Here is a 70,991-nt window from a genome sequence, read left to right on the forward strand (position 1 = left end):
GGACATTACCACTGACCCCTCAGAAATTAAAGAGAATGCACAAACAACTTAATTCTTACAAATTAGATAACTTGGGAGAAATTTATCCAAATCCCTAAGAAATCACAAAATACAAAAACTGGTTCAAGAAAAAACAGAACATCTGAATAGACCTATAACAAGTGAATTAGCCATTCAAAATCTTTCTACACACACACAAAAATCCCAGATGACTTTCACTGATGACATTCATATCGATATTCCACAAATTCAGAAAACGAAGGATAAAGGAACACTTACTAATTCATTCTGATGAGGCTAGGATCATTCTGATACCAAAATCAGACAAAGACATCACAAGAAAACTCTAAGCCACCATCCTTCATGAATATAGATGTAAAAATTCTCAAGAAAATATTAGCAAACTGAATCTAACAATGTATATGAAATTATATACATAACCAAGTGGGATTTATCCCACGAATGCAGGGTCAGTTTAACATCCAAACATCAATATTAATAACACCATAGTATATGTTTTATATTACTATATAACATAGTATACTATATTTATATTACTATATAACATAGTGTATGTTATAATTAACACCATAGTAATAAAACAAAGGACGAAAAACACAGCATCTCAATGGATACAGAAAAAAATACTTGACAAAATCAAACACCTATTCTTGATAAGAACTCTTAACAAACTAAGAAGGGAAGGGAGCTTCCTCAACCTGATAAAAAGCAGCCACACAAAACCTACAATGATTTTACTCAGATTACCTAAAAATGGACCATTGACTTAAATGTAAGAGCCAAAACAGTAAAACTTGTTGAAGAAAACCTAGGAGTAAATTTTCAAGGTTAGTAAAAAAATGGTTTAGGAAAAGATTTCATGGATATGACACCGAAATCACAGTCACGTAAGAAAAAAAATGATAAATTATCCCTCACCGAAATTCAAAGCACTTTAAAGGATACCATTAAGAAAGTGAAAGAGCAAGCAACAAACAGGGAGAAAAGATTTGCAAAACATGTACCCAATAATAGACTTGTATCCAGAATATACAAAGAACTCTTACAACTCAAGAAGACCCACGACCCAGTCAAAAAAATGGGCAAAAGATATGAACAGATACTTCACCGAAGTAGATATACAAGTGACGAACGACCTCAGGAAAAGACGTTTAACATCAGTTGTTAGAGGAATACAAACTAAACTCACATGTGAGTTATGAAATGCTAGAAATGGCTAGAACGAAACAAATAACAAATGCTGTCAAGGATGTGGCAAAATGGGAATTCCCAGACATTAATGGTACAAATGTTAGTTGGTGCAGCCACTTTGGGAAGGAATTGGGCAGTTTCTAAACATTAAGCATAAAACTACCATAAGATCTAGCAATTCTCCTCCTAAGGATTTATTCAAGAGAAAGGAAAACATACAACCACACAAAGACTTACATGTGCAGTTTTATTAATAATAGCCCCAAACTGGAAACAACCCAAATGTCCATCAACTAGTGAATGGGCAAACTTGGTATATCCACACAATGGAATATTAATTCAGCAATAAAAATAAGTGAAACTGACAGATCCTACATCATGGATAAACCTGACGCTTAGTGAAAGAAGTCAGATATAAGAGATCACATACTATATTCTACTTACAGGAAGTGTTCATAAGAAGCAAATTTTACAAAGAGAGAAAGTAGATTAGTGGTTGCTTGGGCATGAGGGATCTTAATGGGAGGAGGAAAATATTGTTAAACTGATTTGTGGTCATGTTTTCACCACTCCGTAAAGTTTCTAAAAATCACTGAACTGTATAGTTGAAATAGGTGAATTATATATATGTAAAATATACCTCAATGAAGCAGTTTTTAAAAAATCAGTATTTGCTTGAGTGCCTGAGTGGCTCAGTTGGTTGAGTATCCAACTTTTGATTTTGGCTCAGGTCATGATCCCAGGATCATGGGATCGAGCACCACCTCAGGCTCTGCACTGATCATCAAGTCTGCTTAATATTCTCTCTTCCCCCCTGCCCTCTCTCCCTCTCTCCCCCTCTGCCCTTCTCCCCTGCTTGCTCTCTAAAATAAAAAATAAAATAAAAATAAAAAATAAATAAATCAGTATTTGTTGAATCACTGTATTGTACACCTAGAAATAATATAACACTGTATGTGAAATATACTGGAATTTTAAATAAAATAAAAAGTAAAAGTAAAAAAAAGTTGATATTACTTTTTTTTTTTTTTAAGCAGAAGACTATTCTAAAAGAGAAATAACCACTAAATCCATGGAAAAACCTAATTAGGTCCTGGACTGGGAAAAAAAAAACCAAAACAAAACACAAAAACAAAAACAAAACACTTCTGGGGAAATTAGAAGATATTTTTCAATGGACATCTAATTTTACAATTGGATGACACTATCAAACTGTTGGTACATTTTCTTGGGTGTGAGAACGGTTTGTGTTTATGTAGAATGATCTCAAATTCTCAGGGGACACAGTTGAAGAAGTTAGGGGTGAAACATGATGTCTACAACTTACTTTCAAATGATTTAAGAAGACATACATACACACATATGAAGATAGACAATACGAATGTGAAAAAAATGTTAACAATTGTTGAATCTATGTGGAGAGTATATAGGTATTCATTGTACCATTCTTTCAACTTCTCTAGAGCTTTAACAATTTTCAAAATGAGATGTGTGGATGAAAATAGTCCAAGGACCACACTTATTTGCTTTAGGATAGACCTTTAAAAAATCTCTACTTAATAAGCAAACTGTACTAGGGATGCCTGGGTGGCTCGGTTGGTTGAGCATCTGATTTTGATTCCAGCTCAGATCATGATCTCATGGTCTTGAGATCAAGCCCTGCTTTGGGCTCCGCGCTGAGCATGGGAGCCTGCTTAGGATTCTCTCTCTCCCTCTTCTCTATGCCATTCCTCCACTTGCTCTCTCTCAAAATAAATTTTAAAAAACATTTTTTAAATAAGCAAATCGCACTAGTAAAATGACACTATACTTTTTATTTTCTCCATCCCTCACTTATTACCCAGTCACATTAGATTTCCTTCAGTATTTCAAATGAATTTGAATTTCCTGTGCCTTCCTATCTCAGGCCCTTCCCTTCCCTGGCTTCTACCTTTCCTTCAAATGCTTGCCAGGGGCACCTGGCTGGCTCAGTGGGTTAAGCGTCCAACTTCAGCTCAGGTCATGATCTCACCGTTCGTGAGTTCCAGCCCTGTGACGGGCTCTGTGCTGACAGCTCAGAGCCTGGAGCCTGCTTCCGATTCTGTGTCTCACTCTCTCTCTGCACCTCCCCCACTTGTGCTCCGTCTCTTTCTCTCTCTCAGGAATAAGCCTTAAAAATTTTTTTAAAGTGTTTTTTTTCAAATGCTTGCCAAAATTAATAATTTGTTCAATTATCTATCCCACTATCTGCCTCCCACAAAGGATTGTGACATTCAGGAGGGTGAGGGTTTGTTTACCATCGTGTCTCCAGTCCCAGTGCAGGGCTTAGTACATAGTAGGCGCCCGATAAAATTTTTAAGAGAATGAAAGAATGAATGTAATAAGTCAACCAATGTGTCAACCGCTGTCATGAATGTCACCAGTGTTAGGGAAGCACCACTGCATCTTAGAACAGGTCGGTCCCTAAGGAACAGTTATCATTTTAGATCCAGTTCTGTTGATACTCCCTGGAGGTCTCCGCCGACCTGTTTCTCACTATCTCCATAATGGACCTCCACTTGGGAGTAGATAGAAAATCAAACAGACCGAGCACGCAGTCATTTAGGGGGGAAAGATGTTGTAAAGAACACGGTACATCGGTCGAGGACAAGGCAGGAAGCATTGCTCAAAGGCTCCTCCAATAACATGCTAGAGCTTGCTGCCGCATCGGGCGTGTCGTGGATGTGGCGGGCTGATTAAGCAAGTGGCTTGTGATTTGTTTCCTTGGTTTTGCTGCTGTCAGTCGTCAAGGAGTGAACATGTTTTTTTCCTCTCCCAGGAGAGTAGCTAGATGTATTGGATACTAAAATCGGAATTTTTCTGTCCCTGTGGGGGCAGTTAATAAGCGCTTGTTTCTTATAAAAAAAAAAAAAAGACACAGCAATTTGGAGTCTAGTGCCATGACAATACCTTTGTTTAGAAGCAGACATTTGCTATTAAAAGTGTAAGTTTATTGAGACGCTAACTAGACTGGGGAGAGGATGAAAGGCAGGCTTTGTGTTTTTCTGGATGGGGCAGGGGGATCCAGAAGGAAGACAGCTGTTCCCCTAGGAATAGGAAGAGAAGTGGCAGGGATGGGGACATGAGTCATGCATATTCAGAGGGTCCGAGGTGGCAGAACTCCAGGTGACTTGTCCACTAGTATTTAGGAGGACTAAGTTTTCGTCCCTGCGGTGTGCCGATCTCTGATAGCAGCTAGGAAATCTGTGTTTAAGTAGTCCTCCAGACCCCCAAATCAAAGAATCCAATTAAAAAATGTTAAAAAAAAAAAAAAATGGGCAGAAGACCTGAACAGACATTTCTCCAAAGAAGACATCCAGATGGCCAGTGGACACCAGAAAAGATGCTCAACATCTCTCATTATCAGGGAAATGCAGATCAAGAGCACAAAGACATGTCACTTCACTCCTGGCAGAATGGCTAAAATCAGCAACACAGGAAACAACAGGTGTGGGGATGTGGGGACAAAGGAACCTTCATGCACTATCAGTGGGAACGCAAACTGGTGCAGCTATTGTGGAAAACAGTACGGAGATTCCTCGAAAAGTTAAAAATAGAACTACCCTATGATACGGCAATTGCACTACTAGGCCTTTACCCAAAGAAAACAAAGACACTAATTCAAAGGGATACATGCACCCCGATGTTTAGAGCATCATCAACGATAGCCAAGTCATGGGAGGAGCCCAAATGTCCATTGACTGGTGAATGGATATAGATGTAGTGCACAATGGAATATTACTCAGCCATAAAAAAAAAAAACACTGAAATGTTTCCACTTTCAATGACATGAATGGAGCCAGGGAATATAAGGCTAAATGAAATAAGTCAGTCAGAGAAAGGCAAATACCATATGAATTCACTCATATGTGGAATTTAAGAGAAAAAACAAATGAGGAAAAGGAAAAAAGAATGAGAGGGAAACTAAGAAACAGACTCTTAATGATAGGGAACAAACTGATGGCTACCAGAGGGGTGGTGGGTGGGAGGATGGGTGAAATAGGGATTGAGCACCAGGTGATTAAAATAAAAACTTAAAAAAAAAAAAGAAGTTCCTCCAGATAATTCTTAAGCACGCTCCAATTTGAGAAGCATTGATCTATAGTATGATCCCATTGGGGTTTTAAAAAATTGTATGTGTATATGTGTATATACACATTTGTGCATACATTTTAAAAAATCGTATATTGGCAAACAAATCCAACAATACATTAAAAGAATTATTCACCACGAGCAGAGGGAGCCAAGATGACAGAACAGCATGAAAGTCTTTTTTGCGTCTCGTGTCCATGACATGCAGCCAGATCAACACTAAACCATCCTGCACGCCTAGAAACTGATTTGAGGATGAACACAACGATCTGCACAACCTGAACCACAGAACTCAGCAGGTGCGTGGCGCGGAGAGGTGAACTGGGGGAGAGAAGGCGCAGAGGGCAGGGAGCCGTTTTTGCTTGTGAAGAGAGGATGGAGATGGGGGGGTGGAATATGGAAAAACCACTCCCCTCCCCCCAAAAGCAGCTGGAGAGAAAGTGGAAAAGTGGAAAGAGCCGCAGGGACAGAACTAAAAAGGGAGAAAGGAGAGGGTTTAAATTCCACTAAGACTCAATAAACAGGGGGAGCGCAGATGAAACTCCGCAGCTCGATACCTGGCGGTGCTCTGCTGGGAAGGGCGAGTCCCCGGGAGCAGAGCGGAGTCTGGGGTCTTCGGGCCATGCGGGAGAGGTGGTTCCCCTGGGAGAGGCGGTTCCCCTGCCGGAAGGACGCCGGTAGAGGCTGTGTGCCCTCCCCGCCACAGGCAAAGGTGTCAGCGGACCCCGGAGAACAACCACACCCGCTGGTGCTGGAACAAGGCCGCTGGGGGTGAAGCCTGGCGCCAGATGTGTGTTGTGATTTTCCGGAATCCCTGAGGCGCTGCTGCCGCACGATCGCGTCAACTTTTTCCGGGGCGGGCTGGCACCCGGCTGCAGTCTCTGCGCGGCGGTGGCAGCCCGGTCGCGCTGACGTTTCTGGGTGTGGCTGGTTCGGGGCCACCGATCCGTGAGACCCTCCCACAGAGGGGCGGAGCGGGTCAAAGCCGCAGTCCCTCAGAAGTAAGCGCTCGGGAAAAACGGCCGCATCTGACATAAAACTCAAGATGGAAACGCCCCCTGGCAACCCGAGGGCTTGCTCACTGACGGTGTAAAAGCGGGGAGAGGGCGGAAGCCGAAGACAAAGGACGGGTGCGCGATTGCTGATCGGGGAGAACAGAGTTCTGACACTAGAGACCAGGAAGCTGGATGATGCCATTTTTAACCCTTCCGCGCATGCGCATACACATCTACAAGCGCCCAACGATCCACCCTAGTAAGACGAGCAGCGCCATCTAGTGGAGAACGGAGCTGTTACACTAAACCCCGCCCAACTGGGCCAACCTCGCTCTTCAGGAACACAAATCTCTCCGCCTGCTTAGTTTATGGACTATAAAGCGCTTCCTAGTTTGAGTTCTAGGGGAAAATGAAGTAAATTCAATCGTATTTCAGTCCGTTCGCTGGTCCATCTATTTAATTTTCTTTTATTTTCCTTTTTTTCTCTTTTTCATTTCTTTTCTCTTTCTTGAATACAGAAAAAATTTATTTTTATTTTCAATTTTTATTACAAACATTTTTCTATAATTTTTTTCTACCATATTTTTTACTTTTGTGCCAATTTTTTTTCATTCTATTTTACTTCCATCATTTCATTGTATTCTACTTCAGTGTATCCATTCTTTCAAATTTTCAAACGATTTCTTTTTTTTCTTTCCCCTTTTTTCTCTAATCTATCAAACACCTTTCAACACCCAGACCAAAACACACCTAGGATCTAGCATCATTTATTTCATTTTGTCTTGTGTGTGTTTGTTTGTTTTTAATTTTTTAATTTTGATTTTTTAAGTTTTGATTTTTAATTTTTTAATTTTTTGACCTCAATAATTCCTATTCTCCCTTCAACATGACAAAACGAAGGAATTCACCCCAAAAGAAAGAGCAGGAAGAAATGACAGCCAGGGACTTAACCAACACAGATACAAGCAAGATGTCTGAACCACAATTTAGAATCATGATAATAAGAATACTAGCTAGAGTCGAAAATAGATTAGAATCCCTTTCTGTGGAGATAAAGGAAGTAAAAGCTAGTCAGGATGAAATAAAAATGCTATAACTGAGCTGCAATCTCAAATGGATGCTGCAGCAACAAGGATGGATGAGGCAGACCAGAGAATGAGCGATATAGAGGACAAACTTATGGAGAATAATGAAGCAGAAAAATAGAGGGAAACTAAGGCAAAAGAGCACAATTTAAGAATTAGAGAAATCGGTAACTCATTAAAAAGGAACATCAGAATGAAAGGGGTCCCAGAAGAGGAAGAGACAGAAAAAAGGGTGGAAGGGTTATATGAGCAAATCACAGTGGAAAACTTTCCTAACCTGGGGAAAGACACAGACATCAAAATCCAGGAAGCACGGAGAACTCCCATTAGATTCAACAAAAACCGACCATCAACAAGGCATATCATAGTCAAATTCACAAAATACTCAGGCAAGGAAAGAATCATGAAAGCAGCAAGGGGAAAAAAGTCCTTAACTTTTAAGGGAAGACAGATCAGGTTCACAGCAAACCTATCCACAGAAACTTGGCAGGCCAGAAAGGAATGGCAGGACATATTCAATGTGCTGAATTGCAAAAATAAGCAGCCAAAAATTCTTTATCCAGTAAGGCAGTCATTCAAAATAGAAGGAGAGATTAAAGGTTTCCCAGACAAATAAAAAGTAAAGGAGTTTGTGACCACTAAACCAGCCTTGCAAGAAATTTTAAGGGGGACTCTCTGAGGGGAGAAAAGATGAATAAATAAATAAATAAATAAATAAATAAATAAAAAAGCAGCAAAGACTAGAAAGGACCAGAGAACATCACCAGAAACTCCAACTCCACAAGCAACATAATGGCAATAAATTCATATTTTTAAGTACTCACTAAACGTCAATGGACTAAATGCTCCAATCAAAATGCATAGAGTAGGGATGCCTGGGTGGCTCAGTCGGTTGAGCGTCCGACTTCGGCTCAGGTCATGATCTCATGGTCTGTGAGTTCAAGCCCCGCTCGGGCTCCGTGCTGACAGCTCAGAGCCTGGAGCCTGCTTCGGATTCTGTGTCTCCCTCTCTCTCTGGCCCTCCCCCATTCATGCTCTGTCTCTCTCTGTCTCCAAAATAAATAAACGTTAAAAAAAATTAAAAAAAAAAACACAAAACGCATAGAGTAACAGAATGGGTAAGAAAACAAGATCCATCTATATGCTGTTTACAAGAGACCCACTTTAGATCTAAAGACACCTTCAGATTGAAAGTAAGGGGATAGAGAACCATCTATCATGCTAACGGTCAACAAAAGAAAGCCAGAGTAGCCATACTTACATCAGACAATCTAGACTTTAAAATAAAGACTCTAATAAGAAATGAAGAAGGGGTCATAATTAAGGGGTCTATCCACCAAGAAGACCTAACAATTGTAAACATTTATGTGCCAAATGTGAGAGCACCTAAATATATAAATCAATCACAAACATAAAGAAACTCATTGATAATAATACCATAGTAGTAGGGGACTTCAACACTCCACTTACAGCAATAGACAGATCATCTAATCAAAAAATCAACCAGGAAACAATGGCTTTGATTGACACACTGGACCAGATGGACTTAACAGATATATTCAGAACATTTCATCCTAAAGCATCAGAATACACTTTCTTCTCCAGTGCACATGGAACATTCTCCAGAATAGACCACATACTGGGACACAAATCAGCCCTAAGAAGTACAAAAAGATCGAGATCATACTTGCATATTTTCAGACCACAACACTATGAAACTCGAAATCAACCACAAGAAAAAATTTGGAAAGGTAACAAAACTTGGAGACTAAAGAACAGCCTACTAAAGAATGAATGGGCTAACCAAGAAGTTAAAGAGGAAATTAAAAAGTACATGGAAGCCAATGAAAATGGTAACTCCACAGCCCTTTTAGGCCTTCCTAAAGAAGGAAGAGAGATCTCAGATACACAACCTAACCTTACACCTTAAAGATCTGGGAAAAGAACAGTAAATAAAACCCAATACCAGCAGAAGACAGGAAATAATAAAGATTAGAGCAGAAATCAATGGTATTGAAACCAAAAAGCAGTAGAACAGACCAATAAAACCAGAAGCTGGTTTTTGAAAGAATTAACAAAATTGATAAACCACAGGCCAGTTTGATCTAAAAGAAAAAGGAAAAGACCCAAATAAATAAAATCAAGAATGAAAGAGGAGAGATCACAACCAACACAGCAGAAATACAAACAACAAGATGATATTATGAGCAATTATACACCAATAAAATGAGTAATCTGGAAGAAATGGAAAAATTCCTACAAACATATACATTACCAAAACTGAAATAGGAAGAAATAGAAAATTTGAACAGACCCATAACCAGTAAAGAAATCGAATTAGTAATCAAAAATCTGCCAAAAAACAAGAGTCCAGGGCCAGATGGCTTTCCAGGGGAATTCTACCAAACATTTAAGGAAGCGTCAACACCTATTCTCTTGAAGATGTTCCAAAAAATAGCAATGGAAGGAAAACTTCCAAACTCTTTCTATGAAGCCAGCATTACCTTGATTCCAAAACCATACAGAGACCCCACTAAAAAGGAGAACTATAGACCAATATCCCTGATGAACATGGATGCAAAAATCCTCAACAAGATATTAGCCAACCGGTTCCAAAAACACATGAAAAAATTATTCACCACAACCAAGTGGGATTTATATCTGGGATGAAGGGCTGATTCAATATCCACAAAACAATCAATGTGATTCATCATATCAATAAAATAAAGGAGGAAAACCATATGATCCTCTCAATAGATGCAGAGAAAGCATTTGACTAAATACAGCATCCTTTCTTGATAAAAACCCTCAAGAAAGTAGGGATAGAGGGATCATACCTTGAGATCATAAAAGCCATATATGAAAGACCCAATGCAAATATCATCCTCAATGGGGAAAAACTGAGAGCCCTCCCCCTAAGGTCAGGAATAAGACAGGGATATCCACTTTCACCACTGTTATTCAACATAGTATTGGAAGTCTTAGCCTCTGCAATCAAACACAAAGAAATAAAAGGCATCCAAATCAGCCAGGAGGACATCAAACTTTCACTCTTCTCAGATGATATGATATTCTATATAGAAAGCCCAAAAGATTCCACCAAAAAACTGCTAGAACTGATTCATGCATTCAGCAAAGTCACAGGATATAAAGTCAATGCACAGAAATCGGTTGCATTCCTATACACCAACAATGAAGCAACAGAAAGAAAAATCAAGGAATCAGTCCCATTTATAATTGCACCAAAAACCATACAATGCCTAGGAATAAATGTAACCAAAGAGGTGAAAAATCTATACACTGAAGACTATAGAAAACTTATGAAATAAAGTGAAGAAGACACAAGAAAATGGAAAAAGATTCCATGCTCCTGAATAGGAAGAACAAATGTTAAAATGTCAATATTACCCAAAGCAATCTACATATTCAATGCAATCCCTATCAAAAGAACACCAGCATTCTTCACAGAGCTAGAATAAACAATCCTAAAATTTGTATAGAACCAGAAAAGACCCCGAATAGCCAAAGCAATCTTGAAAAAGACAAAGCAGGAAGCATCACAATCCCTGACTTCAAGCTGTACTCATCAAGACAGAATGGTACTGGCACAAAAACAGACACTCAGATCAATGGAACAGAATAGAGAACCCGGAAATGGACCCACAAACGTATGGCCAACTAATCTTTGACAAAGCAAGAAAGAATATCCAATGGAATAAAGATAGTCTTTTCAGCAAGTGGTGCTGGGAAAACTGGACAGCAACATGCAGAGGAATGAACCTGGACCACTTTCTTACATGATACACAAAAAAAACCCTCAAAACGGATGAAAGACCTAAATGTAAGACAGGAAGCCATCGGGGTGCCTGGGTGGCTCAGTCGGTTAAGCGGCCAACTTCGGCTCAGGTCACGATCTCACGGTCCGTTAGTTCGAGCCCCGCGTCGGGCTCTGTGCTGACAGCTCAGAGCCTGGAGCCCGCTTCGGATTCTGTGTCTCCCTCTCTCTCTACCCCTCCCCTGTTCATGCTCTGTCTCTCTCTGTCTCAAAAATAAATAAACGTTAAAAAAAAAAATTAAAAAAAAAAAAAAAAGACAGGAAGCCATCAAAATCCTTGAGGAGAAAGCAGGCAAAAACCTCTTTGATCTTGGCCGCAGCAACTTCTTACTCAACATGTCTCCGGAGGCAAGGGAAACAAAAGCAAAAATGAACTACTGGGACCTCATCAAAATAAAAAGCTTCTGCACAGTGAAGGAAACAATCAGCAAAACTAAAACTCAACTGACAGAATGGGAGAGGATATTTGCAAATGACATATCAGATAAAAGGTTAGTATCCAAAATCTATAAAGAACTTATCAAACTCAACACCCAAAGAACAAATAATCCAGTGAAGAAATGGGCAAAAGACATGAATAGACACTTCTCCAAGGAAGACATCCAGATGGCCAACTGACACATGAAAAAATGCTCAACATCACTCATCATCAGGGAAATACAAATCAAAACCACCATGAGATACCACCTCACACCTGTCAGAATGGCTAACATTAACAACTCAGGCAACAACAGATGTTGGCAAGGATGCAGAGAAAGAGGATCTCTTTTGCATTGTTGGTAGCAATGCAAACTGGTGCAGCCACTCTGGAAAACAATATGGAGGTTCCTCAAAAAAACTAAAAATAGAACTACACTACGAACCAGCAATTGCACTGCTGGGTATTTATCCAAGGGATCCAGGTGTGCTGTTTTGAAGGGACACATGCACCCCCATGTTTATAGCAGCACTATCAATAATAGCCAAAGTATGGAAAGAGCCCAAATGTCCATCGATGGATGAATGGATAAAGAAGATGTATATATATAGATATACACACACACAATGGAGTATTACTCAGCAATCAAAAAGAATGAAATCTTGCCATTTGCAACTACGTGGATGGAACTGGAGGGTATTATGCTAAGCAAAGTTAGAGCAAGACAAAAATCATATGACTTCACTCATATGAGGACTTTAAGACACAGAACAGATGAACGTGAGGGAAGGGAAGCAAAAATAATATAAAAACAGGGAGGGGGACAAAACAGAGGAGACTCTTCAATATGGAGAACAAACAGAGGGTTACTGGAGGGGATGTGGGAGGGGGGAATGGGCTAAATGGGTAAGGGGCATTAAGGAATCTACTCCTGAAATCATTGTTGTACTATATGCTAACTATATGGATGTAAATTAAAAAATATAATAAATTAAAATTAAAAAATAAATTAACTAATTTTAAAATAAAGTGGACAATCTATTCAAATGATGGAGACACCTCAGTGTTTACCAAAAAAACTAGGCATCTCGTTTATGGGGAGATAAGAAGACCTGAGAAGTACAAGGAAATTGCCCTATTCCCAGAACAGAGCACCTGTAAAGAGAATCGCCCTTCTCAGAAAAAGGCACAGTGTGGCTTCATATTTCTGCTGCCTATACTGTTAAGATTCATTATTTACACTTTTACAGTCTAATAGACATCACTCCTGCCATAATTAACCAATATGCTAGTAGTCACTGAAGAATAAATTATAGCAAAACTTCTAAGACTGCCTGCAAAATGAGGGCAAGTAAAAAAAAAAAAAGTCTCTGCCACACCAGTAATTATTTGATACACTGAAATCTGCTATACTTGCGGCTGTTTTTCTTAGAAAGTTAACGTCAAGAGCTGAAAGTGTGCATCACAACATTTCATTTCTGTCCCCAACCACTGTGACCTTGACAAAGGTCGTTTACCATCTCTGGAGTTTCCTGGTATACAAACCAGAGACAGGAAGTCTCTCATGCAATGTACTGTGCTTAAATATCAAGTGGCAAACCAGAAAAGTATCTGTTTTTATCATTACTAACCTCCAAGGTATCCTTGTTGGAGGCAGCAAAAAGAAGGAGACTGAAACTTTGAGGCCAATTAAAATTTCCTGGAGCACCATACATTCATTGTAATTAGCAAGTGGATCAGCAGAAATAAAATTGTACCACCGATTACGGCTTCCTTTAAGGGTAAGACATGAGCCAATCTCGTAGTTGGGCTCCATGTAATAAAACTGGCAATGCTTTCTTTAAGCAATACATTCAAGCACCTAGCTTCTTTTTTTTTTTTTTTTTTAATTTTTTTAATGTTTATTTATTTTTGAGAGAGAGACAGAGACAGAGCTCCAGGGACAGAGCAGCAGAGAGAAAGAGACACAGAATCAAAGCAGCTCCAGGTTCTGAGCTGTCAGCACAGAGCCCGACGCGGGGCTCGAACTCACGAACCGTGAGATCATGACCTGAGCCGAAGTCGGACGCGTATCCGACTGAGCCACCCAGGCGCCCCATCAAGCACCTAGCTTCTAACATTATGATTTTTAGATTAAAGCAAGTTACGTAACTTCTGGACGGTCACGAAGACACTGGCACTGGTCTACTTACAGGGAGGTTGAGAGACCACCTTTTCTACGCTAACAATCATTAAGTCAAGATATTTTAGAAAATATCGAACTTGTTTTGAGAAAAGAAGGAGGTGGCAACAGTGAAGGGTGGTGGGCAACTGGCGAGCAACATTTGGGATTGGGTTCCTGGCGTTTGGGTCAAAACGAGAAAAGTAGTAGGAGAGGAATGAAGAAGGCAGGCGACAGACAGGAATGTCTTTTCTATTTTCTCAGCCTATGCCGCTGATGCTTGCTTTCGTTTCTCTATGATTTTGTATTTTGCACGTGTATCATTTTGTATACGATGCGTATATTATAAAAGAGTATATTGTTGGTTTCGATTTTTTAAATCATGCAAATCACATCACAGTGTATCTATTTTTATACGATTTTGGGGGTTTTGCTTTGCTCTGTTTTCAATGATCGTTACATTTAAGATCTAGAACAAAATCTCCCACTTTGCTCTTCCAAGTTGTGGTAGCTATCCTTTGTTCTTTGGTCTCCTAAATATAAATTTTAGCATCAGTTTGTCAGGCACCGTACACAATCTTCCTTTGCAATTCTGCTTGAAACTGCTTTTAACTTTATAAATTCATTTGGCAAAAGTTGAAATCTTGACGGTACTGATCCTCCCCAGCCACGACTATGGTGGCCCTTCAGTCATTTCGGCCGTCTTCTGTGCCTCTAGTGGGGGTATCTGATATTTGATGGCTGCCCCCAAATATTTTGAAAACCCTTTCCCCATTTTAGGACTTCTCCCCCTTGTAAACCTCACTTTCCCAGGTAGAATCCAAAAGGTATTTCCTGGAAGCCCTTGCTCCTCTGATGTACACATATAATCGACTTCAGTGGCAGGTACGTCCTTGAAGACAGAAGATGACGGTGCCCTGCAGTCTCCTACCAAAACGGCCGCGCGGGTACTTGCTTTTCCCCACCTCCTGGTGGTCCCGCTCTCCAGTGGGGTTAGGTGACATCCAGTTACAGACACCAGCAGCGGCTGGGTTCCCGCTGAACCCCTGGGTGCTGCCGTTGTCAGTTACTCTTCTCGGCTTCTGCCACTGTGGCATCCTCCCTTGGCTCCCTCTTGGAAATCCCGCACGTCAACCACTAATACGTTAACAAATCTCTTTTCGCTTAACACCAGTTAAGGGGGATCTGCAGTCAGCACCTGAACACAAGAGTTAGGAACCAGAAGCGGATTGCTGTGCGGGTGAACCTTAGAGGTGGACGTGCCTTAGCGGAAGCGATTGAGCATGGCAGTTTTCCCCGCTCACTTTTGGTATGTAGGTGCAGGCACGAGGAAGGCAAAAAAAGCTGCGTTTAGTCACAGGTGGGGCTTTACCAAATGCACACGGCTAAGCAAGAGGACAGGGAGTTCAGGGAGACTGTGAAGGAATGTCCTAACAGGTGAGCGTGGAATTCAAGCTGGGCGAAGGAGAAAGGACAGGCACGAAGGAAGTGAAGGACAGTCCGCATCAGGATTCTTAAGGGAATACACCGCAAGGAGGTGGCACCGGCAGGATATTTACAGTGCTGAGGGCACCGTAAGATGTGCGGTGTTCGGTAGCAACAAGGTCTAGGATCTGATCAGAGGAGTGGCTGAGGTAAAATGGAGGACCAGAAAGGAAAGGAGAGGGTGAGGTACTGGAAAGATCAGCTATTGCAATCACCAGGAATTAAGAATAATGTTGAACAGGGGAGCCTGGGTGGCTCAGTTGGTTAAGCGTCTGCCTCTTGATTTCGGCTCAGGCCGTGGTCTCACAGTTCATGGGATTGAGCCCCACACCCCACACCAGGCTCCAAGCTGAGAACGAAGAGCCTGCTTGGGATTCTCTACCTCTCCCTCCCTCTCTCAAAATAAACTTGAAGAAAAAAAAAGAAGAACATTGAAGAGAATGACAGCAGGCCAGCAGCTAAAAGCTTCCAGGAAGAATGGCATGGGACCCAGAAGCCCAGCAGTACAGCCTGATGACATGAGATTCAAAGGTGGTTTTTAGGAGAGCAGAGGGGCGAAGAATGGTCTGGAACGGGCAAAGAGAAACAAAGAGGATCCAGGGTATCGGGTATCAGCAGCGTCAAAGAAAAGGGGCCACCCTGTCGGGTTGGGGAAGCAGAATCCTCAAGAACAGGCAGGTTTGGATCAGAGCACAAAGATACAGACAATGTTCTGAGAGGCTGAGCGTACGGGACATTTTGCTACCAGTGGATGGGCCGTTTCAGGGAACAGAGCAAAGGAAGATTTTCAGGAGTTGAAGTAAGAGATGAAGACAACAGGGGGGATGCACAGAGGCCTAGAGGACTAAATTTGCAAGAAGCGGCGCTATCCTGGGAGTTCAGGGCTCCTAGCGGCGACTGGGGGAAGCCTGTGGTGCGTGCGGAGACGGCCCCCGGGGCTCAGGACTAGAAGGCTGGGGAAGCGGAGGTTGGGGTATGGGTCTGGAGTCCTTCCTCGTTCCTGCCAGGGGAGGCGTGGAGGCCTGAGGCTGGGTAAGCTTACTCCAAGTACCTGGTGCTCCCCCTTAACATGTGCTGATGAAGGCATGGAACCCTAGGCTTCAGTTCCGGGAAATCTTCCAGAAGCATTTCTTGCAGAATTTGTTTCTCTCTTCCTCTCTCTCTTAGCGCCTGCCAGGTCACCTACACTGCACCCCTCCTTGTGCTGCTTTCACCTCTTTTTTGCTACGCTTCCCTGGGTGATTTCCTTGACTGTATTTTCCAGTGCTTATTCTCAGTCTCATTTCTGGTATCAACGGTTAGTTTTCAAGAGGTCTTTTTCCGTTCTCTGAATTTCCCTTTTTTGGAGCAAAAAGGTTTGCATCTGTTTCATAGATGCAAACCTCTTCTCTAAGCTTAGAATAAATTTGCTTCTTCCCACACAGTCTGTTCCAAGTGGGCTTTCTTTTTCCTTGCCCCGGCCTCTTTCACATCCTTGGCTATTTGTTTATATCTAAGAACGGAGCAATAAAAAGTTGGCTGGGGGGGGGGGGGCTGGGCACGGGGAACCTGGCTAAGAAGCTCTATGTGCACAGCTGGAATGTCTAAAGAGCCGTTTCACTGAGGAATCGGATATGTCAGGATCATCGCTCTTTCCTCTCCCAAAGAAAGTTCTTCTGATTTCCAGCTGACAAGGTACACAAGTCCAGTGGGCAGCATTCTGGATGGAAGCGGGGGCAGAAGGCTAGAAGGGAGGGAGAAGCATTTGACATTCGGCATCGTACCCATGACCTCCAAAACTGTTTTACTGCTCCAGAGAATAATAGAGGGATGGGGTGACCTGAGAATCTTAGTGCTTTGCAAAGACTTAGCAAATTCTCCTGTTCTTGTAGCCCCACCAGCACCCTCCACCTCCACAGAAACGTGAATCTTCAGTTCCCAAGTCGCTGTGGGAAATCTGCCACATAGGACGGCTGCTCGGCATCCCCCAGTGCGGCTGTTCAAAGTCACAACTCTTCACCCGCCTTCCAGCCTCCAAACTGTTGGCATCATATTTTCAACGTCCTTGTAAGTTTGTGCCTTTTCATTGTTAACCATTTACCGTTTTACTGGGGTTTCAGGAGGCCATGGATGCTAACATGTCCAACTACCATTTTCACTAAAAACTCTGCTGTGGATTTGATTTTTGCCAACTTTGATTTGGGTTTTCTGGGTCTGTTTTTCTTGTCTTTAGTTTTTGCTTAATTTGTTTCCCACCACCAAACACCCTCCCCAGCTTTCTGAATTCAAGGCCTCAAACTCGTTTGCTAAAGAACGCATCCAAGCCTGCAAACACTGCTCTGAGCGCCACCTTTTGTCACATCCCAGACCCTGTTGTATACTGTTCTTACCATTGTTCAGTTCCTGATCGTTCCCAGCGGCCAGTTTGTGCTACCTTGAACCCAAGAGCTCCTCGGAGGGGAATTAACTTATAATACGAACATATTTCTTCATTACTTCAGCCAAGAAGCAAAAGCAAAAGGTAGCCAATGTCAACCCCTGCAAGCCTCTGGCAGGGGAGACTTCTAGAACGCCTCAGAGCCACCTCAGACATCTTTGCCTCTTTCTTTCTTTCTCTTTCTTTCTTTCTTTTCTTTTTTCTTTCTTTTCTTCCTCTCTTTCTCTATTTCTTTCTTTCTCTCTCTCTCTCTTTCTCTATTTCTCTTTCTTTCCCTCTTTCTTTCTCTCTTTCTTTCTCTCCCTACTGGCCATATTTCAGTTGCTTTTCTCTCTTCTTCTAAACCAACACCACCTGCCCTGCTTTTAGAGGTCTCTCTGTCTCTCTCTCGAAGATCCACTGTGAAATCAGGCAGTCTCCCCCAAACCCTGTATCAACATATCAACCTCCAAACAGCCCACAGCCATTTTCTGCTTAGAGCATCTCTCTCAATGTATGTCTAGGCATCAGCTCAGATATCCAAAATTAGAACTTCTGGGAGTTAGGCTAGAAAATTACTCTTTTTACACCAGGTCATTCAGACACACGGTGAAGTTCAAGAGCCACTAATTTAAAGGTTCTTCTGTTAACTGCTGTGGAGAAACATCTAGGTAGCAAGAGCAACAGAAAAGAATAAAATGTATGACTGCTTCCATCAATGTTTAAGGAGTTACTTTAAATTAATGCTGATAATGCAGGACTCAAATTCTTTCTCCAGAAATTGCTTCATACAGGCCTTTGCAGCGTTGTAAAAGATCCCCATCAAGGCCAAAACTAAGAGCAATCCAAAATCCTCCTTCACTGACCTATCACATAAGCCTAGCCACTGACCCATCACACAGCTCCCTCCACGTCTAACACATAACTTTAGAGGCTTATTCAGATTTCCCCCAAGTTGGCTTTACACCGATGCTACTGCTTTCATAATTCGTCAAATTCATATTTACAATTCATGCTATCTGGAGCACAGAGACCGCAGAAGCCAAAGCTTGCAAACAGAAAACCAGAATGCCCACCGGGAAAAATGGACACAACACATGGAACGAAGATGAATACCTTGGTGTATATTTACTTAGGAAAAGTTAAAAAGAAACATCTAGATCTCCAGAGCAAAACTACAGGGGAAAAAAAAACCGTTTTGTGTTTAAAGACATGATTGCTCTCAGTCACATAAATGATCACTATTACTGCACACACACCGTTGTTTTCCACTGGTTATTTCACATGACCTTTTGCACAGACACAGGAGACGCTCAATGACCCGCGCCGAGGGCAACATAATCTCAATTCTGTTAATGGACCACCTTAGCCCGCTGAGCAATCTGCATTAATTCCCGAGTCCGCTGCTGGAAGCAGATCCCAGCGCTCTTCCCAGCCTGCCCCAAGTTCCTGGCAGCCTCCTGGCTTCCCCGGAGCTGCCTGGCTCCAATCACAATGACCTAGCCAGGGGCGGGGTGGGGGGGGGGGAGGGGCTCTCTCCCAGACACTAATGCAACAAAGTGTCCTACCAGCACTTCCAACATCAGCACCCCCACAGTGCAGATCCAGGCATTACTGTGAAAGCCTGAAAGAGACCAGTGCAAAAGCCAAGTGGTTACACTTTCTACCCGAGGAAAGATCTACAAACATAGTCTTTCAATATATATAGATTACAATGGAGTTTATGCCCAAACAACCGTAATGCATGTAAACAGAGAAAAAAAATACAAACAAAACAAGCGAGGCTGAAGATGTGCTGGGCCTAAGAGCCTCAAGGGTGCCGAGATAAAGCTCACGAGGGGTGTGGGGAAGGGGTCAGAATAACTGGGGAAGGCTTCACGGGGGGAGGAAGGCCCTGGAAGACACGCACTATTTGGACAGGTGAGGAAGGCATTCCGGATGCGGGCAGTAGCATGAACAAAGGCCCAGAGGTAGGGACGAGCACAGCATGTGGAAAGGTCAGTGAAGGCACGGCCACGGCTGGAGCAGAACACGGGCCCTGGAGAGGAACAGCAGATAAGGCTGAAGAGGGGCACTGGGGACTCCTCAGGGATGGCCCAAGAACCTTGACGGCCTTCTTCTCCACAGGGTGCAATTTCTGGTGCTGAACAAAACTGCCATACCATTTGAACGCTTTCCCACACACCTTGCATTCATAGGGCTTCTCTCCGGTGTGGACCCTCTGATGCTGGATGGAAGCTATCTTCTGAGTGAAGGCCTTGCCACACTCCTTACACTGGTAGGGCTTCTCCCCTGTGTGAATCCTCTGGTGGACGATAAAGAGTGACCTACAGCCGAAAGCTTTCCAACACTCTTTGCATTTATAGAGTTTCTCCCCAGTGTGCAATCTCTGATGCTGGAGATACGCTGCGCTCCTGCGGAAGGCCTTTCCACACTCCTTGCACTCGTACGGCTTCTCTCCGGTGTGGATCCTCTGATGCTGTGTCAAGGCCGTGTTGGAACTCAAACCTTTGCCGCACTCCTTGCATTCGTAGGGCCCCTCTCCGATGTGGTTTTTCTCATGGACAATACAGTCATAGCTGGACTTGAAGGCTTTGCCGCATTCCTTACATTTGAAGGGCTTCTCCCCGGTGTGACTCATCTGGTGCCGAATCAGCTTTGAGTTGTACCTGAAGATTTTCCCACATTCTTTACACTCATAGAACTTCATTCCCCCCCGAAGTATCAGATTCGGATTCAGGCTGAAAGTCTGCCATGTCGCCTTGCTTTTAAAGTCAAAGTGCTGGGAAACGTTTCTGAGAAGCCCTCCTCCTGGCATTCTGTGCCACTCTGCCTCTTCAGAGGCTTCCCGCTTTCCAGCCGGCTCTTCGTTCTTGATCCGGGACTCGCCACCTGCCCAAAGAAACCACACGTGTTCCTGGTTACCACACCGGAAGGGGAACAGGATCCAGGGCTCCCCGTGTTCTCTTGTGGAACGTGATTTTTAAAAATATTCTCACGAAATGGCTACAAGCACCCACACGGGAGGACAAGAGCGAAAAAGGAAAACAACAATGTATGGCTGGAGAAGCGATGACCCTGGAAACGGACCAGGAAGTGCCTCCTGTGAGGAAGGCTGGGAAGTGGCCTGAGCCAGGTGAAAGGGGCACGATGAGGGCTTCCAGAATGGACAGGAAGAAGGCAGCAGGTGGGAAAAGAGAGGAAACAGAATGGGAGAGGTAAGAGAGACCAGCAAGAAATGGAAATGTTTCAAAAGAGAAAGGGAGAGAGGGAGAGATGCCAAAGAGAGAAGGAAGTCAGGGCTCCCAGGGAGAGACGACGGCAGCTCCCGCACGACCAGAGGGCCAGCAGGCTGCAAACCAAACTCAAAAACACTGGAGCTCAACGTCCCACCTGGAAGCCAGGAAGCCACCCTAAATTCCAAATACTGGCCCAGTGATTTTTAAATATTCCACATAATATTCTGGGACAAAAGACTCTTTCAGAAAGTGCACTGGGACACAAATTGAACTGGAGAGCTGTAGGCCACAGGGGCATTTCTGCTAGAAGAACCACTGTTTACAAAATCACAGCATAGGGGCGCCTGGGTGGCTCGGTCGGTTAAGCGTCCGACTTCGGCTCAGGTCACGATCTCGCGGTCCGTGAGTTCCAGCCCCGCGTCGGGTTCTGTGCTGACAGCTCAGAGCCTGGAGCCTGTTTCAGATTCTGTGTGTCCCTCTCTCTCTGCCCCTCCCCTGTTCATGCTCTGTCTCTCTGTCTCAAAAATAAATAAATGTTAAAAAAAAAAAATTAAAAAAAAAAAAACAACAAAATCACAGCATAGATGAGAGAAGTGAGGCGTGGAAACTTCCTTCCAAAACAAAGAAAATCCGAGTAATCGAGAACTCCCAGGACCAGCGAGCGGTCTCAGGTAAATTTTAGTCTGTATGTGTTGGGTGGGGATGTGTGGGTGTGGGTGTGCGTGTGTTGGGTGCAGTGGTTGGGAGCAGTCCTTGCCTTTCCCTCTACAGTTGTATGTGAGACAAATATAATGCAGACCTAACGATCATGACCTACACAAATTACAGGTGATTTAAATACTAAAAAGGAAAGTTAAGGCATTTTTTTTTTTTTCATTGCTGAAGGCCTAAAAACAGAAGTCACAGCTGTGGCACAAATAATTCAGTTTGACCCACAGAATCATACTTTCCTGAAAGTATGGCTGAAATCTACTTCTTGGCATAAAATTGGCATACAATTAAGTATTTCCATTGGTAAGGGAGAAAAGAAGTGGTTTAGGAGCTACTGGGTCACGGATTTTCTGTGGCAGGTCAGTGGCCATGCACTCCCAGGGACTGGTTTTCCCAGGTTGGGGCTGGAAACTGGGCAGAGGTCAGAGAGTGTGTGGAGCAGTGCCTTATAAAGAACAGGGAGCCATGTTCTCTGCTGCAGAAGAACCATTTCCAATAAACTGGGAAGGCAGGGGTGCCCGGTTGGCTCAGTCTGTGCAGCCTCTGACTCTTGATCCTAGGGTCATGAGTTTAAGTCCCACGTTGGGTGTGGAGCCTACTTAAAACAAATAACAAATGTAAAATAAACTGGGAAGGCAAAACCGAAACTGCTAGGTTCTCTTACTCACCTGGACAGATGCCTCTCAAAACCTCTGCTTCCCAGGGATCTGGGCCCCATGGCGCTTCCCCTCTCTCCAGGTGGGAGACCAGAACAGGTTTGGGGAATGGAAATGCTACTCCGGCAAGAAAAAGGACAAACAGGTTGAGAGTCGAAGGGAGACTTCCAGAGTTTTCCTGAGATCTCTCTTGGCCCACCCTACAACAGGTTGGGGGGGGTGGGGGCAGGGGGAGAAGAATGAAATGCCCAGTGAGCTCCCCGGGGGTCCTGCGGAAGGGCTCCACACCGTGCTCCAAGGTAAGGCCGAGGAGACAGCAATTCTCCTCAGGGAGAAACTGCAATCTCGCCCTGACCTAAACAAAGAGATGCCTTCAGGAAGAACACAGGCGCTGATATCCTGGGAGACTCCCCCACGGGCAGAAAACCGACATCCCCAGAACACTGGCAGCATGGAGGAACCAAGGGCTCACCTAGGACACAAGAGTCCCTTCGCTCAGGGCCCAGAACCACACCCTGCCCTGGGACATACAGGGAAGTCTGATTTCAACACGTGAGGGGACCAGGGATTCCTTCACCCGACATCTGCGGAAGCTCGTGACTGCAGAATTAACCTCAGGAGTTCAAAGCCCCAGAACATCGGAGGAAGATGCTGAAATATCACAAAGGACCACGGAGAGGGGCCTTACCCAGGGAAGCCATGTTCGTATAATTCTCCAGCATCACCTCGCGGTACAGGGCCCTCTGCATGGGGTCCAGGCTGGCCCACTGATTCTGGGTGAAGTACACGGCCACGTCCTCAAAGGTCACCGGCTCCTGAAACAACGTGTCCCCGGTCAAGCTCTAAGTGGGGGCAGAAGAGGGACCTGGGCTGCGGGGAGGCGGTGGACCTCCCAGGATCTGCAACTCTGAGCCGCATGGGAGGTCTGCTCTACCGAGAACAGCACCCGGCACCCCACAGGGGCAAGCCCTCAGCCACCGCTCCACTTCCAAAGGGAGCACCCCAACACTCTCCCCTCCGCACGGCTCTGGGGGCCCAAACTGTCCTCCCAATCTCGCAGCCTGGCAGTGGGGGCTCCCCGCCTGCTTAGGGCATCAACCCCCACGTTCCTGACTCCGTCCCTCTGTACCTCCCACCCTCTTGTACCCACAACCCTGCCACCCGCTTCTGTACACACCGGCCCCTGCCGGCCGCTGCCACTCACCCTGTCTCCCCCCACCCAAACAAGCGCAGCCCACTTTTGTTCCCTGCACCCAGCGTCTCCTCAGCCTTCCCTGCCTTCCCGACTAGTGCCGAGAGGAGGCACACCTTAAAGCTATTTCCAGCATGTTATATACCCCCTTGGCTGGTCAGAAAGCTCTCTCGAAGGCAACCTGCAGCCTGCCTGTTCCGGCCTCTTCTCTGAACGCCCCCGTCTCCAGAGAAGGTCAGCAGTGCCCCCTCTCTGAGAAAGATTCATCCCCCAGTCTCGAGCTCCATCCCCATCTGCCAAGACGGCCGCTCTCTGCCTCCCCCTGCAGCCCCCGCCATCTCCCCAAGGATGAGGGGCATCGATTCTTGTTGATGAAGACCCTAGGCACCAGGCTCTCAGGTGGGTATCTTCAAAACATGTATTTCACTTCATCTGAAAACATCTATGTGAGGCAGGATTTATTAAGCCCATTTTCACATGATGAGACGAAGGCTGAGAAAGATCAATGACTCTGCCCAACACCACACAGCCAGGAACTGGTTGAGCTGGGATTTCGGCCCAGATCGGACGGTCAAACAGCAAACCTGGGCTCTTCCCACACACCAAGCTGCCTCCCGTACTGGGCTCACGAGCCTCCCCTAAAACACGGCTCACCCCTGCTCCTCAGCATTACTGGTGCTGCCCCATCTTTGGAGAACAGCTTCTCAAACTCCTCACTCCCAACAGCGCCTGTCTATCTCTACCATGCTCCCACCAAGCCACGGGGACTCCCTCCCCCAGTGTGGACGGAGGGGTCGGCTATTTCCAAATCCCACACGCCACCCTGCGAGCCAGAGCCTCTGAATCTCCCACACAGCCCGAGGGCCGTCCCTGATGGTGGCCACTGGCTCCTTTCTCTGCTTCCACAGTTGGGGTGTAGGGACCACAGAAACCAGACTCCCACGTTGGAGGAGGTTTCGTGACTTCTGTGCCCTCTCGCCTCGAATCCACCTCCAGGGAGACATGCGGGACCCTATGCAGTCAGCTTTGCTCTTTCAGCCACCAAAAACAGGACCACCTCCCCCGGGCGGCTCAGCGAAGCCCCTCTCTGTGCACCACCGTCTCTCCGGGCAGCAGCCTTGCGCTGGCATCAGGGCCAGGGAGAAGGGAAGGAGCCCTAACTGCTCTTGGAGGAAGCGGGAGGAAACGGATCCCAAGGATAAATGCTGGCCCTCTCGCTTTGGTGGCCACTCTACGCTGGGTCCTTATGAGGGTGTCCTTTTAAAACAACCAGAAGGAGGGAACCTGGTTCAAAAGGAGACACTGGAAGAACAACAAATGTGGACATTCTTCAAAGCAAGAGCTGGCCTTTAAACTGGGCGAGGACGAGGTCCGAAGGGCCCCCCAAATCCAAGCCCCAAATCCCCCCACTAGGCAGAACCATGATGGCCTGAAGTAGTCACGCTCACCGAGGCGGGAAGGCTTCTGAGGACAGCAAGCACAGGCTCGCAGGTGAACCGAAGTTCACCTCCGCTTACGGCAAGTCAAACCTCACCTCCTAACGCCTCCAGGGCTGGTCCCACAACTTCCTCCTCCCAGCCTGGCACCACCAATCTCTTCCTCCCCCACTGTCCTCTCCAGCTCCTACCACATAATCCCAGGGTTCCAGAATATGGGGGGGGGGGGGGCGGGGGGGGGAACATGCCTAGAATTAGAGGAAAACATACTGCTTTAAGGTAGCTGGGTTACATATACGTTTTTTCTTCCTCCTGTGGATGGCCCCTATGTACCTCACCTTATTTTTCTCCACAGCCTTTCTCATCACCCAACAAACTATATTGTTCATGATCGATCCTCTCCAGCAGAACAGAGGTCCATGAGGCAAGGACTCTGTTTTGCTCATCACTGGCTCGCTAATACACAGCACAGTGCCTGGCAGATACTGGATGCTTAATATGAATTTGCTAAAAGAATTTCAAAAATGGTTTGACCATAAATAAAATTTTTTAAACTTATGAAGAGGGTCAGGAAACAGCAGCAAATACCACCATAAGTAAAATGCCAGAGCATATCCTGTAAAGTGGACGGATACCTTACCATGAGCTGCCCACAAACTGCGAGATCGTGACCTGAGCCAAAGTTGGAGGCTTAACCGACTGAGCCAACCAGGTGCCCCACAAATGGTAAATATTTAGAACTGACAAGATAACTCATTAAGTTATCTAGGGATAGGATAAGTAAACCAGAATCACTGGTCTTCCTAAATACCTTAGCAATTAGAAGATAAAACGGTGGGCAGCTGGCTGGCTCAATCAGCAGAGCATGCGACTCTTGATCTCAGGGCTGTGAGTTCAAGCCCCGTGATGGATATACAGATTATTTAAAAATAAAATCCTTAGAAAAAAAAAAAAAGAAGATAAAATGGAAGAACATAAGATGCCATTCATATACAAATGGCTAAGATTAGACCTAACAAAAATGTGCAAGACCAAGATAAAGAGAACTGAAAGTAAATAAAGCAGAAACAGTGTTTCCAAAGGGGAAGAATCAAATTTATGAACAAGTCAATTATGTCCAATAATTAATTAATTGGACAATTATGTCCAATTGTGCCTAGGAATTCAATAACATCCACTCTCCCACCAAAAAAAATCAATGACATCTGTGCAGAGAAAAGAGGTCATTTAAAGTCATCTGAGGGACACCTATCTGGCACAGTTCATAGAGCGTGTGACTCTTGACCTCAGGGCTGTGAGTTCAAGCCCTGGGCATAGAGCCTAATTTTAAAAATAATAAGAATAGGGGCACCTGGGTGGCTTGGTGAGTTGGGCATCCAACTTCGGCTCAGGTCATGATCTCCCAGTCCGTGGGTTCGGGCCCCGCATTGGGCCCTGTGCTGACAGCATGGAGCCTGGAGCCTGCTTTGGATTCTGTGTCTCCCTCTCTCTCTGCCCCTCCTCCTGTTCATTCTCTGTCTCTCTCTGTCTCTCAAAAATAACTAAATGTTAAAAAAAAAATTTTTTTTAAGAAGAAGAATAAAGTCATCTGGAAAAGTAAATGTAGAAGGCTACCCAAAACATTTTGAAGAAAAGAAGTTTCAAAGGAAAAGATGAGCAGGAATTAAACCTTACGTTAAAAAGCCAATACCTCAGATTTACGCTTCCTCTTTCGAAGCCAAACATTCATCAAAGAACAACTGAGTTCAACTATCACTGTTAAACAATTTTCAGCTTTTCTCAGTTGCACTGTAGGATATACATAAGCAGTAAGTGTATTTAGGTTAATACAGTCAAATTCTATTCAATGTTGCTTTTTTACCACATTACACTGAACACTGGATACACATTTAAAGATGTGGTTTTTTCGGTAAAACTCAATATGGGAGCTGTGTCTACAGTTAAAAGAGAAGCATTTGGCATGTTTGTTAATTCTAGTTTCATGTAATGACTTCTTAGGCATGTAAATTTAAGTTTTTAAATTAATGGGGAAAATCTGAGATGCAATACCGATACTTTTGGATTTCTGTCTTAGTGTTTATACGAAATTCTGAGACCTTGATTTAGATCTTTTATTGTACTGTGATTTCCTTTTCTTTTTTTTTCAAGTTTGTTTATTTATTTCGAGAGAGACAGCATGAGTGGGGCAGCGGGGGGGGGGGGGGGCGCGGAGAGAGGGAGAGAGAGAGAGAGAGAGAGAGAGAGAGAGAATATGAATCCCAAGCAGGCTCCACACTGTTAGTGCAGAGCCTGACACGGGGCTTGAACTCACAAAACTTTAAGATCATGACCTGAGCCCAAACCGAGAGTCGGGCGCTTAACCAACTGAGCCACCCAGGCACCCAAATCTTCCTTTTAAACACTGAAAGAAAGGGGCACCTGAGTGGCTCAGTCGGTTAAGCATCCGACTCTTGATTTCAGCTCAGGTCATGATCTCACGGTTCTTGGATCGAGCAGCGTGTCAGGCTCTGCCTTGACAACATGAGCCTACTTGGGATTCTCTCGCTCTCCCTCTGCCCCTCCCCAACTCACACACTCTCTCCTTCTCCCTCCCAAAATAGATAAACTTTAGAAAGATAAAAAAAAGTAAATGAAAGAAAAAATAGGGTAAAACTATAAGAAAGTGAGAAAATAGGCCGACAGGGAGAAAACAGTTGAAAAAGCCAAAGTATACAAACAACTCTTAAACCTCAAAGGTTAACAAACAACCCCATTACAAAATGTGCAAGAGACCAGAAGAGACACCTCGCAGAGATATACAGATAGCACAGAGGTATATGAAGAGATGCTCTACCTCATATGTCAACAGGAAAATGTGCATTAAAACACGGAGATACCATTAGACACCTAGAGCAACGGCCAAAATCTAGAACACTGAAAACACCAAATGCTGGAGAGGACGGGGAGCAAAAGGAACTCTCATTCACGGCTGGTGGGAGTGCAAAATGGTACAGACGCTTTGGAAGGCAGTTTGGCAGTTTCTTACAAAACTAAACATGCTCTTGCCATATGATCCAGCAATCACGCTCCTGGGGATCTTCCCAAATGAGTTGAAAACTTCTATCTGCACACAGACGTTTACAGCAGCTTTAGTCACAACTGTCAAAACTTGGAAGCAACCAAGATGTCCTTCAGTAGGCGAATGGATAAAACGTAGTACATCCAGGCTATGGGATGTTATTCAGCACTAAAAAGAATAGTGCTATCAAGCCATGAAAAGTCATAGAAGAAACTTAAACGCATATAACGAAGTGAAAGAAACCAATCTGTGAAAGCTACATACTGTAGGATTCCAACTACATAACATTCTGGCAAAGACAAAACTATGGAGACAGTAAAAAGATCAATGGTTGCCAGGGAGATAGGGATGAACAGGTACAGCACAGAGGATTCTTAGAACCTTGAAACTACCCTGTATGATACTATAATGATGGATACATGTCATACATTTTTAACCCATGGAATGTTCTGCACCAAGAGTGAACCCTAATGTAAACTGTGGACTTTGGGTGACTGTGATGTGTCAAGGTATGTTCATCATTGTAACAAAAGTACCACTCTGGTGGGGCAATGTTGATTATGAGGAGGCTATGAATAGCCAAAGCAATCCTGAGAAAGAAAAACAAAGCTGAAGGTATCACAATTCCAGATTTCAAGATACATTACAAAGTTGTAGTAATCAAAACAGTGTGGTACTGGTACAAAATAGACACATAGACCAATGGAGAATAGAGTCCAGAAATAAATCCACAGTTATATTAATTAATCTGTAACAAAGGAGGCAACAGTATACAATGGTGAAAAGATAGTATCTTCAATGAATTCAGGCTGGATTAGAGACCTAAATGAGAGACCTGAAACCATAAAAGCCCTTGAAGAGAACACAGGCAGTAATTTCTCTGACATCGGCCACAGCAACATTTTTCTAGATGTGTCTTCTAAGGGAAACAAAAACAAAAATATACTGGGACTACACCAAAATAAAAAGCTTTTGCACAGCAAAGAAAACCATCAACAAAACAAAAAGACAACCTATTGAACGGGAGAAGATATTTACAAATGATATATCCATTAAAAGGTTACTATCCAAAATATATAAAGAACTTTACAACTCAACACCAAAAAAGAACAAAAAAAAAAATCTGATTAAAAAATGGGCAGAGGACCTGAATAGACATTTCTCCAAAGACCACCTACAGAGAGCCAAGAGACACATGAAAAGATGCTCAACATTACTCATCAGGGGCGCCTGGGTGGCTCCCTTGGTTGAGCGTCCAACTTCAGCTCAGGTCATGATCTCATGGTTCATGGGTTCAAGCCCCGCGTTGGGCTCTGTGCTGACAGCTCAGAGCCTGGAGCCTGCTTCGGATTCTGTGTCTCCCTCTCTCTCTGCCCCTCCCCTGTTCGTGCTTTGTCTCTCTCTCAAAAATAAATAAAAATTAAAAATTAAAAAACAAAAAACAAAAACCAAAAACATTACTCATCATCAGGATCTGCAAATTGAAACCACAATGAGATATCACCTTACGTGTGTGAGAATGGCTAAAACCAAACGGATAAGAAATAACAAGTGTTGGCGAGGATATGGAGAAAAAGGAACTCTTGTGCACTGGGTGCAGCCACTGTGGAAAACAATACGGAAGTTCCTCAAAAAATAAACATAGAACACCATATGATCCAATGATTTCAGTACTGGGTATTTACCCAAAGGAAACAGTAACACTAATTCAAAAAAAAATTGGGGAACCCCTATGTTATGGCAGCATTATTTAAATAGCCACAATATGGAAGCAACCTAAGTGTCCATCAATAGACAAACAGATAAGGAAGATGTGAGATACACACACACACACACACACACACACACACACACACACACACGTACGCACACTGAAATATTATGCAGACATAAAAACAGATGAGATCGTGCCATCTGAAACAACATGAATGGAGACAGAGGGTATTATGCTAAGTGAAATAAATCAGACTGAGAAAGACAAATGCTATACGATTTCACTCATGTGGAATCTAAAAAAATGATAAACAAAAAGAATCAGATCTATAAATACAGAGAACTAATGGTTGCAGAGGTGGGGAGTTGGACAAAGTGGGTGAGGGGAGAGTGGGAGACACAGTCTTGCATTTATGGAATGAATAAGTCACAGGAATAAGAGATACAGCATAATGAATATAGTGAATGACATTGTAACAATGTTACATGGTGACAGATGGTAATTACGCTTGTGGTGGGCATAGCATAATGTATCAACTTGTCAAATCACTATGTTGTACACTTCAATTAAGGTGACACTGTGTGTCAATTTACACTCAAAAAAATTTCTTAAGGGAGCCTAGCTGGCTCAGTCGGTAGAGCATGCAACTCTTGATCTTGAGGTCATGAGTTTGAGCCCCACATTGGGGGCAGAGTTTACTTAAGCAATCAATCAATCTATCTATCTATCTATCTATCTATCGATCTATATACATATTTAAAGATAACGAGCTATCCTATGCATCTATGGAGGCAAGGGGTATATAGAAACTGTGCTTTCTAGTCCATTTTACTATAAACCCAAAACTTCTCTAAAAATAAAGTCTATTTAAAAAAAAAAAGACAATATTTATCTCTTATCTGGACAATATGTTTTTGTTTTTGTTTTTGTTTTTAATTTTGAAAGAGAGAGAGACAGAGCATGAGCAGGGGAGGGGCAGAGAGAGAAAGGGAGAGAGAGAATCCCAAGCAGGCTCTGCACTATCAGGGCAGAGCCCGATGCAGGCTTGATCTCACAAACCAGGGGATCATGAGCTAAGCAGAAACCAGGAGTCGGACGCTTAACTGACCGAGCCACCCAGGCGTCCCAGACTACAGTATGCTTCTAACTGATTCATACCCTTCTACAACCAACTCACCAATAGTACAGGGGAAAAAAAAAAATTTTTTTTTTTTTTTAAGTAATCAACATGGGGTTTTGAACTCACAACCCTGAAAATCAAGGGTTGCAAGCTCAACTGACTGAGCCAGCCAACTGCCCCTGGAAAATCTTTTTAATAAATAAATCCAACCATCTCACCTACCCTGCTTAAAAATCCTTTAGTGCCTTCCCACTGAACTCAGAATAAAAACCAAAGTCTTTACAGATGAGCCTACCTCTCCAGCCTCACAGTGAACTACTTTCTCTGATCTCTCCCTGTTTCTAGAGTACACCCAGCTTTCTCCCTGACTTCAGGGCCTTTGCCATCCTTTTCTCCAGAAAGCTCCTCTTTAGCTGTCTCCTCAGTAGTTTCCAAAACTGTTTCCATCTCATCCTTGAGATCTCAACCTCATGTTACCTCCTCCATGAGGGCTTCCCTGACTATTACCTTGAGAGGGAGCTTCTTTGGGGCTCCTCAAACTAGAAAAGGTAAGTGCATAGGAATCACCTGAAGAGCTTGTTACAACAGATTCCTGGCCCCACTCACCCTCCTCCCCAGTCTGATCCTGGGTCTAGGGCAGGGGCGTGAGAATTTGCGATTCTAATGACTTCCCAGGTGATGTAGACTACACTTTCGAAGCACCGTACTTTAGCAACATGTAATTACTGATTTAAAGACTGTCTATTTTGCCAGCAGTATCTTCTGAGAAAAGGAAACTTGTCTGTGTTACCCAATATTGTGTCCCTAACATTTATAAAGTGCCCGTGGAAGGAACAATGCTGGTTTCTCTGGGATACCTCTACGGTCTGTGGGACAATCTTTTCAATAGAGAATTTCTTGGATGTCAGCAGGCAAGTTATATGTGCACCACATGACCTGTTTTTTCCACCTTCAGAGAGAACTTCTTACCTTGGGTGCCTCTTTTCCCACTTAACCCTACACAATCCAAACTCATCACTCATACACAAAACTCTGATTTCCTCCACCACTATTTACAGCCAGAGCGGTGGAGATAAATTTGAGGAGGAAATCACAGCGTGGCCAAGTCGTACCTTCTCGGTCCCTTCCTGATTACCGGACAGCTAATGTGATTTTAAAAGACTGAAAGAAGCTCAGCTCACCTGAGGCCAAGTTGTTTGGTGCATGGCTGATGTCCCCTGGTTTCGAGCACTGTCTTCTTGATTTGGAAAAGCAAGAACCTTAGGAGCTAAGAGAAGAAGAGCCATGAGTGCAATGGACCCTGTCCTGCAACACCCACAGCGGCCTATAGCCTTCCCAGTCTCCTTTCCAGCACTGGTAGGAGACTCTATCAGACCCCCTTGTGGCCGATGGCCTCAACAACCTCATGGATTGCTCTGGTCCTCAGGACAATTCTCCATCTGCCTGCTCAGTCCATGAACGTTCCTGAGACCATTCACACGAAATGGACTGAGGGATCCAAGACGAATCCTATCCCTACGGTGTTCGGTCTGAACAAACCTAAAAGCGCGCTTACAGGAACCATGACGTTGCCCCTAAAGCGGAGCCGATGGAGAGGAGAAGGGACAGAGATGGCAAGATGCGGATTAACAGTAAAATAAATACTCGGTGTTCCAGTGGCTGATGCTGACCGGAGACCCGAGCGGGATCTCCGCCCAGGGAATCAGACACCCCCAAACAGAAACGTCAGTAGAGGGCGCGGGAGGCTGTTGGGCCAAATTCTTTGGGACAGAAAAGAGGATCACGCTTCGGTGAGCACGGGGCTGGACCAGGGCTCTAGAAGGCCGCGCAGCCACCTCGGGCGGCTTCTGCGAGGCCGGGACGCCGGAGCTCCGCGTCAGGGAGCGGGGTGAGCCGACACCGGGCCCGACTTTAGGGGAGGGGGGCGCTGACGAGCCGCCAGGAAAAGCGATTAAGCCGGGGCCGGGCGGACCTGGCACGTAGAACTCGCCGGAGCCCACGCTCTCCCCCTCGGAACACCGAAAAGCTGGCAGCTGCAAGCCGACGCGGAAGTGGGCGCGAGCGCCCAGGGCCGCTCTAGGCCTCGCGGAGGCAGCCCAACTCGGTGGTCTCCGCGGCCCGGCCCACGTGACTCGCCCCGCCCCGCCCCGCCCCCCGGAAGAGGCGGAGCTGCGGGCTGGCCCCGGCCGGAGAGTTCTTTGCCTGGGTCTTACTCCCGCCGCAACCGCGTTAACGTCCTCCTGGCTCGTGGGCCGCGCGGCTCCGGTGCCGCCTCTCGGCCCACGTGGGGTCCCAGTTAACGGAATGCCCGGCAGTTGTCGGCCGGCTTTACTCCGAGGCTCACCTGGGCTGTGATGGTATGGGGAGGCTGGCTCCGGGTGTCCCCTCTTAAAGGCCCAAGCTGGGCCGCCCTTAGGAAGACTGGTTTCCATCCGCCCGTTTAAAGCCCTCTCTCTTCCTGGGCCTGCACGTGTGGGGGTACCTTTTAGGACAGACTCATTTAACTACCAAAATAATGGTGACTAAGGTTGTCAGGCATCCTCTGTATACAGGGCATGTCCTATATTAAATGATGTTCTTCTGTGTTGGCTTAAATGCCTTCTGCTTAGCTTCTCCAAATTTACCAACAAATCTGGAGTTTAGAGCTATTTTTATCACCCAGTAACTGGCACTTACATAATTTCAATGTAAACATTGGCTGAAAAAAAAAATCATACCTTCCACAAATAGTCTCTCCTGCAGGTTTGGCTTAGTGAAGCTAAAAAAAAGCACTGAGAATTAACAGATTAAAATTACGTTTTTCATATTCAAGTAATTACCGTTAATCTGCATAACTTTGGTTCAGTGCACATGCTCTGCAAATCATCCAATGACCGCCTCACTTGGGTGGTTCCCCGTTGCTGCTGAAAGTTAGCAAATCAATGGCAGCCCAAGCTTCTAACCATGAGCCAATCGGTGGCAAACACCCGTGAACGTCGGCCAATCAGTGCCCTTAATACAATGACCAAGCTTTTGAAATCACTGGGTAGCCGTACTCCAGTGACCACTACGGTTCCCAAAGTCAACAGACCTTTACTTTGATGTTTCTGTTGAACACATTTTCTGACACGCGCCGCCTCCCACTGGCGGGAGTTGGCCTCCCACTGCTAGGAAATAGAAGGATCCTGGATGTCTGGCTCTATCACAGGACTTTCTACTCCTTTTGTTACCAAACCCAAGCTTTGGCTGCCTGTTGTCTGGAGGAAAGGAATGTGAGCTTTTTTTCAGAAGGCCCGCAATCTGGGAAGAAGGCAGGCTTTTGTCCCCAGACCCAGGTTTCTGCCTGGCCCAGGGGGTCTTTAAGAGGTTTGGGGTAGTTAATCAGTGAAGGGAGTGCAGTGGCCTCTAGCATTTCTTGATAACGTGCTGACTTGAAGATGCCAGCTACAAACATTTTCAGTGCTCAAGGGTTGTGCGTGGGGGTCTGGTTCTTGTTTCATGACGCGCTGGAGTGCTCTATTCTTTCCGCAAAGGAGGGCAAGGTCCACAGATACAAAGGGAGGTTGGTAAAATCATTTGTGTGACCTAAAAAAAAGATTGCTGGACTCCTCAGAAAGCCGAGGTGGCTTCAAACAGAGTTGCTGGCCTCTGGGGCCTGGGCAGGTTTGGTTCTTCACTCCTCAGGGCCAGTGGTCTGCAAATCTCGAAGTAAATTAGCTCTGTTACAGACCAAGGGCCTGAGGTCAGCAAGGAAGGAGTGTTACCTTGAAGCAAGTTAACCCTTAAGGCCGGCTGAGTGCTGTCACACTTCCACAGGAATTAGGCTGTTACTGACCAACTATAGCATCAGGAAGTGCCGGCCCGGAAAGTACAATAGGTATCTGCCCCCCAAAACTCTGTGGCTGAAGGCCATACACAGTATTTCTCCAAGTCTCTGTGCACCAGGAATTCAGGAGTGGTTTGGCTGAAAGGTAACAGCTTGGGATCTCTCATAAAGTTCCATTCGGGGGTCACTTGGGGCTGCACTCACCTGAAAGCTTGACTGAGCCGGAGGCTCTGCCTCCAAGATGACTCCCTTACATGACTGGCAGACTGATACCGGCTCTTGGTATGAACTTCAGTCCCTTCCCACATAGGCTTCTGCACTCAGCTGGGTGTCCTCACCACATGGCTGCAAGGTTCCACCTAAGGTACACAGTCCAAAAGGCCAAGGCCAGAGGCACCTGGCTGGCTCAGTCGGTGGATGGAGCACACAACTCTTGATCTCAGGGTCGTAAGTTTGAGCCCCAACACTAGGTGTAGTGTTTACTTAAAAAAAAAAAAAATATATATATATATAGATAAATATATAAATATAAATATAAATATATAATATATAAATATATAAATTATTATATATATTATATATATAAATTATATAGTATAAATTAATATATAAATTATAATATATAAATATTTATATTTATATATTTATCTATATATATAGATATATATTTTTTTTAAATAAAATTAAAAATAAACAAGGCCAAGGCCAGCTAGTGTTATGACCTCACTTTGGAAGTCATCACCTCAATATACTACCAATACAGGCCAGTCATAATACATTATTAGATGAGATGCACAAGGGCATGGATGCAAGGATTAGAATCACTGGGGACCACATGGAGGCTGCCTAACCCTGAGATTTGGCCCATCAAAGAAACCACGTATTTTACAAAACTTACGGTATTTTTATTGTAAAGCTTATGTACAACTGTTTTAAATTAATTAGGTTTCCGGGAACAATAGCACGAGGGCTTCTATTTTCATACTGTCCCTTCTCTAAACCTACCAAAATGAACATCGACCATGAATCTAGAGATGGGTACACATATATAGATGCATACACACACGCGCGCGCGCGCGCGCGCACACACACACACACACACACACACACACACACACACCCTACATCACAGACCCTTAAAAAGTATTAGCCAGTTACTACAATTGGATCTAGCTTGGGGCACCTGGGTGGCTCAGCCAGTTAGGCATCCAACTTCGGCTCAGGTCATGATCTCACGGTTCATGGGTTTGAGCCCTGCGTCGGGTTCTTTGCTGACAGCTCAGAGCCTGGATCCTGCTTTGGATTCTGTGTCTCCCTCTCTCAAAAATAAACATTAAAACATTTTTTTAAAAAATTAGATCTAGCTTGAACGGGGACAATATTGGACATGGAGTTCCTCTATCTGGTATTACAGTGTAGGGAGAATAATGAGGAAGCTTCGGTAGACCCAAATAAAAATCCCCAAGTTGTGAGAATAACTGGAATCCTGGGCAACCAGAGAAGAAAACTGGGAGCAAGCAACAAGAGTCCCATTCTTTCCCAGAACAGCCTTACCAGAGGGACGGAGTACAGGCCAGCAGCTAGGCAGCAAGGTGAACCAGGAGAGATGGGACACTTGCGCCCTTACAGCTATCAGGGAGTCTGCTCATGCCTCAGCAAAGCTAAAAGTCTGGAGCTGGATGTCCCTCACCTGGCCAATGCCACAGGGACTGGTTCTACCTAAACACACTATCCCCAGCCACTAGCCAGAGCAATAAGGCAAGAAAAAAAAAAGAAACCCAGAATTGGAAAAAAGCAAAATGGTTATTTATGAATATGATTTTCAATGTTAGAAAATCCTACAGAATTAAAAAAAAAAATGTTATCAGAATAAGTGAGTCGTGCAGGGTGGCATGATACAAGGTCAAAACACAAAAATCAGTTAGATCTCTCTATACCATCAATGAACATTTGGAAATTTACTATCGTAATAGCATCAAAAAATGATAAACAGATCTGAAAAAGGTGTGAAAAACCTATATAGTAAAAATTACAAAACACTGCTGAAATAAAGATCCAAATAAATGGAGAGATTTACCATGTTTTTGAGTCAAAAGACTATATAAAGATGAGAATTCTCCCCCACAATTGATTTATAGATTCCATACAATCTCAATCAAAATCCCAGGATATGTTTTGTAGAAACTGACAAACATTCTAAAATCCATGAAAAGCAAAGGACCTAGAATGGCCAAAACAACTTTGGCAAAATACAAATAGGAGGGCTGACACTGTATGACTTTGACACTTGGAACACCTACAGTAATAGGGGCACTTGGGTGGCTCAGTTAAGCATCCAACTCTTGATTTTGGCTTAGATTGTGATCCCAGGGTCATGGGATTGAGCCCTGCTTAAGGTTCTCTCCCTCTGCTCTCTCTCCCCTGCTCGTGCCACTGTCCTAGAAAAAAAAATTATTTTTAATAAAAAAATTTTTAAAGATAGAACTAAACATAAAACCTAAAATTATGATGTTTCTAGAAGGAAGGGCACCTGGGTGGCTCAGTTAAGCATCCAACTCTTGATTTCGGCTCATGTCAGGATTGCATAGTTTGCAGGATCAAGCCCTGCCCTGCACCATGCTCCATGATGACAGGAAGGAGCCTGCTTGGGATTATCTCTCTGTCTCTCTCTGCCCTTCACACACGCACACACACACACACACATACACACACACACACACACACACACTCTTTTAAATAAACTAAAAATAAATATATAAAACTTCTAGAAGGAAAATGGGGAATCTTTGTAAACTTGGGTAAGGCAAAGATTTCTTAAATATGACACTAAAAGCATAATCCATAAAAGAACAAACTAATATATTGGACCTCATCAATATTAAACTCTTCTGCTCTTCAAAAGATTTAAGAGAATCAAAAGATAAGCCACATGCTGGGAGAAAACATTTAGAAATCACGTATCTGAAAAAGGACTTATATCCACAATCTATAAAGACCTTTCCTCTCCAAAAAAAGATCTCCCAAAAATCAATAAAAACAACCCAGGGGTGCGTGGGTGGCTCAGTCAGTTAAGCCTCTGACTCTTGATTTCGACTCAGGTCATGATCTCACATTCGTGGGATTGAGCTCCAAGGCAGGCTCTGCACTGAGTGAAGAACCCGCCTGGGATTCTCTCTCTCCCTTTCTCTGCCCTTCCCCTGCTAACACTTTCTCTCTCCATCAAAATAAACAAACAAAAAAATGAAGAATTTTTGAGGGGCATCTGGATTAAGCGATTAAGCAATTAAACATCAGACTCTTGATTTCAGCTCAGGTCATGATCTCAGGATTCGTGAGATTGAGCTCCACATCAGGGTCCGTGTTGACAGCACGGAGCCTGCTTGGGATTCTCTCTCTTCCTCTCTGCTCCTCCCCTGCTTGGGTGCTCATTCTCTCTCAAAATAAATAAACGTTAGAAAGGAAGGAAGGAAGGAAGGAAGGAAGGAAGGAAGGAAGGAAGGAAGGAAGGAAAAGAAAGAAAGAAAGAAAGAAAGAAAGAAAGAAAGAAAGAAAGAAAGAAAGAAACAACCCAATAATAAAAACACAAGCAAAAGATATGGACACTGGACCTAAGACATAATGGAAGGCAAATAAGCACATGTAAATATTAGAATAGCTAAATTATAGCTATATTAGAATAGCTAAAATTAAAAAAAAAAAAAGGCACTACTGAGCATAGCCAAAGATGGACTGGAAATATAAGTCTCATACAATGCTGGCAGGGATATAAAATGATACATCTTCTTTGCACAACAGTTTTGAAGATGCTTAAAATGTAAATATATACTTACCTTATGACCCAGGCATTCCACTACTCTTACTTACCCAAGAGAAATAAAAGCATATGTCATTACAAAGACTTAAAACACAAATGTTCATAGCAGCTTTATTTATAATAACCCAAAACTGGAAACAGCCCAAGTGGTCATCAAGAGATAAATGGACAAATTTTTGTATATCTATAGTGTAATACTGCCAGGAAGGAAGGAAGGAAGGAAGGAAGGAAGGAAGGAAGGAAGGAAGGGGGAGGGAGGGAGAGGGGGAGAGATAAAGAGGGAAAGAGAGAGGGAAAGAGAGAAAAAGACAGAAAAGGAAAGAAAGAAAGAAAGAGAAAGAGAAAGAAAGAAAGAAAGAAAGAAAGAAAGAAAGAAAGAAGGAAAAAGAAAGAAAAAAAGAAAGAAAGAAAGAGAAAGAAAGAAAAAAAGAAAGGAAGGAAGAAAGAAAGAAAGAAAAAGAAAGGAAGAAATAAAAAGGAAAGAAAGAAAGAAAATAACCACTGATATAACGCATATGCAACATGGGTGACTCTCAAAATAATTATGCTGAGCGAAAGACACCAGGCCAAAAGTAAGAGTACATACAATATGTTGTTTATATAAAATCCTAGAGAAGCAAAACTCATCCAAAGTGACAGCGGATCAGCAACTGCCGTGGAAGCTACGAGAGGGGCATCAGCAATGTTTGGGGAGTTATGGCTGTTTATTATCCTGACTATGGTGACTGCTTCACTGGTGCACACGGACGGCAAAGCTCGGCAATGGTATCATGATCATAAATAACACTTTTGTTCATTACGTTCGAGTCCTTGTTCTAAGCACTCCGACATGTATTAATGCAGTGAATCCTCGACACAAACCTCTGAGGTAGACTGTCAGCAGATTTTACTAAGGAAACTAGTTGGGTCTGTAACTTCACCAAGACTCAGAACAAAGCCGGCCCGTCTCGGTGTCGTTACCCACTACTCTGCTTCCCGCATCGGGTAAAGTCAAGGGCTTGCAAAAGAGGGACGCTACAACAGAACACATGGACACCTCACCTTGTTCCCACACGTAACACAAAACAATGGTCACTTTTTCCATGATACAGAACAGCAATGAGATAGATGAGTTTATGATAAATAGGGCCTTGCATCTGACTCAAAGGGTACATACACCCCAACTTTTGCAAAGGCACAGGCTGCAACTGAGTAGTGAGAAGTAACTGACGAGTAAGCAGTGTGGGTGGGCCTGCACCCGAGGTAGGTCTCTGAAAATGTGCACCCCACTAGGAATGTCCTCCACCGTGCACATGGTTCCACAGGGACAAGGGCCCTCTGTTTCTGAGTTTAGGGGACTCCTAATATAAAGACACTGACAGGGTGTCCATTTCTTTTCTGAGTGACCGCTTGTTTGCTGTCGCACACCTGAAAAGGGATGCATGGGACATAAACGTTCCAAATCTAAAAGGTCTGAAATACCTTATACCAAACTCACACTTGGGGATACTGAATTCTGGGTGGAAGTTATTTTCCCTTTGAATTTTGAAGGCCTACACCGTGGTCCTCTAACTTTCAAGACTGCTGTTATGAAATCCAATGCATTCACATTCCCGGTCTTTTGTTTTCTCTAGAAACTTTTTGCCGTCTCCTCTTTAAGCCTGGACTCTTGATAATTCACAGTGGTGTTCTCTGATGGAGGTCCTCCCACACCTCCCTCATGCATCTCGCGGGACACTCAGTGACACCACTAACCCCGCGAGGTACCAGCCAGTTACACGTCCTCGTACACTCGTGACTTAGCGGTTTGTTTCTTTTCTCGCTGTCAAGAGCGTACTGACGAAGAGCATGAGAGTGGGGAGAAACAAGGAGGCACGGCGCCCACAGCTGCGGACAGCCCTACTCTTGCACGGGTACCTTCTGCGTGTGTAGTTTCCGATGCAGGGTGAATCGCCCGCACCAGCTGAAGGTTTTCCCACACACCTCGCACTCGTACGGTTTCTCACCAGTGTGAACCCGCTCATGCTGGACCAGGGTGATTTTCTGACTGAAGGCCTTCCCACACTCCTTACATTCGAAAGGTTTCTCCCCGGTGTGAATGCGCTGATGCTGAGTCAAGGCTGTGGGGGAACTCAATCGTTTCCCACACTCTTTACATTCGTAGTGTCTCTCCCCGGTGTGCACTCGCTGGTGGACGATAAAGCTCGAGCTACAACTGAAAGTCTTCCAACATTCGTGACATTCATAGAGCTTCTCCCCCGTGTGGAACCTCTGGTGCTGGAGGAAGACGGAGCTGCTGATGAAGGCCTTGCCGCACTCCTTACATTCATAGGGCTTTTCTCCAGTGTGGATTCTCTGATGCTGAATCAAGGCCGTGTCCGAACTTAAGCCTTTCCCACATTCTTTACATTTAAATGGTTTCTTTCCAGTGTGAATTACCTGATGCCGAACAAGTAATGAGTTATATCTGAAGGCTTTTCCACATTCCTTGCATTTAAAAGACCTTTCGTCAGCATGACATCCCTGAAAATCCGCCACTCGACTGAAATACCTGCCACATCTTCTACATTCGTATGATACCTGACCACCGGGAACAGTCTGATCTGTGGAGACTCGTGTGCTGACACTAACGTCTTCCCCAGACTTCTCACACTTCTCCCCACTCTCCACGGCGTAGGCCTCGCGACAGCTGGTTGGCCCATCTGTGAAAGCTCTCCTCTTGGACTTTGTCTTCTTGGCTATGCAGTGACCAGGCTGCTGCTCTAGGCTGCTCCCCAAGTCCAGGTGCTGGGGAACGTTCCCTGGTAGCCCTCCTAACGTCAGTCTGTGGGACTCCGTTTCTTCAGGAATGCGTTCCTTTGGGCTCGACTCTTCCTTCTCAGCTCTGGTCTCAGAGCTACAGAGCTCTGTATCACAAAACAAAAACAAAAACACACAAGTGTCAGCCTCTGATATCGCAAAAAGAAACTACATGTGCCGAAGGGGAAAACGGGGCCAAGTGGTTCTAATCTACCCTGTGTGGCCATTTTCTAACATGCACACAAAATGGCTACCGAACATCAGCACACAGCAGAGCGCCACAGGTGAAACGAAGACTCCACGGGTGGAGGCAAGCAAGGCCGGGAGGCACTCCCATAAAGAGCACAAAGACTAGAGAACAGCAAAGACTGTGACCCAGCGGGGCAGGAAGACCAATGGTGTTCTCCCAAGTGAACAGGTTAGGTCAGAGGGCAGACACAGAGAAGGGATGACTAGAGACCCCGAGGTCAGAGGAAATCCACCAGATCAAAGAAAGGACAGGCCAAGCACCTCAAACTGCAAAGGGTCCCACAACTGAAATTCCTGAAAGGCTGCTCATCTTTTACAACACTGTCCATGTCCTAATCTTTGAGAAGAGAGTGGTCTCTGTCACCAGGTTGGCTCTAGCAAGGCAGCAGGCTCCCACGGTGCGACTGAGGGGACCGGGTCCGGCTAACCCCACGGCAGCTGGGAGGACGGGAGAGGTGGAGCCTTGCCTCTAGAACGGTCGAGTGCTGCGCATGTGAAGAACCCTTCTAAGGATGGACAGGACCCAGTGATGACTCTTGTGCTCTCCCTAAAATGCTGCACGGGCTGTATGTAGGGTTTAATACGACAGTAGGAACGTGAAATCCTAAAACCAACCAGACGGAGAAAACCAAAGGCTACTTTCCCTCTGCCGCTAAGGCCTTCTGCAGGCTAACATGGCCTTCAGCACTGGGCCAGGGCAAACTCACGCGTCAAGAAGCCAACAGTTTAGAAAACACTGTTTACCCAGAGAGCCTGAAGTCCTGGGATCACACCCAAAGGGCACAACCTTAACACAAGGCTGAGGGCAGCTGGGGAGCTGGGCATTATTAATGGTCGCTCCCTGTGAAGTCTGAAGAGCCCCCCAATGTCAATAGGCGGAGAAGGGGTGAAACGGAGTATCAGAGGCAAAAATACAGGGTGTGTTGTTACTTTTAACTCCTGGGTCAACACCTTTCGAAAGGAGGAAGTCGTCCACCGTTCTTCTGTAACAAGTTTTGCTTCGAGAGTTCAGCTATTAAAATAAAAGTCTTTCTAAGTGCAGGGAAGGTGACGTACTTCGGGTGGCCGCTGACGCAAGGGAAACGGGGGGGAGTGTCGTGCTGATGTCCGCGTGGGTGTGAAAATTCCCATTAGGAAAACGAATTTTTCTTTATCTTCCAATAACTTTTTCAATGATACAATTTTATTTTTTCTTTTTACTTACTTCGGTGTTTGGGAACCCGTAATTTCATTTTCCACAGAGGAGTGCCTGGTTGGCTCAGTCGGCGGAGCACGCAACCGTTGCTCTCGGGGTCGCGAGTTTGAGCCCCAAGCTGGGTGCGGAGTTTACTTTAAAAACATGTGGGGCGCCTGGGTGGCTCAGTCCGTTGAGCGCCTACCTCTTGGTTTCGGCTCAGGTCATGATCTCGCGGTTCGTGGCTTCAAGCCCCACACTGGGCTCTGTGCTGACAGTGCAAAGCCTGCTTGGGATTCTATCTCCCTCTCTTCCGCCCCTCCCCTGCTGGCTCGCGCTTGCTCGCTCTCGCTCTCTCTCTCTCTCTCTCTCTCTCTCCTCTCTCGCAAAAATAAATAAACATTAAAAAAAACTTTTCCCATAGAAATAATATATTCTGAAGCTGCAGATGGCCAGATAGGCCCCAGAAGCCTATTTTCCCTCCAAGGTGGTTGACATTCTCATCTCCGCAAAAACAAACTGGTGGAAAAGTTAACTGTTTCCACCAGACAGGACCCCAAAGGGCTGTCATGGTTCAACAGCTGCTGAGCCAGATGCTATCCCTTGGCAGGCGGTGAGGCGGAGAGGCAAAGACAAACACGCAAAGGCATCCTGCAGCCATACCTTCCTTGGAAGAGACTGGCCCTTCCTCGTCTGGCGGGGGGCGGCTACCACTACGAACACAGAATCCCATGTAATGATTCCAGAGGAAAGAAAACAGTCGCGCAAGAGAAGAAACACTCTGCACACACTGAAATGGGAAAATAAGCAAGCAGCCTAAGCAAAATGGGCAGCTGGTAGGTTCTCAGGCTCACCTGGACAGATGCCTCCAAGGACTTCCCTGCCCGCAGGTTCCCAGGGTTCCGGGCCCCATGGCAGTTCCCCTCGCTCTAGCTGGGAGACCAGAACAGGTCTGGTGAATAGAAAAGCTGCCCAGGAGAAAGAAACAGGAAAAAAAGGTGAAGGGAATCAGAGAGCAGCATCCCCTCCCGGCTGTCTTTACCTTTCTTCGTTCACCGAGCCAGGGAGGGAAACGAAGAGAAGTCAGTCTACACCATCTTAGAGGACAGAAAATTCCCACAAAGGGGGGCAGAGTCCTGGAATAACCCCCCACTCACATGAAGGAGTCCCAGATCCTCGTCAGAGAACTTGGAAGACGGAGGCCCAGGGGCCCTGCTGAGCTCTCCCTTCCCTCCATGCATGGGACAGAGCCCCTTCCCAGGGTCAGAGGGACAGTGGATTCCAAAACCTGAGAATCCGAAACTCTCCTCGCCCACAAGCCTCCGGGAAAGCTCAGCCTTCGTAGCAACTGCCCGTGAGGGTCAGAGAGGCCGTGATGTCTAAGGAGGAAAGAAAGCAGACGTACAAAGGGCAGAGGGCGAAAACAGCAAGGAGAAGAGATGCCTTACCCAGGGAAGCCACATTTGCATAATTCTCCAGCATCACCTCCCGGTACAGAGCCCTCTGTGAAGGGTCCAGGATGACCCATTCATTCTGCGTGAAGTACACGGCCACGTCCTCAAAGGTCACTGGCTCCTGAGACAGCAGGTTCCTGCTGAAGCCCTGTGTGAGGGCCGAGGAGCCTAAGTATCGGGGCAGAGACCCACGGGGTAGGTGGCATTGCCAAGGACAGCTCTCGGGGGCCCCCTCCCCCCCGCGGGGGGCAGCCGGCGGCCAGCACTGCCCTCAGCCACAGGCCAGCCCAGGACTCCCTGCAGTCCTCCCCACCAACAGCCCTTCCTTCACCTGCTCACCTCTGTGCTGACTCTGCCGGGCCAGGGTCTACGTGCCTGTCGGCCCCTGTGGCTCCCTTCCAGGGGTTTTGCGTGTCCGTGCACAGGGGACAGCGGTATAAACACAGCCCATAGCACTTCACTCCCTCCCGAATCTCACTAAAGTGACGGCCCAGCAGGAGAAGAGTCAGACAGACTAGGCGCATGAACAGAATTTCACAAGGATGAATAGCAACTATATTAGAGGAGCAGAGAAAGCTGAACCTTAACCGCCGGCAGAGGGGGAAGCAAACAAAACCAGAGATGAGCTCAGGATTTTTAAAGTGGGCTCTGCTTTTTAAAACTTGATAAAATATTCTATCCATTTAAAAACACCAGGGAGGAGTGAGGAGCCACAGAGTACTTAAGGCAGTAAATGAAAAACACCTACACAGAGGCCTATCACTGAGCAGTCGCGGAAAAATGAGACCATTAAAGCAAAACAAAACAAAACAAAACAAAACAAAACAAAACAAAACAAAACAAACCAACCTAGAGGTGCCTGGGCGGTTCAGTCGGTTAAGCGTCCCACTTACAATTTCAGCTCAGGTCCTGATCTCGAGGTTCATGAGTTTGAGCCCCGCACTGGGCTCCATGCGGACAGTGCAAAACCTGCCTGGGATTCTGTCTCCCTCTCTCTCTGCCCCTCCCCTGCTCGCTCTGTACCTCTCTCTCTCTCTCTCTCAAAATAAATAGACATTAAAAACAAAACAAAACAAAACAAAACAAAACTAAAGGCTTCCAGAGCAGGAAAAACAACACACACAAGAGGACTGGGGAGTCGAGATGGCAACAGACTACTCGGCGAAAACAAACAGGGAAACGTTTTCTTTTGTTTTGTTTTAAGTCTTTGTTTATTTTTTAAATATATATATTTTTTAAGTAATCCCTACACCCAGCGTGGGGCTTGAACTGACAACCCCAAGATCAAGTCACACGCTCTACCGACTGAGCCAGCCGGGCGCCCCAAATGGGAAAATGTTTTTAAAAATGCTGAGTGAAAACTTCTGCTTCCTGTCCAGATGGAGTCAAAGGGATCGGGTTCATCCTGCCTAAACCGAGACAAGACAAATTATGTCAAACAGGTTCCCAGGTTACTGACATCTGATGGCAATGAAGGACAACATTCCCCAAGAGATGGGAGATAAAGAGGTGAGCCCTAAGATTCCTCAAGCTTGTCTCGGAAGGGTTTCCAGGCTGCATCACAGGGAGGGGAAACGAGGCAAAGCCCAGCAGCTTCCCTGGTAGATTCTGAGGAGACCAAGACTGTGGGAGTTTAGAGGACAGGACACCACGGAGAGAGCTGCACAGAGAAGCAAACCCAGTGGGGTTATGGGCAGGGGTTCCCCAGAGTATTCAACAGAACAATGACCAGGGCCCTTTTCATCTGAAAAGACTGAAGGGCACAAAGCCTGGTGTTCACACAGGGCCAGTAAAAGTACCTATTTCCACTGGAAAAAATCCATAATTCATGGGCTATTGAATAGAGCTCTCAGGAAACTCTTGCCTCAGTCGTGGCGAATAATTATTTCTAGGCCATGCACTGCTCCAGATCCTACTACCAAATCATAAAAATCAAGACCAAAAAGGATCAAATGTATTCCTAAGTAATTGAACTTTATTCCAGAAAACACTCAAGGGTATTTTTGGGGGGAGCACCTGTCAGGCTCAGTCAGCCGAGCATGTGACTCTTGATCTCAGGGTTGTAAGTTCGAGTGCCACATTGGGTGTAGAGATTACTTAAAAATAAAATCTTAAAAAAAAATTTTTTTTTAAAGAATATTTTGGGGAAGTAAGGGCACCTGGGTGGTTCGGTCAGTTGAGCGTCCAACTTCAGCTCAGGTCATGGTCTCACAGTTTGTGGGTTCAAGCCCTGCATCGGGCTCTGTGCTGACAGCTCGGAGCCTGGAACCTGCTTCAGATTCTGTCTCTCGTTCTCTCTCTGCCCCTCCCCCACTCGTGCTCTGTCTCTCTGTGTCTCTCAAAAAATAAATAAAAGTAAAAAAAATAAAAAATAAAAAAAAAAAAGAAGGTGGGAAAAGAGGAGTAAAGGGAACAAAGAACAGATGGGACAATTAGAACACAAATATGAAGATGACAGACTCAAACCCAACCACATCATAAATAATCTAAACATCCCAACAGCCAAACATTATAAAGTCAGCCTACTATACGCTGACTTTAAGAAATGCATATTACATATAAAGACAGGAATAAGTTAAAAGCAAAAAGATGGGAAAAAATACACTAGCCAAAAAAAGCGGAAGTGGCTATATTAATTTAAGGTAATGTAGATTTCAGAGCAAAGAATATTAAGAGATAAAGATATGGTTCATAATCATAAAGGAATCAGGGCATCTAACAATCCTACATGCCGGGGCTCCTGGCTCGCTCAGTCCCGAGAGCATGCGACTCTTGATCTCGGGGTTGGGACTTCAAGCCCCAGGTTGGCTATAGAGACTACCTAAATAAATAAAATTTAAAAAACAAAAACATAAACAAAAACCCCCACAATCCTACATGTTTATACAGTTAGCAACAGAGCATCGAAATACATGAAGCAAAAAACTGATGACACTGCAAGAGAAACAGACAAATCCATAATTGTAACTGGAAATTTCAATAACCCCTCTCAACGAGGATATAGAAAACATGAACAATACTATTATCCAACTTGACTTAATGGACATTTACAGAACGCCCCATCCACAACAGCAGAATACACATTCTTTCCAGGTGTCCAAGGAACCTTTTGCAAGGTAGACCATACTCTGGGCTATAAAGAAGAAATCAAAAGGATCAAGTCATACAAAGAGTGTTCACTAACCACAACAGAATTAAATTAGAAATAACAGAGGGGCGCCTGGGTGCCTCAGTCAGTTGAGCGTCCAACTTCAGCTCGGGTCATGATCTCACAGTTCAGTCTGTGAGTTCAAGCCCGTCCTAGGCTCTGTGCTGACAGCTCAGACCCTGGAGCCTGCTCTGGATCCTGTGTGTCCCTCTCTCTCTGCCCCTCCCCTGCTCACCTCTGTCTCTCTCTCAAAAATAAATAAACATTGAAAATTTTTTAAAGAAATAAATAAATAAACTAGAAATAACAGAGACGCAAGGAAAATTGCCAAATATTTATGAACTACATAACACACGTCTAAATAACACATAGATCGAAGAATAAAACAAAAGAACTCAGAAAGTATTCTGAGCTGAATGAAAATGAAAACACAATGTACCGAAATGAAGGATGGTGCTAACACAGTACTTAGGAAGAAATTTATAGTATTAAATGCCTGTGTTACAAAATTTAAAAAGAAAAAAAGGTCTTGAGCCAGGGACCTTTAGAATCTAGAGAAAGGTGACCTTCACCTTTAGAATCGAGAGAAAAAACAAATTTAACACAAACTTAGCAGAACAAACAAAATAAAGATCCAAGTGGAAATCAGTGACATAAAACAGAAAAATAGAGAAAATCAGCAAAACCAAAAGTAGTTCTTTGTGAAGATCAATGCAACTTCTAAATCTCTGGTTAGATGAATCAGAAAAAAAAGAGAAGAAATAAATTAGCAATATTAGTTATAAAAAAGGTGACCACTACAGATAATAAAAGGATAGTAATTATTATGAACAACTTTATGCCATTAATGTCCACAACGTAAAACGGACAAATTCCTTGAAAGACACAAATTACCAACACTCATTCAAGGAGAAACAGAATAGCCCTATACCTACAAAGGAACTGAAACTGTATTTTAAATTTTTTTGTAACATGTTATTTATTTTTAAGAGAGACAGAGACAGAATGCGAGCAGGTTAGGGGCAGAAAGAGAGGGAGACACAGAATCCAAAGCAGGCTCCAGGCTCCGAGCTGTCAGCACAGAGCCTGACGCGGGGCTTGAACTCACAAGCTGTGAGATCATTCCCTGAGCCGAAGTCGGATGCTCAACCGAAGGAGCCACCCAGGCGCCCCCTGAAACTGAATTTTAAAACTTATCAGAAAGAAAACTCCACATATAGATGATTTCACTGGTTACCAAACACCTAAGGAAGAAATGTAATCAGTTCTCTGCAAATTCTTCCAAAATATTGACAAGGATGGAATACTTCCCATTCTATGGGACAAGGACATTACAAGAAAACTGGAGATCAATACCTCTTACAAACATAGATGCAAAAATTCTACACAAAAATTTAACAAAATAGAATCCAAAATATAGTCAAAGAATCATACATCAAGACCAAGTAGTTTTTATCCAAGGAGTGCAAGGTTGGTTGAATATATGAAAAAAAAAAAAATCAATGTAATTTGCCACATTAAGAAACTAAAACAGAAAAATCATATAATCCTCTAAACCAACATAGGAAAAGCATGTGTCAAAATTCAACATGCATTCCTGCAGCAAGCTAGGCATAGAAGAGAACTTTCTCAATCTGATAAAGGGCATTTACAGAAAACAAAACAAAACAAACCCTATGGTGAGGATCATTCTTAATAGTGAAATACTGAATGCTTTCACCCTAAGGTCAAGAATAAGACAAAGATGCCTGCTCTCACCACCTCTACTCAACATTGAAATGGAGGTTCTAGCTAGTGCAGTTAGGCAAGAAAAAGGAATAAAAGGTATCCAGACAGGAAAAAAGGAAAGGCAATTATCTTCATTTGTAGATGGCATGTCTATGTAAACATCCAGCGGAATCTACCAAAAAGTAATGACAATACTAGAATTACTTTATCCATGGAAGGACTTCAATTTGTGGACAGAGGTGAAAAGGGTCCTCACTGTATGCAATGATGTAAATTTCCCGTTTAATGAATTTCTACTTTTCAGCCTCGATTGCCAAACCTATCCCAATCAATCCCCTACACTTGTTTTTCCATCCTGATCATGTCTTCGTTTGGGCCTTCTCATCTGTCTGTCCCTCTCAACTCATCCTCCCCTGTCCAAACACACCCGATGGCGACAGATGCAAATGAAAGATACAAGCGTGCGAAACAGTAAGGAACCTTGGGAACAAGCCCCCTGTGCACCTGTGAAACTCCCCGCCGCCTGCCGGCTGCCGGCTGTCAGCGCTTTTCTTGCAGAACTCCCTACTGGCTATTTTTACTTTGCTCGCAGAGCAAAGCACCAGCTAAGGAGCAAACCCAGCCAGGTCCAAACCAGTGCGCTCCGAGAGCCACCCCCCCCCACCCCCTCCCCCCCAGTGCCGAACTTCCACGATTTTCCCCTCATTATAATACTAAAAATCATGCCCAGGGGCCCAGATTCAACACGATCATTACGCACGCGATGCAGGAAGAAACATGACCTTGAAGTGCGCAGGTGCTAATAAATCCCTGCCTCTACATGCGTAGACAGCCCCCTCTTCCCACCGAAGTACCTTTAAAAAACTCTCCCAGACCTCTCCTCGGAGAGTCAGCCTGAGGATTCTTCCCTTTGTGCTGCTCTTCTGCGCTCGAGCATAAGCCCCAATAAAGCCTTTCTTGGGACTTTACATTTTGGGTCCCGTCCCGTTTCTACCAACGCTGGGTCCAAGGACCCCAGTCCCGGAACACCTGCACAACTCAGGCTCCGGATGCAGGCTGACAGCTGCTCTCTTGACGTCAGAGGGTGGGAGGGCCGGTTACGGGAGGGGAGAGGGGGGAGCGACAGAGGCGGAGAGGAGGCTCGCTCACCTGGTGCCACGTGATCTGGAGCATGGCTGGGGTCCCCGTTTCACGCGCCCTCGGGGTTCGGGGTGAGACAGAAGAGAAAATCAAGGACGGGCAGGACAGCTGCTGCCGGGCACCCCGCAAACGCCGTCTGTCCGCCGGGGGCTCCCTGCGTCCCGGAACCCCCCTCACCACAGAGGCACAGGGATCGGAGAACCGAGCATTGAAGAACTCCGCGGGGATGCGACCCCGTTAGCCCGTTCCCGGGACGCGGAGCCCAGGCGACCGCTGACGCCGCGCGCCCCGGACGCAGGGAACGCGCGAGAAGGCGGTCGGCCAGCGCTCCCGGGAAAGCTTAGGACCCGCGCCGCCGGAAGCGCGTAGGGCCGTTTCCCCTCCTCTCTAGGAAGCTGCAAACTTCCCGGTCTCCGTGGTTCCCCAGCCCGGCGGCAACCGCCACGGTCTCTACTCCGGGAAACGTCGAGCCAGAGTTACCGGCTCCAGGCTCGGGTCCTGCAGCGCCCCCTCGCGGCAGCTCCTCCGGAAGATGTCGTCTAGCCAGCTCGGGCCACAGACCAGTTGCACAGGCCACAGACGGACAATCACCCAGGGTTCCTTGGCGTTTGCCGCTTCTGGCAGCCCTTCCAGCTATTGAAGGGACCATTGCTCCACCTGTGCCAAAGCCTGCCTGGGTTCTGTGGCTGCGCTGCAGTGGGGGGAAGAGTGCGACCCATCACTCAACAGCCAACTGGGTGTTGGTTGAGAGCACTGACTACCTAGGTCCACGAACCTGGCTGTACCACTTCTTAGCTGTGGGAGGAGCAACAAATTGCTTTACCTGTTTCCTTATCTGCGAAATGGGTATAACAGTGATACCGACTTCAAAGGGCTTTTGAGGTTTAATAATTAAGTGAGTTAGTGGGTTGGCAAAGTATAGTAGTTCCTGGCACACCGTAAGTGCTTGTGAGTTGTTTGGTTTTCTAATTGTGTTTTTGCTTTTGAAGATACAAGTGCTGCTGGGACTGCCAATATGTGGCACCGTTTAGGGAAAAACCTATTAACATTTAGCCTTAGACCCCTTTCCCACCCTATCCCTGGATGTATGTTCCAGGCCCCGCCTGGAAACAGATTTCAGTTGATGGCTCAGCAGCCTTCCCTGTGAATACTGTGTCCCTCATATTAAGTTAAATGTTTTATATAGCTCGTCCCCTGCCAGTCTTCAAAGACTTGTCAGGGTACCCCACTGCACAGATAGACCTGCCAATGGGAGAGCCTCCGTGATTGGTCTTCATTACATATTTGCAATCCAAGCAAATGTCTCCACCCTATCTCGAGAAGCTCTTCTTGGAGGCTGTCCGTGGGTTTTGTCAGTGGGTGAGTGGCCGAAGCTGGTCTGTTTGGGACCCCAGGAGCCAGGTGATCTTCAGCCTTGGCTACACTCCCTGTTTTCCAAGATTAGAAGGAATGATTTGAGCATTCTGGAAGCCGAGCAAGGAGAGGAGCCTAGAGATTCAGTATGCATCCTTTGACAATCCCCGTTTTCTAGAACTGGGTGGATCATTCCTGCCCCTTCAGCTTTGCATGGTGTCCCTGAAAGAAGGACATCTATGGTTCACCAGTTTGAGAAAACTCACTTCCAGATTTCTGCCTGGGTCGGGGGAAGGAGAATCACATGGCTACATGGAATCAGGGAAAGGATCTGGGATCAGGCTGAGACAGGGAAACTAAAGAGACCCCGTGAAAGCTGCTTTTTCACTCCTTTTCCTGCTTCTATTCTTGTTAGAACCTACATCCCTCCCTTATGGCAGGCGTTATAGAACAATGTACGTCCTCCTTGTAAAGGTCAAGGATTTAATTTCTCTGGCGTCTTCCAACACAACAGATAACATCTAAGAACCAAGTGGAGTCATGTGAAAGTCTTCCAGGACCAATGACTCATCAAGACCCCTGGCTGCAGGGCGTAAGTGAATTAGGGAGGACACTTAAATACTCGTCTTTGTTCCTGGATTACTAAGAAGACAGGTATAGGAGACAACTGTCTTCGATAAAAACCCCAGGCTCCAAGCAAAGCCAAGACTCATTTTCCTTCCCTTTCCTTTTGGAGTCACCCAGACACTCTGTATGTATCTATACTCTCTCTCTCTCTGTGGTCCTCAATAAACTCTGCTCTCATTTCTCTTGGCTCACATTTGATTTCCATTCTGGGTGAAGCCAAGGACCCTCTTGGCTGGTCCCGTGGGACCCCTGCTGGGTCCTTGGACCCAGCCAGGCTGCATTATGGACTTTTAAACAAGAGCAGGGACAGCTGGGTGGCTCTGTCAGTTAACATCTGGCTTGATGTCGGTTAAGCATTCGGCTCAGGTCATGACCCCACGGTTCATGAGTTCGAGCGCTGCATCAGGCTCTGCGCTGACAGCACGGAGGCTGCTTGGGAATTCGGTCTCCCTTTCTGCCCCTCCCCTGCTTGCTCTCTCTCTCTCTCTCAAAATAAATAAAAATAAACTTAAAAAAAAAAAAACACAAGAGCATCTTCCCTATGAGGGCAATGTGTTTAAAAACAAAAAGACTTAAGGCACTTATTGTAAGTCAATTAAACTATCACGCTATTAATCTCCACAGGAAAGATTTTATACATTTCTAAGCTCTATTATAAATTATGCCAGAACACAAATTTTATTGAGATAAACACAATTATTTCAACATTTGATGTAACACAAAAAGTCATTTTTTTCATTAATAACTCTGCAAAATGGCTGTGTGAACATCTTCATTTAGCATTTTCTTAGGAAAGCGTTACATACAACACACTTAAGACTTTACAAGGAGCACGTGGGTGGCTCAGTCGGTTAAGTGTCTGACTTAGGCTCCGGTCATGATCTCACAGTTCGTGAGATCGAGCCCTGTGTTGGGCTCTCTGGAGCCTGCTTCACATTCTGTGTGTGTGTGTGTGTGTGTGTGTGTGTGTGTGTGTGTCTTTCTCCCTCTGCCCCTCCCTTACTTGTGGACCAGTCCTCCCTCTTTCTTTCAAAAATAAATAAACATAAAAAAATATTTTAAAAAAGATTTTACAAAGCGTATGTAGAATATTTAATCTGAACATTTATCTGAACATTTATACCAAAAAAAGTAAAGACAAAAGAAATCTGAAACTGATGGAAACAATGTCAAATTATCACTGTTATAAGCTAGCAAATGACAAATGCCCTGAGAAAACTTCATGCAACATTTACATATGGTTAGGGAAGATTTAACTAGCGAAGTTTTACAAAATCCTATTGGAAATAAGGTAACCACAGAAAGCAGAAGGTGCAGCACAGCTCAGCAGAGCCTTACGGGGTCCTGGTATACCAGGTGAACTTGGCATATACCCAGTGTATCAGACAGATGCAGCTCAAGTTACACATAGAGGATCCTCAAGTGGGTCCTTCTGTGTTGGAGGAACTCATCTTTTGTGAGCCATGCTTTTATACTCAAGGTAAGCTAATCAGAATTTACACACAAATGTGTGCACTTCTATGTCAAGGAATGTTTACACATTCTGGGCCCTTTTGGTCCCTGCAACACAGCCAGAATCTGTCAGGTGGCAATAATGATTGCAGTGCCCAGATGTCACCCAACAATATCTCTATCTCATTCCAGCAACTCAGAAAGACCTTTTCCCTATGCCATGTAAACAGTGCTCGCTGCAGAGCCAAATGGTATACAAAGATTATATTTCTTATATTGCACAACTTTTTCAAAATTCCTAGTTGCTTTTCTATTTTCACTGCTTGACTTTATGATAGCCTAGGTTTTCCACACACCCTCCTTGGTATTGTTGCCTGGTGAACTGGGGAGACCCCAGGCCCTGGGGCCTTGACCCAGCCAGACCCGAAAGAGTTGCTGACGGTTCTTGGTCTTGTCATGAGAATGAATTCAAAGACAGACACACAGCACAGTAGACAAGTGACACAAGTGGAAAAGTTTATTAAAGCGAAAAGTACACTCAAGATATGAGAGTGGGCGAGAGAAAGAGAGAGAGGGAGAGTTGCATGCCTAGGGGATTCAGTTTCTATCTTTGATTGACAGTTGTTAACTACAGGTGTAATATTCATTACCTGGGGAAGGAAGCAGTGTTTAGAGCTTTTTCTTCTAATTTGATCAGGAGTTTCCTGTCATGGCATCTGCCATCTTGGGTCTGTCTGGTTTGATCTGGTTTGTGGTGGAGTGGTGCCAGGACAGGTCTCTGACCTTCCCAATAGCTGGCCATGACTTCCTCAGGGCTGGCCTCCAAGTATCCTGTTAGAACCTAACTAACTGCCCACTCTAACAGTATGAGGACACAAGTTTCCAGTCCTGCTGCACAACTGTCATAGTGAGTCTTCACAATTTCCCCACAGTGGACCCATGCTTTTCTGGACACTATGTCCTCCTCATTCTTCCTTCTGTCGCTGAGCACATGCTCCAATAATGATGTTTAGTCACATCTTCAGGGCCAGTTTATATACATATATATTATACATTACATACATTATACATATATATATACACACATTTTATATACACACATTTTATATATATGTATGAATTCCCTGCTCCCTTTTATATCTGCCTGGCCTGGCTTTTATGGACTTGAACTTTCTTCTAAGGAAATTCCTTTTCTTCCTGCTCAGTTAGCTTATCTTCTTTCATTTTGCTACCATTTACCCAATGTTCCTGTTCTGACTATAAGCTTAAATCCTATTTCCAAAATTAATTCCATTAGTCCTTGAGTACCTGAAAAAAATCGTTTTTGGTCAAGTGCTGAAGAGGCAATCATTTACATTCTTTTTCTTATCTGTACAGTTTTTCTGTACAGTTTTCCTCTCCATCAAAGATGTTATCTTTCCCGTATAATATCTAACACATTATTCTAGATGGGCTCTTATTCTATTTCATCTTGTCATTGATAAAGAACCACTAACTCACTGCAGAATAGGTTTCTGAAATTTACTCCCACAATCAAGTTCTTTATAAATAAACCATCGGCCCACGAAGGACTAGTACAAACAATTCAAGGCACAGAGTCTCAGCCTTCCCAGTATTCCTGTCCCCATATGATGGGCCATGAGCAGGGCAAATTCCTGTCCACCAAACAGAGATCCCATATTTTTCTCTCCTGCTCTAAATGGCTACAACACAATGGTTCTTCAGGGGTTCCTCTCTCCTACAGACTGAAAAAACATGGTGCGTCCCTAGCTTCCCTGGACCCCTACTTGCTGCAGCAAAGATCCTCTCTACTTAGAAGTTTTCTTCCTGGGGCACCTGGGTGGCACAGTCAAGTGACCACCAACTCTTGGTCTCAGCTCAGGTCACAACCTCACAGTTTGAGTTTGAGCCCTGCATGGGGCTCTGCACTGACGGTGTAGAGCCTGCTTGGGATTCTGTCTCTCCTCTCTCTGAGCCTCCCCTGCTTGTGCTCTCTCTCTCTCTCTCTCTCTCTCTCTCTCTCTCTCAAAAGAAATAAATAAATAAACTTAAAAAAAAAGTTTTCTTCCTAATCACTACAGGAAAACACAGCTAATAAATATAATTTCCAGAAATCAAAATCATTGTCTTTTTTCCTACAGTTTAATGGTTTTTCTTAGAGATGATCTGGGATTGACTCAAACTACATCTGGATGCACTAAGCTTGAATTCTGATTTTTCTCTTGAATTCTACCTATTGCATACCCATTATAAACAAATGGAAGAAAAGCCTCCTGAATCCCCCTGTGAAGGTCATTAACAGGCTACATAGAAACCCAAAAAGAGAATTCACAGTAGATGCAGGGAAGTTTTCTCACCAAAATAGTCTTAAGTCCTTCCCAGAATGGGGCCCTTCCTGAGAAGGCACTGCTTCAAGGTAACAGTAGGGCTGAATTAGAAGGAGAAATGCTATATGAAAACTCTGTATAATTTGAGAAATTGGAATAGGCTGACAAGAATAGGAAAGGCCACAAAATACTCTCTGGATTTTTAAAAAATCTTTCTTAATCGACTTCTTTCAAATGAAGAAAGCTAATTTCCATCCCAGTTATGACCATGAATGCCTCAAAACGTTCATTTTTAGGTCAACGTTTAAAAACCTTACATGTTCTCATAGAAACAATGAATGATAATGTTATGTATGTTCCCCCAGGCTAGTTCATGGAAGACTATATTTCTCTAATTGTAATTAAAATACATCTTTGTGTTGAAAAGAGTAGAACATTAACATATCCCATTACATGAAAAAAACGTATGGGGGGGCAGAGGGGGGGAGGGTAACACAAATATGTGGCAGAATGTGCAGAACTCTCGCATGCATGCATCCCTGGGGACTGTCCTGTCCAGTTCAGGGCTGGTGCTCCAGTGAGCCTTTGCCAAGTGTTCTACAACACTTCTGTGTTTTTTTAAATTTTTTAAAATGTTTTTATTTATTTTTGAGACAGAGACAGACAGAGCATGAGCAGGGGAGGGGCAGAGAGAGAGGGAGACACAGAATCTGAAGCAGGCTCCAGGCTCTGAGCTGTTAGTGCAGCTACAACACTTCTGTTTAAGAGTGACCATTTTTGGGGCGCCTGGGTGGCTCAGTCAGTTAAGCGTCTGGCTTAGGCTCAGGTCATGATCTCATAGTTTGTGAGTTTGAGCCCCGCATCAAGCTCTGCACTAACAGTAGAGATCCTACTTGGGATTCTCTCTCTCCCTCTTTCTCTGCCCCTCCCCGCTCATACTCTTTCTCTGTCTCTAAATAAATAAACTTAAAAAAAAAAAAAAAAAAAAAAAAGAGTAACCGTTTTCATCCCCCACAGCAGCCATTTGAGAAAGAAAACCCCTCTGGGTGATAAATGATTGAAACAAAGGGAGAGACTGAGTAGGGAGGGCAGCTCACAGGTCCTCCTACTCACCTGCACTGACATCTCTCAGGACCCTTCTGCCAGCCTGTGCCTAGAGATCCGGGCCTGTGGTACCTCTCCGTGCCCCCGCAGGGCTATCAGAACAGGAGGGGGCTGGGAATCAGACCTGACTCTGGAACTCCTTCTAGGCCCTCCTCTGCTTTTAGCAAGTGGAAAGGGAACTGACCACCCAGGAGAACAAGGTAGGTGGGCCTTAGGGAAAGAGGAGCCTTCTAAAGAAGGAGCCCAACAGGGGCACCTGGGTGGCTCAGTCAGTCGAGCACCCGACTTCAGCTCAGGTCATGATCTCGCAGTTTGCAAGTTCAAGTCTCACATCAGGCTCTCTGCTGTCGGCGTGGAACCCACTTTGGATCCTGTTCCCCTGTCTCTGCTCCTCCCCTGCTCACTTTCTCGGTCTCTCTCAAAATAAATACACTTTTAAAACAAGCAAGAGCCCAACTGTCTTACTAAGGAAGAAACTGAACTTATGAGGCCCTATCTGAGTGTGTGCTAAAATAGAGGAGTAGCAGTGGAGGACCAAGATGGTCCTCTCAAGAAAACAAGGATGAGGTTTAAGGAGGGCATCAGAAAACTTTTCATTTCCCATTTTTCCCAGAGCAGAGCCTCTAACTAGGGAGTTGGGGACGTCTGTTTTAAGACTAAAGAGAACCAATGAGCCTAGGTGGCTCAGTCGGTTGGGCATCCGACTTCTGTTCAAGTCATGATCTCACGGTTTGTGGGTTTAAGCCCCATGTTGGGCTCTGTGCTGACAGCTCAGGGCCCAGAGCCTGCTTTGGATTCTGTGTCTCCCTCTCTCTCTGGCCCTCTTTGCTTGCACTCTGTCTCTCTCTCTCTCTCTCAAAAATAAAGAAACATTAAAACAACAACGGTAACAACTGAGGAGAGACACCTCAGCGCACAAGAGGAATGGAACCAGGAAACTCCAAAGTACAGAGACTGAGTCCTAGAGGAAAGAGAGGCCTTACCTAGAGAGGCTATGGTCCCATAAATCTCCAACATCAAATCTCAGGCAGGGGCTTCTGATGGGCATCAGGCTGGCCCATCGCTTCTGGATGAAGTACACCACCTTGTCCTTCAAGGTCACTGGTTCCTGAAACAAAAGCTTCCTACTCAAGCCCTGAGCTAGGCACAGAGGGAGGAATGAGCTGTCAAAATTGGATGGTCAGGGGCGCCTGGGTGGCTCAGTCAGTTGGGCGTCCGACTTCGGCTCAGGTCATGATCTCACAGTTCGTGAGTTCGAGCCCCGTGTCGGGCTCTGTGCTGACAGCTCAGAGCCTGGAGCTGCTTTGGATTCTGTGTCTCCCTCTCTCTCTTCCCCTCCCCTGCTCACACTCTGTCTCTCTCTCTCTCTCTCTCAAAAATAAACATTAAAAATTTTTTTCTTAAAAAGAGAAAAATCAATACTATATTGGGGCACCTGGGTGGCTCAGTCAGTTGAGTGACTTTAGCTCAGGTCACGATCTCATGGTTCGTGAGTATGAGCCCTGCATTGCGCCCTCTGTTGCACAGGGCCCACTTTGGATCCTCTGTCCCTCTTTTTCTCTGCCCCTCCCCCACCCATGCTCTGTCCCTCAAAAATAAATAAAACATTAAAAAAAAAAAAAAAGAAAAAGGAATACTATATCCCCCAAATTAATTAGAAACTGGACAAGAGCTATAGTTTACACACACACATACCCCTTCACTGAAGAACATAAAAGACCTGAACAAATGATTAAAAAAAAAAACGTTCCTGAATTAGAAGCATTAATTTTATGAAACTGTCATTTCTCAAATTGATCCATAAATCAGGGCAATCCCAATGGAAATCACTTTTATTCCAAAGTCCTAAAGAATCTGGATTTTGATATATGAGACTCTTAAATATAGAGAACAAACAGAGGGCTGCTGGAGGGGCAGACTAAATGGGTAGTCTGGGGGGATTGGGCTACATGGATAAGGGGCATTACGAAATCTACTCCTGAAATCATTGTTACACTATATGCTAACTAACTTGGATGTAAATTAAACAATAAATAAATTAATTACTTTTAAAAAAAGAATCTGGATTTTGAAATTTATATGGAGGAATAGATGAAAAGACCAGCTAAAAATATTCTGAGAAAATAAGAAAGGGAATTTGCTGGACCCAGATAGCAATACATCCTATAACAAGGAAGCAACCATTTCCTGAAGAGTCTCCTGCAATAGTCTAACTAGCCTCTTAAACCTCAACAGACTTTCTTTTTTTTTTTTTTTTTTTAGGTTTTATTTATTTTTAAGAGTCAGCATGAGCTGGGGAGGGGCAGAGAGAGAATCCCAAGCAGGCACCACACTGCCAGTGCAGAGCCTGATGCAGGGCTCGAACTCAGAAACCGTGAGATCATGACCTGAAGTCAAAGTGAAGAGTTGGAGGCTTAACTGACTGAGCCACGCAGGTGCCCCCAGGAGCCCAAGCAATCTCATAAAATCTTCATGAAACACTCAAAAACCTTTCAATGGCCAACCGTTGCTCGTATGATGAAATCCAAAGTCTTTCCCATGAGCTAAGGTCCTACAGATCTGGCCTCTGCATTTCTACAACTTCAGCCAGCAGACACTCTTCCTGGGTTCTGTGTCTGGTCACCTGGCTTCCTTTCTCTCCTCCACACAAATCTAACTCTCTCCCACCTCACGGCTTCTGTGTCTGCTCTCCTACCAGCCTGGCGGTCTCTCCCCTGGTCCTTCCTTTTCCATAGATCTCTGAGCAGACATCACCTGTTCAGTGAGACCTTCCTTTACAACTCTGGGTGCAGGAGGCCATGCCCAAGGACACAATATCAAAGCCACACGAGAAGTGGCTCGCCTCTCTCCCTCTGTCCCTTTCCCTCTCTGTCCTTCTCTTTTTCTCATCTCATCTCTAGCTACCCTGCCTCGCTCATTGCACTTATGAAATACTTGCCTTCTTTCTGTTGCTTAAAAACTCAAATAGTTTGAGAGGTCACACCTTTGGACCCTGATGTTCCCTCTCCTGGTTTGCTCCCTCACGTTATTCTGCTCAAATAGCATGGCCCTTCACTCAATGCACTATTGTCACTTTCTGCCCCCTTCCTTACCTTTCCATTGTAACGTGGATCGCTCCCTGATAGCATATTATACGCTCACAGATATGTTGTCTGTGTCCCCCAGTAGAACCTAGAGCTCCAAGAAGGCAGTTTTGAGGACCATTGGCACAAAGTAGGAACTCCATAAATGTTGGTTAAATGAATGAATCTATCAAAGTAAGAGCCCAGTCAGTACGTTATGTAACTATTAATATTGTTCTCCTGGTACTCCCAAAGCCTATTTCATGGCATTGCACACAGGGTGCTCAGTATATATCTGGTGAATGAACAGAGAGGTCTTAACTTATGCTATTCTAAGTAAACAATTTACAGAGCGAACGTCATCCCTTAAAAGGGTTTTCCTGCCTGTTGGTAGATTCATTTGTTGAAAGTGACATGGATTATGGGGTGCCTGGTGCCTCGGTTGGTTAAACATTTAACCGGCTCAGGTCATGATCTCACGGTTCATGAGTTTGAGCCCGATGGGGCTCCCTGCTATCAGCACAGGGCCTGCTTCAAATCCTTTCTCCTTCTCTGTCTGCCCCTTCCCAGCTCGCATGTGTGCGTGCCCTCAAAAATAAAAAATAAACGTTAAAAAAAAAGTGATATGAATTTATAGCTCCCAGAAATTTCTACTGGCAGGTGCTTCCACCTTACACATTTAAATGGATCTTCTGAACATCATATCCTCTCTCTAATCAAAGATATTTCCCCGGATAATCTCATCTCACCTCAAACTGCTTTCCCCAAACAAACACACCCTCCTGTGAATAGACACACATATGCACCTTCCAGAACTACGTAGCAAGGGGAAAGCCATGTCAGGCCTGAGTCCTGTACTGACTTCTCTGAGAGCTGATCCAAGAAAGGCTATCAGGATCACCTAAGACCACATTCTCTGGAGCATGGCTGCTGACTCCCAGCTTCCGGCACAGCTCTCTGACTCTGGAAAAGGCAGAGCCTCAGATCTAAGACAGCAGAAGCCCTCCAAGTGAGACTGCCCCCATCTTGCAGCCCATAAGTGCACTACTCGCCCATCTCTCCCCACCGTCCCTGGACTCCTGGGCTCTTAGAACAATGACTGTCCTACCACTCCAGGGGAGCCTGGCCCCTACCCTCACCCACAGTTACAACTGCTCCTTCAGTTTATTTTTCCATCCACTTGCTGGCAAGGCACAAGGCTTCTCAAAATTAACTGCTACACCCCACTCTCCAGAACCAAGTGGAGGAAAATCCTGGCTTAAGTGACTACCTGAGTTGGAGTAGAAAATAGTTTTGTTTTTTTTTTTTAATTTTTTTTTAATGTTTATTTATTTTTGAGACAGAGAGAGACAGAGCATGAATGGGAGAGGGGCAGAGAGAGAGGGAGACACAGAATCGGAAGCAGGCTCCAGGCTCTGAGCCATCAGCCCAGAGCCTGACGTGGGGCTCGAACTCACAAACCGTGAGATCGTGACCTGAGCTGAAGTTGGATGCTTGACTGACTGAGCCACCCAGGCGCCCCGAAAATAGTTTTTACTGAACGTGTTCGGTGACCCTGACCATTGACAAAGATTCTGTCCTTGACCAAACTCCAGCCAGGCTCCCCAAGCCCTTTCTCTACTAAGCCTATAAAGACCAACAAAAAATAGTCTCTAACAGCTCAAGGTCACATCCCAAGGATGACCCTAGCCCCTCTTAGACTGAGAAAATTTAAGGCTGCCAAAAGAATGTACTGTTTGTTCCAGCCAACACTTGAAGATAGGGCCCCTGTCTCCCAGGCTCTGTGGGAGTGCTGGAACCAAACTTCTCTGAGCCGGGTGGGCAAGCCCTCATGGGCTGCACATGACATCCTTGACGCCATACTAAGCCACCCCATCCCGCCCCCTCCGCCACCATTCTCCTTTTAAAAGGTCCGGTCACTTCCGTACCAAGGCCGAGTTCAAGTCACCCTGGGCTCTCTTCTCTCCTGCGCTAGTTATTCCTGGCTAAAACCTGTCCGGCTTTGTTCATCTTTGACACCACGACCAAGAGGTGCAGCCTCTGGACAGAAAGAAGGCAGAGGGCGCCTGGACCAAGAAGGGCTACAGGACGAAATGCAGGTGGCGGCGAGGCCACGGGTCAATGCAGGAAAAAGATGCTCAAGCGCGCAGCTGGGTGGCAGTGGGCGCCGACCGGGTCGGTCCCCGGGAAGCTGGAGACGCCAACACCCAGGCGCAACAGGGAACGGGCCGCGGCAGGTGCTCCCGAGGACGAAGGAGGCCCCTCCGCGGGCCGGGGCGCAGGTAAGGGGCCTCCTCGGCCAGGCACTTCCAGGTCAAGGCTGGCCAGCCCAGACCACCGAGGGCCGAGGGGCCTCGAATCAGTGAATCGGCTCCCTGAGTCCCGCCGCGCCCGCACTCGAGCTCACCTGCCGCGGGGCGAGCGCGGGGTCTCCAGGAACCAGCGAGGAGCCAAAGCACCGCGGGAGCCCTCCTTCCCCTCTAGGAAGTCTGGACGTTTCCGTCCGTGTGGTGCGCGGGTCCTGCACCCCCCACGCCCCGTTTGCACAGCGGCGCCCTCTGGCTGCAGGTGGCAGCGTTGCAGAGGTCTAGCGGCGGTCTTGAAGTCTTGTTGCCACCCCGCCTGCACAGGCCTCAGCGGCTGGCTACAGATGGGGCGGCAGCAAGGCCGGGAACGACCTTGCAAATGTTTGGGGGTCCCCCGTGCAACTGGGATCGAAAAGCCAGACACTGCCCCGCAGTGTGCGTCATAGAGGGAAACGGCCGTTTGAGTCTCTTAAGCCCTCACTATTTCTGGAACCCAGTCCAGGGTCTGGACCGGTGAAGATTAATGAACAATGTGTAGTCTGTGCTCTGTCCCCTCTGTTCCCTCTAACCTCTGAGGTCTTGTTAACAGGGCAAGACTTGACATGCTTGAGTACTAACCTGAGGAGAAGGCCAGAAACTAGGGAATTAGCCCGACCTCACACTTTAAACGCTGAGGACAGTCCAGTACGTTGCAATTCGCACTGGACTGACCGGACTGCAGGAGGAGGTCCGCCCACACCATACCCGGTCTCTGTGAGGGTAAAGGATACAGGGAATGTACAGAACGTGATCTCTCCGAAGGTGCTACTTAGAACTCTCCGGTTCAGCGGACGAGGGCTGTGGCAGGGGCAGTTAAGGCAGATGCAAGGGAGAACCTGCCAGAAGTCTATTCCTTGTGGAGGCCCGGCAGTGGTAGCTAAAGGAGAAACCGGGCAGCCACATTGGTTTTATCAGCAGCCAGCTTCCATGTTGGAGTGGCTGTGGAAAGACAAGGGAAACCAACAACTACGACCAGAGTCGAACCAGACAAGAGCTCCAACCAGGGCACCAGGCTTGCGGTTGCTGAGTGGGCTACACACAGAGGCCCCAGAGGAAAAAGCCCACGAGCCATAGCGATTCAGCCTCACTCAGCCCAGGGCCAGAAGTGCCTGTTGATCCCAAACGCACAGAGTGTAGGGAAACCAGAGGGGACCACAACCTCACTTCCTGTAACCCCACCAGCTCTTTCCACCCCGAGACTAGCCAGTCACAAGCCATTCACAAAAGATCTGAAGGGACGCCTGGTGGCTCAGTCGGTTAAGCGTTGGACTTTGGCTCAGGTCACGTTATCAGGGTTTGTGAGCTCAAGCCCCGTGTCGGGCTCTGTGCTGACAGCTCCGAGCCTGGAGCCTGGCTCTGGATTCTGTGTCTCCCTTTCTCTCTGTCCCTCCCCTGCTTTTGCTGTCGCTGTCTCCCTCTCTCTCTCTCGAAAATAAACACTTTTTAAAAATTTAAAAGAAAAAAAAAAAGATCTGAATGCACAGACTGAGAATGCACTGTGAACCAAGAAACATTAATGGAGGATGATCAACACCTCCCATAAGGGGGCTGGCAAAGCTAAATTCCTAAAAGCTTCCAGGCATTGGGAAAAAAATATCCGGAAGCTTCTCCTCAGTTGTCTTAGTTGCCGGGAGACCCGGAACAATGGAAACAAGTTGTGATCTCAGAAGTCAGCAAGCTATCTTTCTGGTGTCTGATTAGCCCAGTTAACTCCCCCTTACCAGAGTGGGACCCCAGCAGCCTCATCCACACTGTGTGACCTAATCTCTTGGCCAGAGAAGAGTAGTGAACACACCTAAACTGGGCAAATCAGATTCTCTCTCCCAGGGATTTGTCACAGTCTGGCAAATTCTTTGGGCTACTCCCAGGATAGAGTTGTAAACATGAAGTCTGGGGCAACCTCTGCCATGTGCCTGGGGATAGAGACAGCAGAGCTGAAGAGGGGAGAAGGGATCAGACGTGAAGAAAGAGTGGGGACTGCCTGTTGCGCCTGCTTGGGTTTTCCAGGGTCCAAATAGCCAACTCACTGATAAAGGTAAAAGTCTCAAAACTAAATGATTCAGGTAATATGACACCCATATCCCTTTCCTAAAGAAAGTGGGCAGTCCTCAGGCTCATGTTATAACATAATAAGTTTGGGGGGGTGGGGGGAGTCAGTATGTTTAGACATAGTCAATTCACCTTCAGAGAAAACAAAACTCTTGGAAGAACCGTATGTTGGAATTTAAGTGATGTGAGTTTATTTTTACATATCTGTCCTTTCAGTGAGCTACACATGGCCCTTGTCAAAAAACAAGTACCCACCGGAGCACCTGGGTGGCTCAGTCGGTTAAGTGTTCGACTCTTTGATTTCAGCTCAGATCATCATCTCACGGTCTGTGAGATTGAGCCCTGTGTGGGGCTCAGCACAGAGTGTGGAGCCTGCTTGGGATTCTCTCTCTCCCCCTCTCTCTCTCTCTCTCTCTCTCTCTCTCTCTCTGTCTCTGCCCCTCCCCTACTCATGTGCTCACGCTCTCTCTCAAAAAAATAAATGAACTTAAAAAAAAAAAAAAACAGCAAGTGCCTACTATTGGGGCGCTTGGCTGGCTTATTCAGAAGAGCACGCGACTCTTGATCTCAGGGTCGTGAGTTCAAGTCCCACGTTGGGTGTACAGGTTACTCGAAAATAAAATCTTAAAACAAAACAAGTGCCTACTAAGTGCCAGACAACCTGGCAACACTGTTCCCAGCATTAAAAAGAATGGCACGTTATTCATCTTTTGGCCCCTAGCAAGTGCTATGGAAGCTGTATAGTAACATTTGTGCAACAATGGGGGAGACCCTAAATGCCTGTTGAATTCATGAACAAGGGAAGAAACAGACGAGAGAACAGCAGTCATCACCGTCGGAAACCCGTAACTCTATTAGCTGTGAGGAATCGAAAGTCATTTTTCAACCCAGAGCTGATACTGATTTTCCCTACACTCCTTGCTTTCTTCTCATCTTATAACGTCTATAATCTGTTACCTTCCACCCCTTCCAAACTATATTTAGAAGTTATGTTTTTCTGAAATTTGGCTAGTTTTGAGGTCTCTCACCCCCACCCTTCCATGCTATAATCTTCCGAGAAGCCGTGAGGCCCTGTTTAATGGTGTTTGTGGGAAATAGAATGGATGTTATATATATTATATTTACCATAAATTAAATATTAATAACATATATACTATAAATTAAATATATATATATATATATATAATTTTGTGTGTAGGAGAGAGAAATATGGCAAAGAAACCAGTAATTATCATTTTCCTACATTTTGACTGCTTTTCTTAATGGTGATTCTAGGTGAGGGATCTTTGCATATTCTGGAACCTCTAACTACAGCTGTGAAGATACGTTTGGTTTCTGCCTTTTCTTCTCCTGACTTCTGTGTATTGCACAAAGGAAGAAAATAAGTATCTCCAACATCCCACAAACATTTAAATTTCTCCCTATACTGAGGGCGATGGAAATTTTTTTTATCTTGGTTACACAACTGTATTCATTTGTCAAAACTCACCAAACTGTATACTTGAAAAGGGTAAAGGCGGGGCACCTGGGTGGCTCAGTCGGTTGGGCATCCCGCTTCAGCTCAGGTCATGATCTCACAGTCCACGAGTTCGAGCCCCACGTCGGGCTCTGTGCTGGCAGCTCAGAGCCTGGAGCCTGCTTCGGACTCTGTGTCTCCCTCTCTCTCTGCCCCTCCCCTGCTCATGCTCTGTCTCTCTCTGTCTCAAAAATAAATAAAAACATTTTAAAAAAATTAAAATTAAAAAAAAAAAAGAAAAGGGTAAAGGCTATAAAGTATATCTCAATAAAACTAACCAAAACCAAAACGGTGCTTTATGCTCTCCCTTGCAGACATCATTTTCTGGTGTTACAGTAACAGTGTATATATCATTTACTTAGTGTTGTATTCCTGCTTAGTTAATTAAAGTACCTTTCCATGTTGCTACGTCGTCCTGAAACAATGATTCTGAGAAGGACCATGCCACTAGACAGGAAGTATAGCCACACCGGTGGCACCATACCATCTGGTAACATTTGCGTCCATAAACCCTTCTTGGTGCTCTCAAAATAGTTCATCATAAAATTAACTTAAAATCAAAAACTCAGATTGTATCACAGAGGATGTGGAGTAAGTGTGAGAACACATCAGAGTATGTGTATGGTTAGGAATAAACTCTCCTTTGAGGCAGGGGCTACAGCAGGTCAGGGTTAGGTCTCTCTCCTTCCCTCTGAGGCTCCACACTGTGTTGCCAACAAGTTCACTCCAGGTATAACTGAGAGGTGGCTACACCCAGGCATCTGCTCTCAATGCACAGGCCCTAATCACTTTCCGTGCCTACGTATTTGAGTGGGCACTGAAGAAAAGGATAGAAAAGGAACCCAACAGAAAAGCCACATCCCCTTCCAATCAAGTCTAGGAACGTAATTTTGCATTATTGCCATCAACGCTGACTCATCACTTCCTATTCTTTTTACTGGTTATCTCCTCGGTCTATTGCTTAGTTACACAGGATCCTCATAATGGGCATTATCAAGGTAACAAAAAGTCCCAGGCTCAGATGCCACACAGTGAGCCTTGCTAGTTCCCCACCAAATGGCCCTCCTTAATTCCTGAAAGCAATCACTGGATACCTCCTTCGATTACCTCCCATGGGCTTTGCATCCCACCCCGTTTTTTTAATGTTTATTTTTGAGGGAGGGAGGGAGAGATAACGAGTGGGGGAGGGGCGGAGAGGAGGGGGGACAGAGGACCCAAAGCAGGCTCTGTGCTGATAGCAGAGAGCCCTGCGCGGGGCTGGAACAGAGGAGATCATGACCTGAGCCCAAGTCCCATGCTTAACCTACCGAGCCATCCAGGTGCCCCTCCCCAATTTCTTGAACTACAGCAGGCCATGTCATTGGCATGCCGCGCCCCTAAACCCCCCAGATCGTCTGCAAACTCCTCCAAATCCAGCAGAGAAGGCAGGTGCAGCCCGAGGCTACCGGCCCATCCCGAACACCACAAGTGACAGCCGCCACCATTTCCTACCCAGGGGACGGAAGCGGGGAATCCAACACGGTCCTTAAGGGTGAGACCAGACGTGGAACTGGGAAAGCAACGACGACTCACACGAGCCCAGGAGAGCGACGACAGAGACGCGGGGCCGGGGCAACAGGACTCTGGGCGGGCGGTGGAGAGCGTGAGGGGGCTCACCGGGCGTGGGGCGAGGGGTTGGGGCTCCCGGGGGAAGTGAGGTCCCGAAGGCCGTGCGCCATTCGCCCGGGCGAAGCGCCGGCCGCCGCGGCCCGGGGGCGCAGCACGAAGCCAGGCGCGGGCGGGGGCCGCGGCGCCGGGTGTGGGGCAGGCGGGGCGGCCCCCGGCAGGGCGGGGGCGGGCAGCGCGGGGCGGCGGGGCCCGGGCCCCGGCGCCGCCCCCCGGCGCGCGTGCAGCTTGCGGTGCTGGACGAAGCTGGCGCTCCACTTGAAGGCTTTGCCGCACGCGGCGCACTCGTAGGGCCTCTCGCCGGTGTGCAGCCGCCGGTGCTGGACCAGCGTGACCTTCTGGCTGAAGGCCTTGCCGCACTCCTGGCAGCCGTAGGGCCTCTCCCCGGTGTGCACCCGCCGGTGCACGGCCAAGCGCGAGCTGCAGCTGAAGGTCTTCCAGCACTCGGTGCACTTGAACAGCTTCTCGCCCGTGTGCAGCCGCCGGTGCTGGAGGAAGGCGGAGCTGCGGCCGAAGGCCTTCCCGCACTCCTCGCACGCGTACGGCTTCTCCCCGGTGTGGGTTCGCTGGTGCTGGCCGAGCACCGACGCGGAGCTGAAGCTCTTCCCGCACGCCTGGCACGCGTACGGCTTCTCCCCGGTGTGGATTCGCTCGTGGACGAGGCGGTCGTAGCTGCACCGGAAAGCCTTGCCGCAGGCCTCGCACCGGAAGGGCTTCTCCCCCGTGTGGACCCGCCGGTGGCGGCGGAGCTTGGAGTTGTAGCTGAAGGTCTTCCCGCAGTCCTGACACTCGTAGGGCTTGTCGCCGCCGTGCAGTTTCCCATGCTGCCGGAGGTGGGAATTCTGGCCGAAGGCCTGCCCGCACTCCTGGCACGAGTAAGGCCTCTCCCCGGTGTGGCTCTTCTGGTGCCGGGCCAGTTTGGAGCTGTACCTGAAGGCCTTCCCGCACTCCTTGCACCCGAAGGGCCTGTCATCCGTGTGGACGCTCTGATGCCGCTGCAGGTCTGAAGGCAGGCCGGAACACCGGCCGCGCTCGCCGCGCGCGGAAACCGCCGGTCCCCGGCGCAGGCCCGGCTTCGTCAGGACAGGGACACCGGCGCTTCCCTGCGGTGTGCTGGCTGGCTCCTCCCTTTCCCTGGTGGAGGGTCTGTACCCCTGCACCGGCCAGCCCGTGAAACCCCCTCCGCGTGAGCCCGTGTCCGCCCCCAGGTCACACAGCGGTGGCTGCTCCAAGCTGGCTTTAAGGTGAGGCTGCTGGGGACCGTCCGGGAGCAGCCCCTCCACCGCCAGTCTCTGGGCCGCCGATGCTCCAGAAACGTCCGGCCTTGGGGTTTGCTCCCCCTTCGCAGTCTTGTTTTTACCACCTGGCATGAGAAAAAAAAGGAAACAGAGGAGGCACTTACTAAGGCTACAAGGGGAAAGGGATTAGGCGGTAATAGTATTGTTGCGAGAGAGACGGGGCTACCCGAGGATGCCCCGAAGGGAGAGAAAAGTCCTGGGGGCGGAGAAGGCAAGCCAGGCCATTTGGACAAGAAAAGCCGCGCACGCGGGCGGCAGAAGCTATCCACCCAGAGGAGTGAAGAATAACTAATGGGGAGCGGGGTGGAGAAGGTGCTGGAAGGGGGAAGCGGTGAAGAAAGAGGGAGGTGACGGGGAGAAGGAGATCTCTAAGCCGGAGAAGAGAGCTGGGTGAGCAGGCCACCCAGCGCCCGGGGCTGGGAGTCGCAGCGTGCAACAGTGGACCCCAAGGCCCAGGCGTGGGATGGGGCCTGACCAAATGCTCCAAACCGTTCTGTGACCTTTAAAGAGGATTCTGTCCTAAGCCCGGCTGGAGAGAAAACAATGCGCCATACTGCCGATCATGAAGGGTCCACAGGAGGACCATGATTTCAAAACCCACACCGTGTACTCTGAGACACTACCTCTAAAAGGAAAAGGATGTAGATTTTATGTTAAAAAAAAAAAAAAAAGAGTGATGCAGGTATGACAGATTTTATACTATTTTGGTCTATTTAAGTCTAATATAGTCCAGACTAATTTTTTTTTTTTTACGTTTTTATTTTATTTTTGAGAGAGAGACAGTGTGCGAGCAGGGGAGGAGCAGAGAGAGGGGGAGACACAGAACCCGAAGAGGGCTCCAGGCTCCGAGCCGTCAGCACGGGGCCCGACGTGGGGCTCGAACTCACCCACTGTGAGATCAGGACCTGAGCTGAAGTCAGAGGCTTAACCGACTGAGCCACCCAGGTGCCCCCAGACGAATTTGTTTTTAAAGGAGTCTTCTCTATTAGAATAACTAGGGTTTTTTTTACAACTATGTAATTTTTCAAATCTTTTAAATTAAGTAATTAATTAATCTATTTCAAGTAATCTCTACATGTAACATGGGGCTCAAACTCACGACCCTGAGATCAAGAGTCACATGCTCAGGGTGCCTGGATCGCTCAGTTGGTTATGTTTCCGGTTCTTGAGTTTGGCTCAGGTCATGATCTCCAGCCCCACATCAGGCTCTGCCCTGGCAGCTCAAAGCCTGCTTACGATTCTCCCCCTCTTTCTGCCGCTCCCCTGCTCACAGTCTCTCTGTCTCTCTCAAAATAAATAAATAAACTTAAAAAAAAAGAGAGTCACATGACCTACCACCAACTGAGCCAACCAGGCACCCCCGACCCCAACTTCCAGGGTAATTTTTAAATGCTAAGCACAACTCAGTGATGACATGCAACCCAGAGTTTAAATGATATGGTTTGAGGGGCACCTGGGTGGCTAAGTCAGTTAAGCATCTTTTTTTTTTTTAACATTTATTTTTTGAGAGACAGAGAGAGACAGAGCACACGTGGAGGAGGGGCAGAGAGAGACAGAATGGGACACAGAATCCAAAGCAGGCTCCAGGCTCCGAGCTGTCAGCACAGAGCCCGACGTGGGGCCTGAACTCACGAGCGGTGAGATCATCACCTGAGCGGAAGTCAGATGCCCAACCGACTAAGCCACCCAGGCGCCCCTCTGGCTTTTTTTTTTTTTTTTAAGTTTATTTATTTATTTTGAGAGAAGGAGTGCAGGGAAGGGGCAGAGAGAGAGAGAGAGAGAGGAGAGAGATGGAGAGACAATCCCAAGGAGGCTCTGCACCGCCAGCATAGAGCCCAATACGGGGTTCAATTCCATGACCACGAAATCATGACCTGAGCCAAAATCAAGGGTCAGTTGGGGAACCAGGCGCCCCAAGCATCCGACTCTTGATTTTGGCTCAGGTCATGACTTCATGGTCATGGAATTGAGCCCCGTATTGGGCTCTATGCTGGCGGTGCAGAGCCTGCTTGGGATTCTCTCTGTCCCTCTCTTTCTGCCCCTCCCCTGCTTGTGCTCTCTCACTCGCTCTCTTCTCTCTC

The 70,991-nt window shown here is 46.0% G+C and overlaps 3 protein-coding genes and 1 long non-coding RNA gene across 10 annotated transcripts in view; 1 reads left to right on the forward strand and 3 right to left on the reverse strand.

The window, feature by feature from the left end:
* Positions 1-18,801: 18,801 nt before the first annotated feature.
* Positions 18,802-34,885, reverse strand: ZNF621 (zinc finger protein 621). Of its 7 annotated transcripts, XM_042956537.1 has the most exons (6): positions 34,832-34,885; positions 33,540-33,580; positions 32,004-32,089; positions 22,991-23,144; positions 22,315-22,419; positions 18,802-20,588 (listed from the first exon to the last, which is right to left on the reverse strand). In XM_042956537.1, exons 3-6 carry the CDS (start codon positions 32,025-32,027, stop codon positions 19,528-19,530), a joined length of 1,344 nt encoding a protein of 447 aa, XP_042812471.1. In that variant the 5' UTR covers positions 32,028-32,089; positions 33,540-33,580; positions 34,832-34,885; the 3' UTR covers positions 18,802-19,527. The 7 variants fall into 7 exon arrangements, with proteins under 7 accessions (XP_042812471.1, XP_007081064.1, XP_042812469.1 ...); XM_007081002.3 differs by lacking the exons at positions 33,540-33,580; positions 34,832-34,885 and adding an exon at positions 33,642-34,034 and having other exon boundaries at positions 22,991-23,117; XM_042956535.1 differs by lacking the exons at positions 33,540-33,580; positions 34,832-34,885 and adding an exon at positions 33,642-34,034.
* A 4,569-nt stretch (positions 34,886-39,454) lies between these two features.
* Positions 39,455-50,431, reverse strand: ZNF620 (zinc finger protein 620). Its single transcript, XM_007081008.3, has 4 exons — positions 50,122-50,431; positions 44,091-44,244; positions 43,497-43,610; positions 39,455-41,326 (listed from the first exon to the last, which is right to left on the reverse strand). Exons 1-4 carry the CDS (start codon positions 50,143-50,145, stop codon positions 40,320-40,322), a joined length of 1,299 nt encoding a protein of 432 aa, XP_007081070.2. The 5' UTR covers positions 50,146-50,431; the 3' UTR covers positions 39,455-40,319.
* Positions 50,432-50,515: 84 nt separating this feature from the next.
* Positions 50,516-52,273, forward strand: LOC122230567. Its single transcript, XR_006207554.1, has 2 exons — positions 50,516-50,958; positions 51,881-52,273. It is a non-coding gene; the product is annotated as an uncharacterized LOC122230567 (long non-coding RNA).
* Positions 52,274-67,599: 15,326 nt separating this feature from the next.
* The window catches only part of ZNF619 (zinc finger protein 619), a 10,822-nt gene continuing 7,430 nt past the window's right edge, over positions 67,600-70,991 (reverse strand). Inside the window, exon 5 of the mRNA XM_042998364.1 lies at positions 67,600-68,975. Coding sequence (XP_042854298.1) covers positions 67,600-68,975 — 1,376 coding nt within the window. The remainder of the gene's footprint in view (positions 68,976-70,991) is intronic.

Source organism: Panthera tigris, chromosome C2, assembly GCF_018350195.1.
Source record: "Panthera tigris isolate Pti1 chromosome C2, P.tigris_Pti1_mat1.1, whole genome shotgun sequence".
In the NCBI taxonomy this organism is placed as follows: Eukaryota; Metazoa; Chordata; class Mammalia; order Carnivora; family Felidae; genus Panthera; species Panthera tigris.

Bases quoted from the DNA above. Each gene is read 5' to 3' on its own strand.
- ZNF621 (XM_042956535.1), bottom strand. The intron at 23,145-32,003 runs GTGAGCTGAGCT...GCCCCCACTTAG, and splicing joins ACCAAACAACTTGGCCTCAG to AGCTTGACCGGGGACACGTT. The intron at 20,589-22,314 runs GTGAGTAAGAGA...TTCTTTGGGCAG, and splicing joins TTTGAGAGGCATCTGTCCAG to GTGGCGAGTCCCGGATCAAG.
- ZNF620 (XM_007081008.3), bottom strand. From the start codon at position 50,145: ATGCTCCAGATCACGTGGCACCAG. The intron at 44,245-50,121 runs GTGAGCGAGCCT...GCCCTCACACAG, and splicing joins TCCAGATCACGTGGCACCAG to GGCTTCAGCAGGAACCTGCT. The intron at 43,611-44,090 runs GTAAGGCATCTC...TCTCCTGGGCAG, and splicing joins TGCAAATGTGGCTTCCCTGG to CTTTTCTATTCACCAGACCT.